We start from the raw sequence: 72,089 nt of genomic DNA, 5'->3' as shown, positions 1-72,089 counted from the left end.
ATGTACATATGAAAACAATGAAAAGTAAATAAAACAAGAACACGATAACAGATGAGTGAATTTATCAATGTTACACTTCTGTAGATAAGCAGCATACTATCATGATAAAGAATTAACTTTAACATATGGCTGAGTTCAAACTGTACTTATGCACTGGGCAATGAGCTCTCCAATTACCTAAAATAGAATGAAAATGAGTATTTTCTATTGAAAATAGTATAACAATTCTAAAGTCATGTTAAAATCTATGATTATGAAAAAACTCAAACTTTATCTATTTTATATTTACTTATCTATGTATTTTAGCTCTGTATGCACCAATATAATGCTCGTTTTTCAAAAGATTGATGGCAATATGGAAGTGTTTGATGAATACCAGAGCTGTGGCACTGCTGGACATATGTCATTGGAGTCTGACGGAGGAATAAGACGGCGAGCCTTGTGTACATAGCGGACTTTTTGAGGAGAATCGTGCTGGCTAGCCTGTCGCCACCCAGATGACATCATGCAACCTGCTTATGATGTAACTCCTCTACTGGACTTTAGAGCTGCATTTCTCCACGTACACGAATCAACAACTGTCTGAACAGTGGTCTCATACATAGAACAATGGTATTGCTCACTTTTCATACTGACTTGTAGGTATAGACAAGCCTATACCAAGAAGTTGACAACTAATGAATCGTTCACTTATGGGACTGTTCTTGTTGGACATGTAAAAATGTTTATAATAATTTATCTTTTCTAGATATATATAGTTACGAACAATGGTATCAAACTCATGAAAACCAGTACCTATAAATACGTGAGGCACTAAATTGTATTTTTAAATCTCTGAGGGGACTTCCACACAACTCTGCAGCCAACTGAACAACATAAATATGACGTAATTGGAGGGTCACTGGTTCGTCCTTCAAACTCACTGGAATCGATAGGTTTCTCATTTTCTGTGGCCAACCTCACATCTCTTTACCTGTTAACTCCTCTTATTTTTGGGACCATCTTCTCTTTGCTGAATATGCCCACTTAGTTTAAGTTGGTACAGCCTCATTTTACTCCCACTATCTACGGATAACACTAAACCCACCTATCTTCACCTCAGTGTATAAGCTGTATATTGTATGCATATACTCCATAATTTTGATTTAGGTGTATCCTGATGAACATATCATTATGCAATTTACACGATATTCGTAAATTATTTTTGAGATGTTGGCGTAAGTTATTTCACCTTCTACCACCTGAAATCTGTATCGTGCATTGCAATAGTGTTTTTACACATCTTGAGATACTAACGACAATGTGCAGAACCCTTCATCAGATAAATCTTTAATCAATACATAAACCTAACCAATCACCATCTTGACTGGGTCAGTGAACTCAGAAATTGCATCCGCAATCACGCTCTCGGTGCCCTTAATGAACATGGTTTCGAAATTGTATTCTTGCAAGAAAAGACACCACCTGTTTAATCGTGGATGTGTTAGCTTAAAAATAAGAAGAATGATCAATGATTTATGGTCGAAATAAATTTTCATATGATGGCTGTAAACGTAAGATCGGACGGAATGGTGGGAGCATGTGGTCGAGCACTACTTACAAAGAAAGCACTATAAATTCACCAAAATTTCCCTAGAAAAGGGGTGTAGCCCTACTCATACTCATTTAATTAAATTTGCAAAATAAGAAAATTAACCCAAAATATATTTTAGAAAGACGTAAGCTAAAATTCGACAAATTGTGGGTACAAGTGGCCAGGTCCGACATAAAAGAACTATCCTTAAATTTAACAAAAGTTAACCAAACTGTTACTACCAGAACAACATCACGAGAATTTACATGTGTTCCAATACTTAGCAACCGCGATGCAAAAGTAAATAGAGACTAAACAGACGGTTCACACTTGGCCTGGACAGTCCCAGCTAAGTCCCCTTTGACTTTTCAACCACCAAAATAATATCAATTGATGCAAGTTTCGAGGTTTTTCTGACTATGTTGATGGTGATTAAATTATTATCGTTTTTTCTAACAAACCAGAACATTCGAATACTTTCCTTTCCATATGATGAAACATCTGCACACCCATACAGCTAGCTGAACAACAGCAGAACGGCACAAACGGAGGGACAAAGCTTCCTCGCTTAAACTCAATGGAGGCGGTATATTTCTCATTGATCTTGAGCAACCTCACGTCTTTTATCCTGTTAACACCGTTTATCTTTGCTGATAAGTTCCATTTGCATAATTCTCTCACCTAGGTCAAGTTGGTACAACCTCATTCTAATCCCACAATCTGTGAATAGCCCTAAGACTACCTACTTTCACCTCATTCTCACTCTCAGGCACTTAAACTCTTAGGAATGGAAACGGAGGGACGAAAAAAGGAATGTGACATATAAAATAAACACAAATTGGTACGTTTTTCCATTCAAAACACGTAGCATGTCAACATGAAGAGAAGGCGGTCATCCATATACCATCCATCGATACCAAATTCAGATCGTGTGAACACAGTAAATAGAGTGGATGTAACAGTTCCACTTCATATTAACGAGTGCCTTTGTTCTAGCCATAACTGACATGTACTTAAATAAAGAAGAAACCAATCAATACCCTGTACATGTAATAGATATATTAGATATACACATCGTTATAGGTTCAATGAATAACATCCTGCGTTCACTTTTACGATCAGATAACTCGTAAGATATAAAACATGGTATAATTCAGTAGATTAGTTAATTAGCAATGGTCCTCCTCTATCATTCAATACCTTTCTTGTCAAGATCACAGGTTACATTCTACAGTTACCAATTTTTAGTAGTTTTCATACGATTGTTCATTTATAGCGATAGTGTAACTTCTGTAGATGTTAGAATACATATAGTGTTAAAGTCCAAGGACACACCTCTCAGTGCCGCACGTGATTTTGTGCATCAGTCAGTCTATAAAGTACTACTTCATTTTAAAATTTCAAAGAAGTCGTCATCTGCCATTTCATGACAACCTGCATTACTGAAGCCATTGTCTCAGCCCATGCAGACTAAGTATTCTCACCAAACATAAGCAACGTTTCCCTGGCTTTAGGGCTATATAAAGTTCACATCCAAGTTTACAGCATGTATGAATCCGACCATCTTGGCCATGGGCAACTGCTGATAAGGCAGTCCACACTGCCTCAGCACCTGCTGCTTCAATATTCATGACCTCAACAATGTACTCCAACTCCTAAGTGACTGCTCTCCAGCATATGTAGAATTTACCTTTCATTTGTGTCAGACGAATATTACGAGCAACTATGTGCGGCGGTGGCGTATCTAGCAGGGTGAACTTCATGAGACATGACAACTACATAAACTTAGCCTATAAAGTCATAATAAATCCCAAGCAAAGAAAAAATATATCGAGAAAACAGACATGAACATAAATCACAGATAAAAACTCAAGCATTCTAATGTTAAGAGAACAATGGTAAGAACAGCATTATAAATTACAGTCTTTTTGTGCAGCTGTGTTCACTATAAATGTATTAAGTTTTGACGACAGATTGTAGTAACATTTATCAACAACTGAAATTGGCCCTCGATTATTATTCTCTTTTGTTTTCAGTTTAAAACGTCAGAACATCACTTCAATGCACCTTCACCTGGTTGCACCACATAACAGCGAGGTTTTCCCATTGGGCACCAGTACTACACATTCTCTACATGTCTCTGCCGACTGTCATGGCTCCAAAGCCATGTACTATGCCCTTATGTGCGTAATGATTTGTAGCTACTGTCAAGATGGAGGTATTTTATCAAAATACGACGATGGTGTAGTTTCCAATAATAAATGGGATGGTAAACCATAATCAACCTCTGAGCGCCATCCCCAGTAGACCAATACAAACACACTATGAAGTAGCAATACAAAACGGACCTTAATGTTAGGAAAAATATATTTAATTTAGTTCAAAAGTTTTTCTAAGTCTCTCTCCGACAGTATGTGCGTTTTCTGCTAGCAGAATTCGTTAAAATCAGTCACAAGCCATGTTCTTCAATTACTATTAAATCTTCATAAACACACATGCTTAAGTTAACTTCTCTGTACAATTTTACTATACATCTCAGTACATTTTCTACAATAAACAAATATTAATTTATCGACGTATTGACAGTAAGTCTTTACCCGCCAATAATTAACCCTGTCGTTTGAATTACACAGTACAGCTAACCCCACAAACAAGTTACATACATAAACACCGAAACCAGCCCAGATAAAAGTAATCCAACGAAACAGACTTACAAAAATTTAACTTATGCGCTGCACTGGACTGAATCTCTCCTTAAGACAGAAATAAATAAATAACTCGTTGTTTATCGACTTGTTCACACCAAATTATGTATCACGTTCTCCCTATGTCCATGCACCGAAATGTGCCACCTTATTCTTCGTGTGAATGAAAATACTACCAATTGCTTCAGTTCTGGCGGAACACAGAAGCCTACATACTACACATGAAGCACACTTATATACCGACTCCAAAAGATATTTACTCTGATACGAATAAAAGGTAAATGTGACACGACTGCACGTAGTAGATAGTATGAATACCTTTTATAACAATTTTCTCACCAGTGTTAATTAATTTTGAAGTTCACTATCTCTGTGTTTTCTCCTGCTCAAATCCAAGGCCTTTTTGTTTGTAGATTAACGGAACCATACATAGAATTTTAAGATTCCACTGGAACATTACATTTTGAACTAAGAAGAACATATTTTATTTCGTCACAAAAATCGATCTCCTTAATAGCAGCTTCTTGCACATTATCAAACTCTCTCCCCTTCGCACATTTTTTCCATACCCGCTGAACTGCAATATCCATTCATTTATGTTCTGCATTGACAGCATGCATATTAAATATATAGAATTCGCATAACACGTCCTATATCTACATCCGCATACATACATACACCTCAAACCATCGTACGGTGCATGGCGGAGGGTAACTTGTACCACTACCAGTCATATCCTTTCCTGTCCAACTATTTCACTCGCAAATGGAGCAAATGGAGCAAATGAAGAACGAGAAGTTCGTTTGCATTTTTGTGGCGACGAGCGCACTCAAATCGTTTGTTCAGTTTGCTGAGGGTAGCGCAATACCCATTAGAGTTGACCACTGCACCATGAGGGGGGGACATCAAACGAATAATGCCTTAAAAGTTCCAGAAGACCACCATGAATTTACGGGCTGAGGGTGCGGCTTTAAATTTTTTTTTTTTTTTTTTTTTTTTTTTTTTTTTTTTTTTTTTTTTTTTTTTTTTTTTTTTTTCCAGAGGAGAGGTGGTGCGGCGTCATTCCATGGATTGCCGTTTTGTTTCCGATCGGAAGTGATGAACCCATGCATTATTACCTGTGATGATTTCTACAAAAGCATTTCACGATCAGCCTCGTAACGCGAAAGCATTTCCACACACATGGTCTTTTGTTGCTCTTTATGGGCTTCCGTTTGGCGGCTACGATCCAGTATTCCGGTGGATGAGAGTGTCAGCACTACCAACGGTGACGTCCAGTTGTGCAGCGAGATGTTTCTGTGTGATCCGACGGTCACCTCGAACGCGAGTGTCCACACGTTCGAGCATTGCAGGAGTCACAGCTGTGTGCGGCCGGCCGGGACGCAGGAGATTGGGCAGGCTTGAGCGACCTTTTCACGATGATGATAGATGCCTTGCCGAGCGACTGACCGTGCTTTTGGTCACAGCCAGGTCTCCGTCGTCTTTCTGTAGAATCCTATGAATATTTGCAAAGCTCTGGTTTTTCGTCAAAAGAAGCTGAAGCTTCCTGCTTGGAACAAACCGACATTTTGAAAGCTGAATGCTTTTAGAATATTGTAAGTGTGTTATTGTAATGCTTTCAGATATTTTACTATATTACAGTTTTTCCGTTATTCTCTTCTAGTTAGATAAGAAACAGCTCTTTCAATAACGAATTTGTAAGGTTAAAGTACTGGTTTGTCTTACTTAAGACTCTCTGAGGTTGTACTGTTTCACAAATGCGTCGCCCTGTAATCGTACTTCGTTACACTGCATATTCGATTGGCGGCGATTAGGAGCACATTTCACTTGAACTTTCAATTCACGTTTGTGTTTCAAAAAATTTTTGGTTTTGAATTATTACTGTTTATAATATTGCCAGCCGCCTCTGTGTGATATTGTATGCGCTATCGCATGTGTATGCAGCTTTACAGTCGTTTGCTTGTTATGTAGTTGCTTCTGTTATTATATGTGGGTAAGATGCTCTGGGCAAAAGGCTTGCTGGGGGGTGGAGGGGGGTGGGTTAGTAGGTTTCATCGCAAATATAAGGGTTTTTGTGTTATTGTGGTACGGGACGAAGTGTTAGCGCTGAGGGGATTGAGAACATTATAATTAATCGTGCCGAATTCTACATCTCGGTTTGATATTGTTTTAACGGCTAACGTTATCAGTGAGTTGTTACTTCCATCGATTTGGCCATTTATTACACACATCAAAAAAGTTCCAGAACCTGTACAGAAAACTGGAATAGAGATGAACATAAACATCATTTCTGCCCTTTTTGTTGCTCTTGAAAACCACACATTGCATGTTGCACCACCAAACAGCGAGACCTTCAGAGGCGGTGGTCCAGATTTCTGTCACACGGGTACCTCTAATACCCAGTAGCACGTCCTCTTGCATTGATACATGCCTTTATTCGTCGTGGCAAACAATCAAATAGTTCATCAAGGCACTGTTGGTCCAGATTGTCCCAATCCTCAACGGCGATTCGGCGTAGATCCTTCAGAGTGGTTGATCGTCCGCAAACAGCCCTTTGCAATCTATCCCAGGCATGTTCGATAGGGTTCGATATGGTTCATATGTGGAGAACATGCTAGCCACTCTAGTCCAGCGATGTCTTTATCAGGAAGGAAGCCATTCATAATGTGTGCACGGTGGGAGCGCGAATTGTACTCCATGAAGAATGCCTCGCCAATATGCTGCCCATATGGCTGCACTATCGGTCGGAGAATGACATTCACGTATCGTACAGTCGTTATGACGCCTTCAGTGACCACCAGCGGCATAGGTCGGCCCTTCTTAATGCCACCCTAAGACGGCAGAGAAACTCCACCTTGCTGCACTCGCTGCACAATGTGTCTAAGGCTTTCACCCTGACGGGTTACCTCCAAACACGTCTGCGACGATTGTCTGGTTTAAGGCGTATTCGACACTCACCGGTGAAGAGAACTTCATGCCAATCATGAGCGGTCTATTCGTCATGTTGTTGGTCCCATCGGTACTGGACTGCATGGTGTCGTGGTTGCAAAGATGGACCTCGCCTTGGACATCGAGAGTGAAGTTGCGCGTCATGAAGCCTATTGCGAGCAGTTTGAGTCGTAACACGACGTCCTGTGGCTGCACGAAAAGCATTATAATTCAACATGTTGGTGTTGCTGTCAGGCTTCATCCGAGCCTAAATCCGTAAGTAGCGGTCATTCATGGCAATTGTAGCTCTTGGGCGGCCTGAGCGAGGCATGTCAGCGACGGTTCAGGTCTCTCTGTATCTCCTCCATCCGAACAACATCGCTTTGGTTCACTCCGAGACTCCTAGACACTTCGCTTTTTGAGAGCCCTTCCTGGCACAAAGTAATAATGCGGGCGTGATCGAACCGCGGTATTGACCGTGTAGGCATAGTGAAACTACATACACCACGAGCCGTGTACCTTCTTCCTGGTGGAATGAGTGGAAGTGATGGGCTGTCGGACCCCCAACGTCTAATAGGCGCTGCGCATACATGGTTGTTTACATCTTTGGGCGGGTTTAGTGACTTCTCTCAACAGTCAAAGGGACTCTGAATGTGCTACAATATCTTCAGTTAACGTCTATCTTCAGGAGTTTTGGGAACCAGGGTGATGCAAAACTTTTTTTTGATGTCTTTAATTTCTCGTTACAAGGTTACATTGTATGTGAAAATTGTCTTTAAATGTGAACTCACTGTTTCGATTGTTCTTTATAATTACTTTCATAGGTTCTTGCAGAATGACTAATAATCTATTCCCCATTTAACAGCGTAGAAGAATGAGCAGAGATGTACACTACTGGCGATGAAAATTGCTACACCAAGAAGAAATGCAGATGATAAACGGGTAGTCATTGGACAAATATATTATAGTAGAACTGACATGTGATTACATTTTCAAGCAATTTGGGAGCATAGATCCTGATAAATCAGTACCCAGAACAACCACCTCTGTCCGCAATAACGGCCTTGATACGCCTGGGCATTGAGAGCCCTTCCTGGCACAAAGTAACAATGCGGGCGTACAGGTACAATGGGGTGTACAGGTGTACAGGTACAGCTGCCCATGCAGCTTCAACACGATACCACAGTTCATCAAGAGCAGTGACTGGCGTATTGTGACGAGCCAGTTGCTCGGCCACCATGGACCAAACGTTTTCAATTGGTGAGAAATCTGGAGAATGTGCTGGCCAGGGCAGCAGTCGAATATTTTCTGTATCCAGAAAGGCCCGTACAGGACCTGCAACATGCGGTCGTGCATTATCCTGCTGAAATGTAGGGTTTCGCAGGGATCGAATGAAGGGTAGAGCCACTGATCGTAACACATCTGAAATGTAACGTCCACTGTGCAAAGTGCCGTCAATGCGATCAAGAGGTGACCGAGACATGTAACCAATGGCATCCCACACCATCACGCCGGGTGATACGCCAGTATGGCGATGACGAATACATGCTTCCAATGTGCGTTCACCGCGATGTCGCCAAACACCGATGCGACCATCATGATGTTGTAAGCAGAACCTGGATTCATCCGAAAAAATGACGTGTGGCCATTCGTGCACCCAGGTTCGCCGTTGAGTACACCATTGCAGGTGCTCCTGTCTGTGATGCAGCATTAAGGGTAACCGCAGTCATGGTCTCCGAGCTGATAGTCCATGCTCCTGCAAACGTCGTCGAACTGTTCGTGCAGATGGTTGTTGTCTTGCAAACGTCCCCATATGTTGACTCGGGGATCGAGACGTGGCTGCACGGTCCGTTACACCCATGCGGATAGGGTGACTGTCATCTCGACTGCTAGTGATCCGAGGCCGTTGGGATCCAGCACGGCGTTCCGTATTACCCTCCTGAACCCACAGACTTCCTATTCTGCTAACAGTCATTGGATCTGGACCAACGCGAGCAGCGATGTCACGATACGATAAACCGCAATCGCGATAGGCTACAATCCGACCTTTATCAAAGTCGGAAACGTGATGGTACGCGATTCTCCTCCTTACACGAGGCATCACAACAGCGTTTCAAGAGGCAACGCCGATCAACTGCTGTATGTGCATGAGAAATCGGTTGGAAACTTTCCTCATGTCAGCACGTTGTAGGTGTCGCCACCGGCACCAACCTTGTGTAAATGCTCTGAAAAGCTAATCATTTGCATATCACAGCTTCTTCTTCCTCTAGGATAAATTTCGCGTCTGTAGCACGTCATCTTCGTGGTAGCAGTTTTAATGGCCATTAGTGTAGTTATATTCTGCCCATGTGCATTCCTTGCGTTAATAGTATTGGTATCTAATATTTGACTTCCATGTAGAGCTAACGCACCTTGTGGAAAATAAACATTTTTCAGTTGTGTCTGCATTGTGCCATATAAGTGATTCGTAAGTCGAGCGATGGAAGGTTCGGTAAGTTTTGCCTAGCGGTCACCAGTTGCTGCTTGCGGCATTGTGGTGTAGATAAAATGGGAATTACCTACTTCGTCTTCAGTTTGCTAACCTGTGAAAGAGTGAAGTACGTGACCAGAATTTGGTGACCTTCTTTTCATCGGGCTTCCACACTCCATCATCTCCCCGTCCATATTATTAGACGCTTGGAACGGAATTTGTTCCTTAATAAGGCACTAATTCAGTTAGACGTAGTACATACATTTAATATTTGTTATTAAACCACTTTATCTAAACGTATTTATTAATTTTACACCTTTAAAATAGTATTATTAGAAACATGCGACTATTCCATTCCCTCCAACGTATAAAATATTAGTCTTAGAGAATAAATTAATAGGATCCTTTTTTGCCTGAAGGCGCCCTTTTAGAGTTATTCAAGGATAAAACATTGAAAAGTGACCATCAAACGCACCCATCTCCCTCGGTAAAGCTCACACTCCACCCGTCAGAATTTTTAGTATGTTGTCCCTGGCACTAACTCTACCAATGTATGAAAATTTGTTATTATATGGTTTCTTTCCCTATTCGACTTTTTACGTCTTCATTGCCTTGACTACAGTGTCCGCTTGTGAGTTGTCGCTTCAGTATGTATAAAGTGATGTGGAGTGACTGGGCTATAGTGTCCGCTAGTGAGTCTGATATGGAGCTTATGATTTATTAAAGTTTCCGATACAGCAGAATGTATTTGTTTTTACGGTGACTAGTTACGAAAGCTTGCATTGATTTTCAAATCAGTACCTGAATCTCTAATGTCTGACTGTACGTAATTACATTGGGCCCTTTATAACTCTTATCGCAGAGTTAATAGTACTTGGTCAGCTTTCTAAGTAATAACCATAAATCGTAGAAACGAAAATCTTTTAACCTTTTTAAATGAATCCTGTAAATACAACGATGTAACCTGTCTTCCAGCCCACAGGCTTCCCTAATAACACGTTTCACCCATAATTACTCTGCTTTATGTGTAACAGTCAAAGTACGTTTTGAATTGTTATGTAAGTTTAATTCTGTACAGCGAACAAAAGCAAAAGAGTTATGCAGCTCTCACTGAAATTGTATGCATGGCTTGAAAACGAATGCAAGCTTTCGAAACTTGTCGTAAATAAATCCAATTATTTGCAACTGTGACGCAAACCTTAATACGTACATATTGTAAAATGTTCTTATGAATGTGTGTACAATTCACATCTCCTTCAAAACTACTTAACTGATTCCAACCAAACTTGGTACGCTTATCCCTTGTCAGGCAACAGAGCTATGGTGGCAAGAACCACCTACTTATCATAGTTCAGGAATTATTACGTCATAAATACTGAGTTGCGTGAAAAACTGCTGCGTTGTACATGACGTTTGTATTTATTACTTCTTTGATACTAATTCTATTCGAAACCTATTTCGCAGATAATACCCACATATGCCGCCCCATATACCTACACATACATATCATTGTGTTCATATAGTTCTGGAGATAGCTTGTCATAAATACCGAGCTGCATAAAAACTACCGCATTATACATGACGTTGAAATTTATTAATTCTATGCTACTAGCTCTATTGAAATATATCATTGTGCGCACATAGGTCAGGAGATAGCACGTCATAAACACTGAACTAGGTGAAAAATTGCAGCAGCGTGCATGACGTTTAAATTAATTACTTCTTTGCTACTATTTCTGTTCGCAACATACTTCGCAGATAATTTCCACATACAAAAGAAAACAAAATGGTGCTCGAACAGGACTTGTGGGCCATCGGTACCAACCGGCTGTCATGTCATCCCCAGCTCTTAGTCGTCAGTGGACGCAGATACGGAGGTGCATGTGGCCAGCACACCGCTCTCCCGGCCGATGAAAGGTTTTGTGGTCGGTGTCGCTACATCTCAGTCAAGTAGCTCCTCAATTTGCCTAACCAGGGCTGAGTGCACCCCGCTTGCTAACAGCACTCGGCAGACGCGGAAAGTTGCCCATCCAAGTGCTAGTCAAGCCCGACAGCGCTTAACTTTGGTCATCTGGCGGGAACTTGTGTTACCACTACGGCAAGGCCGTTGGCAAATATCCAACTATGCTGTTGCATCTACCTACACAAATACATCATTGTGCGACACATGGTCCAAGAGATATGATGCAGTGAACATGATATTCGTGAGAAAATACCGTGTCATGAATGAATACATTTATTCTTTACTCTGAAGACACTTCTACTGTCGACGTGGTAGCGGTTTTGACTGCTTTCAACTGCGAAGCGCAAACTATTGTAGGGGAAACATCAGGATTCTATTGAGTTATGAAGAGGCTTTGTCAAAGAGATCTATACAAAATAGCGTTGTAGACACACGAAGCAGTTGCTGACAGTTTACTGAAACTTTCTGAGATCATCTCATCTCTACTGCAAGAAGACATAAGGTAATAATAAACGAAAGGAAGATGTTAGTCTTGACCACAGGCCAAATTGGCAAAATAAATACCTTGGCAATGTGGAACATGTAAGTGAGTTGCAAAAAAATTCAGCTGCTGATTCTTATACCAACGTAACGTTGGCATTGCACAATAAAAACGTTATTTTCAATTTGAAGGTTGGCTGGAAAACCACAGTACCGTACTAGGCATGCTCCTGTTTGATATGGTGCGCCGGCTGAAGTGGCCGAGCGGTTCTAGGCGCTACAGTCTGGAACCGCGCGACCGCAACGGTCGTAGGTTCGAATCCTGCCTCGGGCATGGATGTGTGTGATGTCCTTAGGTTAGATAGGTTTCAGTAGTTCTAAGTTCTAGGTGACTGATGACCTCTTTTTTTATATGGTACACACTTCACTACCTTCGATTTTAAAGGTGAGCCTTCTTGGGTCACGATTAGTGAAGATATCGCTGTGTGTGATTCTTTTTATCTCTTTACTTTATACTTACCATTGCTGTTTCAGATATCTTGCTCTTTGATGTAAAGTGTAATTATGTTCTACTTTTACTATCTTACAACGCGAATATGTCATTAACGAGTTATTTCTCGTTTTTGAGAGCGCAATAATTTTAATATTATGATAATTTCTGTTCTGATAAACGTAAATATGTAAAAGAGAAGTGCTATACGAATGGGGAGCGTGAGCCATATCGAGAATGAGTGTGGCCACTAGAATACTGGGGTCGATTTGCGCCGTAATAAAACGTTCCTCAGATATTGCCGCACACTTACTTTCCGAGTGCGGTATATACTTAATATTGACGCGGTCATCGTGCAAAGTAAGTTTTAAAGTGTTTTGAGCGGTAGTTGCTGTGGCCTGAGTTACAAATGAGGATTCACACTCACTAAAATACTAACAGCCGCTACAAAACCAGTTAATCCGTTTTTTACATTTGCCATTCGTAACGCAATCACGTGTCTCAGAAACGTTGTCTTACAGAAATACGAACTTCGATATATATATAAGACTGCCAGCTACTTTCGATCATGCTGTGCGTGAAGTGAGACGAGAAAGGAATAGTGTTACCGCCGACGGGATCATGTACCAAATAAGACGATGCAATAGTTGCTGTCTGTCAAGAGCAGATCTCTACTCCGACTTCGCCGCCACCGCCACCGAACAGCAGATGATTTCGTAAACCGTTTTCCAGGTAACAGTTAAGGCATTTGAAGTAAAGTTGACTCCTTCTATCTATCTCTCTTTCTCTCTCTCTCAGAAAATATTTAGGAAACAGATGCATTCACTTTAAGTGTAATTTAAATTATTTTTTTTTTTTTTTTTTAGGGAATCATACACAAGATTTGCCTTGGAGTAAATGTAGTTTTGTAGTGAGTGGATTCAGAATTTCCTATTGTCATTGTTTACCATATTACTATTTTTCTACCACTGTAACTTGCCTGTCTTCATGTCTTTTTCTTCTACTGGCTACTGTAAACTTTATTATGTATCTTTTGTGGTATGTGCTTCGACATACGCATGTGCAGTGACTATACTTTTATTTTGCACTTAATAAATAGTGTGATCTGGGGCGCCCTCCATTAGCGTGCTCCGACCAATTAGAATAAAGCAGGTCACATTTAACAATGGTAAAAGATATATACACACACAATGGGGCGTTTTATACATATGCGACTACAGTACTGGAACTATGTTTACGTTCTGGAAATCGTATTATAACAGCAATCTCAAAGCCATGAGTGAGATTACTTGTTTCTGTAGATACCACTGAGCGATATTACACATTGAGCATTTTTCAAAAGTATTCTCGATATTTCGGTAATTAAAATTCTTCTGTGGTTTGTTTAGTAAATTCTAACGTGATCATTACACCGAATTTGTAGCAAAACGAGTCCTTGCGAGTAGGGAATCAGTATACTTTACTTAACTGTGTTTTCCACTTAAATATTCCGTCACTTTCACGGTCAAAATTCGACATTCAAATGTTTTGAGTTCAAGTTTCGTTACAGAGCCTCCTAATTTCCCTAACGAAGCAAGCCCTAAATCACGACCTGTGATAATCTCTTGGTCTTAGGACAGCACGTTGCCACCATGTCCTGAATTATTTCTGTATATTTTACAGTGATCGTCTCCTACTGAAGTTTAACCTCCTTCAGTTTCCTCGACTGCTACGAAAGTTATTAGATCATTTCTTAACTAAAGTCCCCCGTCTCTTATTCTAGTTAGTGTATTCAATACATTTGCTTCTTCATTTCACATCTAACCATTACACGTAATTAAGAGCATTCTTCTGTAACGCTACTTCTCAGCGGTTCGATTCACTTCCATCCAATTTTGCGCACAGTTCATAATGCGCTTGCCATAATTTAGTGCTCCAGGAGTACATTCTCAGATGTATCTTAAATTAAGATCTATATTTGACTCTAAGGTCCCCTTCGCCTGTATTATTCTGTTTTTTACATCCCTTTTACTTCGTCCGTTTTTTCATTACAAGGTACCAGAATTCTTTCTCTTGATCTACTATACGGTACCTATTGATGTTAATTTTATCGTCAACATCAATTGTGTTTCTCCTCAATACATTCGCGAATCTTTGTTTTACTCTGATTCCAAGTTTTGTGCTCAGTAGACTGTTTTTTATATCCTACAGGTGCTGTAATTTTTCTTTACTTCCAGAGAAATATAGCAATTTCTCCGAACCAAGTCATTATTCAGAACTTTTGCCGGGGGTTAAAAAATCCACGAATGACAGAAAAATTCTTAGGATCGCATGGATACCCTTATATTTGAAGCCTCACTGGAAACCACTGAACTGTGGAATCACTGTGACAAATAAAATAAAATAGTTAGTTTTACACATAGTGTACGTCACGCTGTATAGAAGTGTATACTGCTTTAGACTCCCGTCATAAAAAGTCTAATGCTAATATAGTCACATTCACGTGGCACTGAGAGCTACGGAATGAAGTGTTTTTCTGTATACTGCTGCAGGTAGTATTCCCGTCTTAGAACCCATAGGCAGGGTTGTTTTATATCCGAGTTGGTATCGCCCACTTTTCATATGCGCTGTTGTATCCCAGCACCGAATGTTGGTAGTTTTAATGAAACTGTCATATCTTATCACTTTATGAGGCAACAGCTTTGAAATCACAGAAGGGAGTCATAAAAATAATAAACATAAATTGTAATCGGACTCACTAAAAGGACGTGTTTAAATAGCTGAGGATTGTAACAGCATCACGTGTGTGCCTCTGAATCTGTTATGCAAAATAAAATTGTTACACTAACAGAAGCACACATTCATGGGAAAAGAGCTAGACAGAACTAAGATTCAAAGGATAAATATGAACAGAAAACACAAAAAATTGTATGCGATAATAAAGTTGTACAGAAAAATCCTCAGGGAGAGTAAAGAGGCAAATAAAATTAAGATAGTTAAAAAAAATTGCTAAAATATACCTTATAAATAGTGCATCCGGTATAGCAAGGAATTATTAAGAGAACATATAGGGGCTAATTATAAAAAATATCATAAGATATTTTTAACAACACTAGGAATTATACAAATATCTCGTCAAAACATAGTGCATATTTTGTAAAATCTTATGTCGCAGGTCTGTGATGCAAAACAAGCGAACTGCTTCCTTTTTGATATATCGTATTAATGTGTGTGTCTGCGTGTGTCTGTGTGCGTAACGTAGTGTAAGTTGTGAATGGTGAAAATATATGAACTAACAGAACAGTGTAATTTTCTGGAGATTATTGATGGTTTTTAAATTAGCAGCTCTGGTTTCCGACACTGATGGAATAGTGCCGACCGGCCGCCATGTAATCCTCCGCCAATGTCTTCATTAGGTTTCCGTGTGGAGGGGTATGGAGTCAGCAAAGCGCTCTACCAGTTGTTGCCAGCTTCCCATACTTTAGAGACGCTACTTCCTAGTGAGGTTCTTCCTCAAATGGATTCACGAGTGTGAGTGGACCCATTCCAGCCATCCCACTAAGTCCCTGTCAGTAGCGAGACCTGAATCTTGGTCTACTGTATTGCTGTCAGACACGTTGACCACTCTGATAAGCAGAGGCACTTGTTTTCAAATTAAATCGTTTACCATCCAGATCTGTGCGAAATAACATTTATATTTTAATTTATGTACTGATTTACTTAATCTGACAAGATTATGGTCATGAGGCCACTCCTACATATGACTGATGCGTTTTACATATTTTACATTATATACACTGCACCACCAAGAAATAATTTACGTAGTGTAATGATATTTCGGAAATACACCTATCTATGTAACATATGTAAGTGATTAACACTGCATAGGATAACCACGGGAGTGCCCCTGATGTCATACGAAATCCCATCCCAGCCCGCAACTTCAGGCGTAAGCCCAGTGTGTTTAGCACGCAGACGGGCTGGTTGCAGGCCTCGTTCTAACCAACACACGGCCATCACTGGTACCAAGGTTGAACCAGCTCTCATCAGAAAACAGAACAGACCTCCGTCCTGCCCTCCAATGAGCTCTCGCTTGACACTACTGAAGTCACCAATGGCGGTGGTTCGGAGTCAGTGGACTGCACGCTACAGGGAGTCTGGCTCGGAGCTATCCCTGAAGTAACAGATTTGTAATAGTTCGTTGTGTCACTGTGGTGCCAATGCTGCTCAAATTTCTGCTGCAGATGCAGCACTATGCACCAAAGCCATACGGTGAACACAATGGTCTCCCCTCTCGGTAACCCCACGTGGGGACTGATGACCTCAGATATTAAGTCCCATAGTGCTTAGGGCTATGTGAACCATCCTCTCATCATCATACAACACAAACGTATACTACACCTCGCACAAGCACGCACACGAACACACACACACACACACACACACACACACACACACACACATACACACACACACGATACATACATGCAGTATCACAAATATTGTAATGGAGCATGTTGTAAATAAATAAAAAAGGAGCATTTGCCTTACTATTTGACAGAGGAATGTTTCGTCATAAACATGAATATTTGGGGAAAGAACAACAGCTTCTTCTTTACACGATGTAAAGTCTCCACAGAGTACTTGTGTATAGAAAATTAACTTCTTAGTTGCTTATCTGTTTGTGATAAGATGGCGTGTGAAATATCATGATCTGTAAATGGATAAGGTATTTAAGTTTCGTGACCAGTGACTTTTTTACACTATGAGTGGCGGATTACTATATTTATTTCTCCCTCTTTGAGTATCCAGGCAATCCCACATATCATATGCCGCACTGTCACGTAATGCGATACACACCGTTTTCTGTTGTCTAAAGCGTCTTCAGCATTACATTTATCTTTCTTAGTGAATATGAAACAAAGTACATCTATTATTATAATGTTGTGCAATTCCACGCCACATGAATGAGATGTCAGTACAGCTGTCGAACGGTTTGTCATCCGTTTTGTGATAGTGCTCACATACTCTTGCGAATTGAGCCGAGTCTAAGTGCGACTGTGGAGGGAGTTGTCGTAAGGGGCTCAGTGATGATAACTATACATGACCTAACTACAGCGCGTTTGCTTGGAAAGCGTTCTCAGTGATTTCGTTTCTTTGCAACAGAAGTTAACGAAAGACGTCTTTACCGGCCAGCAGCGTTGACATAAACTAGGGGTTTACCGTATGAAAGTAATTTTAACTTAAATATGGAGGGATGGACGTCTAGATTTTTAGTTCTCATGCATGAATATTCTGATATGATTATCGAAGTTGTTCAGGCGTAATTTTGTCTCTGCAGGCCCTCAATTGAATAGAGTGTGCGCATGCAATGTCAACGTTGCGCATGTGCCTGCGTCCCCTAGGTAAAAGAACTTTCCACAGTGTGCGTCAAATTCCACTTGGGGCGTGCATGCAGCGACAGCATATCCGTATCAGTCACTGCGCCAATTTTCGGTACAAACACTGTGACGTGGCTCAACGGTTATAAGCCGAAAAGTATCATGGCAAAATGTCGACGTCATCCGCTTGAATGGCCAGAACCTCAGTGAATAGGAGTAGAGTAATTTACATATAGTAGTATAAGAATTTTATAAAGATGTACGGTGTTCGTATAAATTACATTACGAGAACTACATCCTCCGTTAGACAGAAGAGAGGACGTCGTTACTGTTAATCATCATCATCGATCAGTTTCGGTTACTCCCAGATGTCCCAACGGTCCACTTTCATCTTTAATTTGCATTGCCGTGTTACGTTTGTTTATGTTATATAATCCAGACTTGAGTAAATGCAGGGGAACATAAATGAATCAGCTACTAAATGTTGCAGCAATGCTCGATTATTTAAAACCCATTTACAAGCCTGTTATTTGTACCGCTTCCCTCCATGTATAAAAGACTGCTCAAATGCTAGTGGCTGCAAGAGGCTGAACAGCCCAGAGTAGCTTTCATTTGTTCGTCTGTCCTGTTTATTAGGAGTGCAAAGTAGCGGGTTTTCCGCGTACTTCTTCGTAGAAAGTGAAAGAGCCGTCATCGGGGACTGATAACGAAGCTAGATGGCGAGAGGAGTACCAGAGGATATGGAACTGCCATTGTCGTGGACGGCAAGTGGACAGTCTATCCTCAAACTGAACATCCGCCATCTGTGGTTATGTGGAGTGTGGCCACTTCCTGGTTCCTGGATGTTTGAACTGTACGGCTTTGTGGGGCTGGTACTGGGCGTCTGGAATGCAGTGGAGAGTTCGCTGGCCCTTTACTACTGCTGGGGAGACATGGAGGAGACGACGCTGGTTCTTACCAGTACCTTCACAATCGGCTGCGGCACCGTCAAGATGGCCTTCTTTATGCACAACCAGCGGCAGTACTACGCGCTGGCTCGACGCGTGGACACGCTGATGTCTCTGCAGAGGGAAGCCTGCTCTGCGGACCCTGGTTTGGCCGACATCCACCACTGCTCCCAGAGGCGTGCGTTCCGTCTCACCATGGGCATGCTGCTGTTCATGTTCTCGCAATGTTTCGTGTGGTTCCCCATGCCGATAGTGGCGCGGAGGGAGGAACGGCGCCTGCCGTTCGCTCAGCACGCCTGGGACAACAATACCCACTACTACGCGCTGTCGTACGCCGTGCAGTGCGTGATAGGGGCATGGACGAGTCAGCTGAGTTTCGGCGTCGACCTGCTCTTCGTCGCCGTCATGATTCTAGTGGCTGCGCAGCTGCAGATACTCGCACTGCGCATTGTCAATCTGAAGGGGGAGAGCTACGAAGTAAAGATGGAAGATGAGGCCAGATCCGTGAACGGCACGACGGCAAATATTTCCGATGAATTGTACGAAAATTTGTGCCTTTGTATCGAAAGCCACCAGAAAATTCTCAGGTACGTGGCATAAACTGAGTAATTTCTCTCGCACGTATCTTAATAAGCACTACTACTCTGATCCGTACTAAGCACGAGTATTTGAAAAGTCCGTAGCAATTCTTTTCTAACATTTGTTGTCTATTAAGAATGACTACATAAGAAAAAGTGTTATTCCACACGCATAGTTTTAATGCGGCATAAAATATTGTCTCGGTGCAGCGACATATAACTAGCACTCAGTGAACAGTAATGGATACTTGTGCACTTCACTAAACTTAAGAGTAAACTAGCTTTGTGTTCGTGACATATTGGTCCGCAACCTCTTTCAACACTTTAAACGTAGCGATACTCCATGAATGGAATATAGGTGCCCACCAGTACGTTGTCTGACACTGTTATGTTGACGGATATGTCTAATAGTCTTTTGCTGTTTGGAAAGTGCGACACGACATCCAGTGGTAACCACAATATAAAATGTAAAAACAGTGTATTTTGACAAGACTGCAGTTTTTGGAAGTGTGAAGATATCATGCATAAAATATACGGAGCGAAAAGTTATCTACAACTTGTAGTGAAATCAGACGGCGGTAGTCGAAGGACATTACACAGAGGCAGTTGCTGATCAACAGCTCGTAGAGACTTCAGACCGCAGTAGTCGAAGGACATTACTCAGAGACCGTGGTGAGGAAGAACTTGTTCAATTTGCACTCGCAACAAGCAAGAAGAAATTTATAAATGAAATCTAAATTACGAAGCATCCAACAAGAACCTTAACATTTCCCAACGACCCCTCGACCCTGGTAGAGACGGCAAGTGATTTCGACGATCCGTTGAACGGAAAGACATAGGTAGTATCTTGAAAATACGTTATAAGATGAACATCACTAAACGTAGACAAGGGTCGTGGAGTGTGATGGATTTAAGTCAGGTGATGCTGGGGCAGCTACATTAGGAAATCGGAAACGAAAACTAGTCAACCAGTTTTGTTGTTTTGGTAGAAATTGCTAATGACGTCAGTAGCTAAGAGGATATAAAATGCTCCATGGCTCGGGTTCGATTCCTGGCTTGGGAGGTGGTTTTCTCCCCTCGGGTGTTTTTTTCCCCATCATCGTTTCGTCGTCACTGATACGTAAGTCACACAATGTACCGTCAACTTGAATAATAGAAGGGACCGTTTAACAGGAGCTAACCTAAGACATCAGAGAACAGTCAAACTGGAAAGAAGTTTGTATGTATGTCGCGCATACTGTAAGCAGGCTCAGATGATTGTAGGTTATAGAAGTTTGCTGAGAAATGGAGAAACTTGGACAGGATTGACTAGGGGGAGCGCTGCATCAAACAAGTCTTTGTACTGCACACAAAAAGCAACTCGCAATGGAATAGTATGTGGTGAGTGCTTGAAAATGGCAACTGGAAAACAAGCCACAAACGGAAACTCATCTGTAAAATGAAGTTCTACCTCGATGGTCATTCTGGAATAAATAGTGTGTCTAGCTGGAATTCGCAACAATGATTTGCGTCCTCCATGTGTGTACAGGAAACGAGTTTAACAAAAAATATGCTAAAATAATAGGTGTTCAGACTAACTAGGATATTATTCGAGTTTGTGGTACCCATGACGTAAGCATTAGAATGTAAAGCTCCTTTCACTACAAGGCCATTAGACGAGGAAAACAAGCTCTGAATAGACGAAAATGGGGAAGGTAACCGGGCGTGAACGTTTCAGAGGGAACTTCCACCACTATATTAGTGAATTAAACCTATGTCAGTTGGAAGTCATAAAAACCATCGACTGCCTGCGGCAAGAACAGGGCAAACCTTCACAAACATGTTTGACTGGTGGAGATAGCAACAACAATGCTCCAGTATCTAAAATAGTACGCTGTTGCCAAAAGACATCTAACATCTCATGAAATATCAAGAACTGGTTTTTAAGCAAAAAAGTAACGAAAATTCTTAAGTCTCATTGTCAACCGTTCCTGTATGGGCTATGAAAAGTATAAGGTAACAGTTCGCGAAGTGACAGAATTCATGTCCTGAAACATTCAGTCTACAAACAGAAAAAAATCGTATTACATATTGCTGTAAGGAGTATGATCTCAAATGCCGTGTAGACCACGGATGAAAAGTAGATATGACAGAAGTGTGACTGACTCGTAAACCGTATGTTAGAGTGATTAGTTAAGATACTGCTCTTGAACTTTACTTAAAGAGGATTCAGATTCCATACACCTTTACGTAGGATCCGAAGTGTACTTCAGCCTTTTGTTGAAGCAAGCTGCAAAACGACTAATGCCGATTCCTGCAGCATTGTATCACGTTTTCCATCTCTAGGAACTTAATTTTGGTTACATTAGCCATACGAAGAGAGAGCTGCAGTAAATGTCCGTTGTTATTACAAAACTATTTCAGTAGCTGTTACAACTGGAGAAAACTTTAACAACTATTAACCATCTCGACAGTTATGTCAAAAGACTATCTATCCATTGACCTCTTGTAGCTCATACTGCGTCTGCTGATGTTGTCTTCTGTGATCTTTCGCAAGCCAATAACGAAACAACAAAAGCTGGATATGAGGACACGCTATCTGAAGATGACGAAATTACACAAATCAGTCACACCTACTGTCGATTTTGGCTGAAATGTCCTGCTTCGTATTAACTCAAATTTCAGATGGCCTTTAGATTCCTTACAATCAAAAACAGTAAGGATCCTACAGCAAACATTAAGCTCGAGTACGTATTATAAAATTCCTCGAGAAAACAATAGGCCGTGCGGAGTGGCCGCAGGGTTTGAGGCGCCTTGTCACGGACTGCGCGGCCCCTCCTGCCGGAGGTTAGGGTCTTCCCTCGGGCATGGGTGTGTGTGTTGTTCTTAGCATAAGTTAGTGTAAGTTAAAGTAGTGTGTAAGTCTAGGGACCGATGAAAATATTCAAATGTGTTTGAAATCTTATGGGACTTAACTGCTAAGGTCATCAGTCCCTGAGCTTACACACTACTTAACCTAAATTATCCTAAGGACAAACACACACACACACACCAGTGCCTGAGGGAGGACTCGAACCTCCGCCGGGACTAGCCGCACAGTCCATGACTGCAGCGCTTTGACTGCTCGGCTAATCCCACGCGGCTAGGGACCGATGACCTCAGCAGTTTGGTACGATCTTGCGTCAGAACAGACGGCAGCTGCCGAATACAATAACCGCGTGAAACGTAGTTCGTTTTTGACATACGACACCTCGCAAGCAGCAAAAAAGGACATATTTTGATTCATGCTGTTAGTTAAAACTGATACTTCACTAAGTACCGGTAGCTAGTTTCGAGCATGTGCTAATCCTCAAGCGATCTGTGGATGTGGGAACATCATCCTTGTATGTATTACAAAACATAAATCTTGTGTCAAGAAGAGGACCCATGGCATGGTCGGCAATGGACACGACCTCGGAATAAGTATCCACAAGGCGTGCAAACTGATTAGATGAAACATTAAAACCACTGCCCTCCACCAGGTTGTGTGCTGCCTGGCGGCGTTGAAGGCACGTGACACGATGACAGAAGTATACGGGCGGAGTAGACACGAATGGGGAATTATTGTAGCGAAGATAAGTGGCGCCAGTGCGGAAATCCGCCGACTTAACCGAGCATCTCGGAAACAGCGAAGCTGGTCGGCTGTTCGCGTCGTACTGACGTGAGCATTTGTGGTAAGTGGTTGAAGAAGGCTGAAATCACGCGTAGGCGACAAGAGGTTGGACGTCCATGCCACATTACAGAAGACAGTTATTGAAGGCTTACCGACTCTCTAAATAAGGATAAGCGACGGTCTGTGGCAGATCTGAAGACAGAGTACATTTCTGGTGCAAGCACAAATCTTTTGGAAGCACACCTTTCAGAGCACAGTGATGAACTTGGTGCCCCGCAGCAGAGGACCCCTACACGTCTTCCCATGCTGGTACAATAACAGCGTCAGTTATGATTACAGTGGGTACTAAATCATCGTGATCGGACCACGTTTCAATGGATTTTTGTCGCCTGGTCGGATGAACCCCATTTATTGGTAAACCACGTTGATGGTCGCGTCCAGATACGCTCTCATCCAGGCGACCAGTTGCTTGAAACATGCAACTGGCCACGGCTACAGACCGGTAGGAGCAGTATTAGCCGGCTGGGGTGGCCGAGCGGTTCTAGGCGCTACAGTCTGGAACCGCGCGATCGCTACGGTCGCAGGTTCGAATCCTGCCTCGGGCATGGATGTGTGTGATGTCCTTAGGTTAATTAGGTTTAAGTTCTATGGGACTGATGACCTCAGAAGTTAAGTCCCATAGTGCTTAGAGCCATTTGAACCATTTGAGCAGTATTATGTTATGGGGGACATTCACTTGGGCTTCCATGGGACCTGCAGTAGTAATCGATGACGCCATGACAGCTCCGGGCTACGTGAACAATATTAGGCACCATCTGTAGCCCATTATGCTTGACGTCTTCGTCAACAGAGATGGATATTCCAGCAGGATAACTGTCCATCTCAGAAGGTCAGAATCATGCTGCAGTCGTTTGAGGAGCATGATTGTGAATCCACCTTGATGTCGTGGCCATCAGATTCAGCTTTTCTAAATCCGATGACACACAAATGGGACGCGTTTGGGTGCCAGCTCCGAGCCGACAAACCAATCGTTCGTTGATTACGGGAAGCGTGTGACTTGTCTGTAGGCGTCTGGTACCTCAGAACTCTGGAAAACAATAAGTAGTTGTTGAACGCAAGACACGCAGAATTATTGCCTTATTGAGTTCCAGAAGTTGTCCAAGACGCATTTTAGTACCTGGTCATAATCACGTCAGTGTACACTCCATTGTTTGTAATTCGGTTACTTGACTGTGCAATTGTATGTGGAGAAGTTTAGAATCCTTAACATTCCAGCTTCGCTCATAGCGGCTTAAAATCATCTGACGCGTAAGTACACTACGTTGTCAAAAGTATCCGAAAAACATAGGTTTTTCATATTAGGTGTATTGTGCTGCCACCTACTGCCAAGTACTCCAAATCAGCGACCTCAGTAGTCATTAGACATCTTGACAGAGCAGAATGGGGCGCTCCGCGAAACTCATGGACTTCTAACTTCGCCAGGTGACTGGGTGTCACTTGCGTCAAACGTCTGTACGCGAGATTTTCACACTCCCAAACATCCCTAGGTCCACTGTTTCTGATGTGATTGTGGGCTGGAAACGTGAAGGGACACGGACAGCACAAAAGCGTACAGGCCGACTTTGACTGTTGGCTGACTGAGGCCGCCGTCAGTTGAAGAGGGTCGTATTGTGTAATACGCAGACACCTATCCACACCATCACACAGGAATTCCAAACTGCATGAGGATCCACTGCAAGTACTATGACAGTTAGGTGGGAGATGAGAAAACTTGGATTTCATGGTCGAGCGGCTGCTCATAAGCCACCCATCACGCCAGTAAATGCCAAACGATCCTCGCTAGGTGTTAAGAGCGTAAACAGTGGACGATTGAACAGTTCAAAAACATTGATTGAAATGACGAATCACAGTACACAGTGTAGCGATACGATGGCAGGGTGTGGGTATGGCGAATGCCCGGTGAACGTCATCTGCTAGCGTATGTAGTGCCAACAGTAGAATTTGGAGGCGGTGGTGTCGTGGTGTGGTCGAGTTTTTCATGGAGGGCGCTTGCACCCCTTTTTTTGCGTAACACTATCACAGCACTGTTGAAAAGCACATTTTCAAAATGCACGGCGGTCCCGGCGGAGGTTCCTGTCCTCCCTCGGGCATGGATGTGCGTATTTGTCCTTAGGATAATTTAGGTTAAGTAGTGTGTAAGCTTAGGAACTGACGACTGTAGCTGTTAAGTTCCATAAGATTTCACACGGCCTGTGATGGAATGGTTAGATGACAATAACATACCTGTAATTGACTGGCCTGCACAGCATCCTGACCTGAATCCTATAGAACAGCTTTGGCATGTTTTGGAACGCCGACTTCGTGCCAGGCCTCACCGACCGTCATGGATACCTCTCCTCAGTGCAGCACTCTGTGAAGAACGGTTTGCCATTCTCCAAGAAATCTTCCTGCACCTGACTTAGCGTATGCCTGCGAGAGTGGAAGCTGTCATCAAGGCTAAGGGTGGGACAACACCATATTGAATTCCAGCATTACCGATGGAAGACGCAACGAACTTCTAAGTCATATTAAGCCAGATTTACGGATACTTTTGATCACATACTGTGGCTTCGCAAGTACTCGAAGAGAATGTTACAGCGCTTTTACTAAATGAGGAGCCAACACAATGTGACCACTATCCGCCGCAAGACAGCACGATGTCCCGTCGCATTGCTAGCACTTCACGCAATAAGGAAAGTAAGATAACTGATCGAAAGTATTCAGACATCTGTTAGTGAATCTTAAAATAAGGTGTGTCCACCCTTCGCCTTTATGACGGCTTGAATTCTGAGGTAGATAATTTCAACGAAGTTGTCTGTGGAGGAATTGCAGCCCGTTCTTCATCAAGAGCCGAAACCAAAGAGGGTTCCGTTTTTGGACACTTGAACCTGGTGCGAAATCGACGTTGTAGCCTACCCACAGTGTTCAGTTGGGTTCAGGTAGGGAGAGTGGCAAGCCTGTCCATGTCATTACTGCTGTCTCCGCCAACTATTTCCTCAGAGAAGCTGCTCTACGACAGAGTCCATCGTTATGCTGATAAAATCAATAATCGTTCCGAATCGTTCCCCTATTATACACAGTACACAGATCATGCAAAATGGGTTCGTATCTTTCCTCATCCACGAGAAGCACCATTATATATAACACCACCTTCTCTGTACTTCACTGTTAGTACTACACACTATGGTAGGTAGTATTATCCAGACATTCACAAAACCAAAACCCTTTCATCGAATAGTCACAGGTTCCATCGTGTTTCACCACTTAAAATCATTGTGAAGTGGCGTCGATTTTACACCATCTCGAGCGTTGCTTAGCATTGATAACACGAAGTGTAGCTTCTGAGGACATGCTCGACCACTGTACCCCATTCTTTTTAACTCGCGATGCACAGTCATTGCGCTACCTGAACAGCTGGTATCAGTTTGGACTCATGAGTGATTCCTTTCGATGATTTTAGGGGATTTCTGACAATCACCTTCCACAGTGGTCTTTAATCCCTATTAGTCATTAACTGAGGTCTGCCTGGTCTTCGTCCAGCAGTGGTCGTTCCCTCGCATTTTCACTGCGCAGCTGTAGAAGGACTGAAAAGTCCCTCATGAATTTGTTACTCGGTTGACATCCAATGACTAGTGCATGTTCGGAGTCAATGACCTGTCCCGGCCAACCCATCCTGCTCTTACTGCTGCTTTGCTCGTAGCGGAATACTAAAATAGTTCAAATGGGTCTGAGCACTATGGAACTTAACATCTGAGGTAATCAGTCCCCTAGAACCTACAACTACTTAAACCTGACTAACCTAAGGACATCACACACACCCATGCCCGAGGCAGGATTCGAACCTGTGACCGTAGTGGTCGCGCGGTTCCCGACTGTAGCGCCTAGAACCGCTCAGCCACCCCGGTTGGCGGTAGGAGCATCCTCCCAGCCTCAATTTATACTGGTGGGTATGCCTCTCTTGACACCTAGTCTTCACTTCTGCAATGCATTGGGTGTGTCTGGATACTTTTCATTATTTAGTATATACACTACTGGCCATTAAAATTGCTACACCACGAAAATGACGAGCTACAGACGCGAAATTTAACCAGCAGGAAGAAGATGCTGTGATATACAAATGATCAGTTTTTCAGAGCATTCACACAAGGTTGGCGCCGGTGGCGACACCTACAACGTGCTGACATGAGGAAAGCATCCAACCGATTTCTCATACACAAACAGCAGTTGACCGGCGTTGCCTGGTGAAACGTTGTTGTGATGCCTCGTGTAAGGAGGAGGAATGCGTACCATCACGTTTCCGACTTTGATAAAGGTCGAATTGTAGCCTATCGCAATTGCGGTTTATCGTATCGCGACATTGCTGCTCCCGTTGGTCCAGATCCAATGACTGTTATCAGAATATGGAATCGGTGGGTTCAGGAGGATAATACGGAAGGCCGTGCTGGATCCCAACGGCCTCGTATCACTAGCGGTCCAGATGACAGGCATCTTATCTGCATGGCTGTAACGGATCGAGCACCCATGTCTCGATCTCTGAGTCAACAGATGGGGAAGTTTGCAAGACAACAACCATCTGCACGAACATTTCGACGACGTTTGCAGCAGCATGGACTATCAGCTCGGAGACCATGGCTGCGGTTACCCGTGACGCTGCATCACAGACAGGAGCACCTGCAATGGTGTACTCAACGACGAACCTGGGAGCACGAATGGCAAAACGTCACTTTTTCGGATGAATCCAGGTTCTGTTTACAGCATCACGATGGTCGCATCCGTGTTTGGCGACATCGCGGTGAACGCACGTTGGAAGGGTGTATTCGTCATCGCCATATGGCTCTGAGCACTATGGGACTCAAATGCTGAGGTCATAAGTCCCCTAGAACTTAGAACTACTTAAACCTAACTAACCTAAGGACAACACAAACATCCATGCCCGAGGCAGGATTCGAACCTACGACCGTAGTGGTCACGTGGTTCCAGACTATAGCGCCTATAACCACACGACCACTCCGGCCGGCTCGTCATCGCCATACTGCAGAGGATAGACACTTGGTGCAGGGAGTGGCAACTGACCCTTAACATAGACAAATATAATGTATTGCGAATACACAGAATGAAGGATCCTTTATTGTACGATTATATGATATCGGAACAAACACTGGTAGCAGTTACTTCTGTAAAATATCTGGGAGTATGCGTACGGAACGATTTGAAGTGGAATGATCATATAAAATTAATTGTTGGTAAGGCGGGTGCGAGGTTGAGATTCATTGGGAGAGTCCTTATAAAATGTAGTTTATCAACAAGAGAGGTGGCTTAAAAACACTCATTCGACCTGTACTTGAGTATTGCTCATCAGTGTGGGATCCGTACCAGGTGGGGTTGACAGAGGAGATAGAGAAGATCCAAAGAAGAGTGGCGCGTTTCGTCATAGGGTTATTTGGTAAGCGTGATAGCTTTACGGAGATGTTTAGCAAACTCAAGTGGCATACTCTGCAAGAGAGGCGCTCTGCATGCGGTGTAGCTTGCAGTCCAGGTTTCGAGCGGGTGCGTTTCTGCATGAGTTATCGAATATATTGCTTCCCCCTACTTTTACCTCCCGAGTAGATCACGAATGTAAAATGGGAGAGATTCGAGCGCACACGGAGGCCTTCTGGCAGTCGTTCTTCCTGCGAACCATACGCAACTGGAACAGGGTGGCTTGCGGAGTGTAAATGGAGATGTAGATGTAGATCACCCGGCGTGATGGTATGGGGTGCCATTGGTTACACGTCTCGGTCACCTCTTGTTCGCATTGACGGCACTTTGAACAGTGGACGTTACATTTCAGATGTTTACGACCCGTGGCTCTACCTTTCGTTCGATCCCTGCGAAATCCTACATTTAAGCAGGATAAAGAACGACCGCATATTGCAGGTCCTGTACGGGCCTTTCTGGATACAGAAAATGTTCGAATGTTGCCCTGGCCAGCACATTCTCCAAATCTCTCACCAATTGAAAACGTCTGGTCAGTGGTGGCCGAGCAACTGGCTCGTCACAATACGCCAGGCACTACTTTTGAAGAACTATGGTATCGTGTTGAAGGTGCATGGGCAGCTGTACCTGTACACGCCATCCGAGCTCTGTTTGACGCAATGCCCAGGCGTATCATGGCCGTTATTACGGCCAGAGGTGGTTGTTCTGGGTACTGATTCTCAGGATACATGCACCCGAATCGCGTGAAATTGTAACCACATGTCAGTTCTAGTATAATATATTTGTCCAATGAATACCCGTTTATCATCTGCATTTGTTCTTGGTGTGGCAATTTTAATGGCCAGTAGTGTATAATTGGAGCAGAAATGACGGGGGAATCATTCCTGCTACCATACGGACCATATATTGGAAAATCCATGGACATTAGTGAGATTGACAAAGAGAAGCTTATTATGACCCAGCACCTGGGAAGGAGGATCACGGAAATGGCAAAACTGGTCTGCAGTTAATTTGCTACTGTCAGGACTTTGCTACAAAGTAACTGAAAGAGGTACAAGCAGTTTTGGAGTACTCCATTCAGCGCTCATTACTCGACCTGTGGCTCCTCGTCAGACTTCCCCTTTGTGTTTCCCTTTCGACCCAATGGCAACTGTCGATTATGACTGAAGAGGTCATTGTGACTGGACCATTAATCTGTGAAATCATGTCACCTGAATGCAAATCACCTTCCATGTCAGTTCAAGTCGTGTATAGATGTGCCGCCATTACACGAACAGCTAATCGAAACATACACCATACCCAAATATGCAGGCCCTTGGTAGAAGTATTATTCTGTGGGGGAATAGTCACCTGAGTTTCCATGAGAAATGCAACGTTAATCGAAGGCATCATGATTGCTGTTGACTACTATCGACTATGTGGACTTCATTGCTGAAACCTTCGCCCCTTCATGCTTGATGCCTTACCTGACGTCGATGGCGTTTTCTAGTGGTTAACTGCCCCTGTCAAAGACTAGGATTTGTTTACAGTGGTTTGAGAAGCAATAAATAAATATACATCAGCTACCTAATTTGGCTGGTTTAAAACCGATGGAACACAAATGGGACTCTACTTAGTCCCAGTACACCGCCGACATATCACCGGCTCAAAATTTGTGCAAGCATGAGCCATGTGTAGACCTCTGTGATCACATAGCTCCGGAAAATTACCAAGGAGTGCCAAATGTTGCTCTACTGCATTCCTAAGTTCATTCACTACGCTATTAAGCAAGGCGTGATTATGATTTGACTCATTAGATTAAATTATTGATGGTTAACATAAGAGGTTCCATACGGCTGTTTGGAGACGGAATACAGAACACCCAACACCGAACCACTGCCCAGAAAGGTAAGTGGACAGGTACTTGCGTCATGGACAGGACTACCAGTCCCTCTCATGTTTCAGTGTGTAATGGCTCCAAGGAAACACTACGATCTGTCAACGTACCCCTGGGAACATTATTCATTTTGATCACCACACGTACTTGCAAGCTGTAAGTTACTCCCTCTGTTAGAAAACTTCCAGCTTTTTATTTCTGAGTTTGCAGTACTAAAAAGGAACGAATGTAGCTTTTATGTTACCTGATACGTGTGCGTCCTTGAAATGGCCTTGGCCATGTTTCCGGGCAGACTCACTATGTGGCAGGGCTGTGCTTAGCAACACATTGTTCGGGTTCTCGGCGCATTAGTTACTGTGACACAATGGGAGCAAAGAATGAACATTATGTTCTGTGTTAAGCTCGGGAAAAACCCCTAGTGAAACTTCGACAATGGTTAAGTAAACGCACCCAGGCCAACAAGAAGTTGTGTTTTCGAATGGCACAAAGGCAGTGAGAGATTCAATCCAAAACGATGGCAGAGCTGGTCGCCCATCTACAGCACACACTGACGCCAAAATGGAGCGAGTGAAGCAGCTATTTACAAGACGGCCGTCATGTTATTGTATGTGCAGAAGAACTTAACGTGAATTGTGATGTGCGTCATGATATACGGTAACAGGTACATAATGCAAAACTTGTCCCTCATATGCTAACAGACAAACAGAAACAGGAAACACAAAGACTTTTTGCTGAACGAATAGATAGAACCAGATGTGACCCTACATTTCTGTGAAAGATTGTTCCTGGGGTGAAAGTTTGTGCCACCAGCGTGAGCCTCACACGAAGTGTCAAACTGCTGAATGGCGGAGTCCTCGATCACCGCCTCGGAAAGAGTCAAACGACCATCTTCTAGAAGAAAGACAATGTTCAACGCTTTCTTTGACAGTAAAGGAATAGTTCACCGCGAGTATGTTCTTACAGTTCAGTCAATAAACCATAGTTTTTATTAGGAAGATTTAAAACGTTTGCGGCAAGCAATTCGATGTCACCGCCCAGATTAGTGATATTTTCGGGACCGGTTCTTATTGCATGAGAGTACAAAACACCATACTGGTTGAACTACACTACTGGCCATTATAATTGCTACACCACGAAAATGACGTTCTACAGACGCGAAATTTAACCGACAGAAAGACGATGCAGTGATATGCGAATGATAAGCTTTTCAGAGCATTCACACAAGGTTGGCGCCGGTGGCGACACCTACAACGCGCTGAGATGAGAAAAGTATCCAACCGATTTCTCATACACAAACAGCAGTTGACCGGCGTTGCCTGGTGAAACGTTGTTGTGATGCCTCGTGTAAGGAGGAGAAATGCGTACACCCACGTTTCCGAGTTTGATGAAGGTCGGATTGTAGCCTATCGCGATTGCGGTTTATCGTATCGGGACATTGCTGCTGGCGTTGGTCCACATCCAATAACTGTTAGCAAAATATGGAATCGGTCGGTTCAGGAGGGTAATACGGAACGCCGTGCAGGATCCAACGGCCTCGTATCACTAGCAGTCGAGATGACAGGCATCTTATCCGCACGGCTGTAACGGATCGTGCAGTCACGTCTCGATGCCTGAGGCAACAGAGGGTGACGTTTACAAGATAACAACCATCTGCACGAACAGTTCGACGACGTTTGCAGCAGCATGGACTATCAGCTCGGAGACCATGGCTGCGGTTACCCTTGACGCTACTTCACAGACAGGGCACCTGCGATGGTGTACTCAACGACGAACGTGGGAGCACAAGTGGCAAAACGTCATTTTTTCGGATGAATCCAGGTTCTGTTTACAGCATCATGATGGTCGCATCCGTGTTTGGCGACATCGCGGTGAACGCACATTGGAAGCTTGTATTTGTCGTCGCCATACTGGTGTATCACCCGGCGCGATGGTATGGGGTGCCATTGGTTACACGTCTCGGTCACCTCTTGTTCGCATTGACCTCACTTTGAACAGTGGACGTTACATTTCAGATGTGTTACGACCCGTGGGTCTGCCCTTCATTCGATCCCTGCGAAACCCTTCATTTCAGCAGGATAACGCACGACCGAATGTTTCAGGTCTTGTACAGGCCTTTCTGGATACAGAAAATCTTCGACTGCTGTCCTGGCCAGCAAATTTTCCAGATCTCTCACCAATTGAGAACGTCTGGTCAACGGTGTCCGAGCAACTGGCTCGTCACAATACGCCATTCACTACTCTTGATGAACTGTGGTATGGTGTTGAAGCTGCATGGGCAGCTGTACCTGTACACGCCATCCAAGTTCTGTTTGACTCAATTCCTAGGTGTATCAAGGCCGTTATTACCGGCCAGGGGTGATTGTTCTGGGGACTTATTTCTCAGGATCTATGCACCCAAATTGCATGAAAATGTAATAACATGTCAGTTCTAGTATAATGTATTTGTCCAATGAATACCCGTTTATCAACTGCGTTTCTTCTTGGTGTAGCAGTTTTAATGGCCAGTAGTGTATTACCGAGTATCTAGCTAGGCATTCTCCTCTTGCCATCTGACATCCGGCATGTTCGCCCGACCTCTTGCCTTCAGAACAAAAACTTTGGCAACTGTGTGTAGATGAGACTACTTCGATAGGAGCTAGGCTTGTTGCTTGGTAAGTGCAATTTTCTATTTAAAAAAACCTGTCCTGGAACTTTTCTGGAACAGCGAGTATGTAGATGGTGCTTGTTTTAACTTGAGACTACTAAATATCTTGAAATCGACGCATCGTACGAAAAAAAAAAAATGCTATAGGTTAAAAGTTAATATGAGCAAAGTGGACATCTACCTGTGCTACAAGTGGCCACTTGATGAGCATCTCTGTTGCACGGGCGGAACTGATTTCTTATTTTCGAATGGGGACGCCCGCCTTTTATTTTAAATTCGGATTCTGAGCCAAAAAATACGTACCGTTTACTCAAATCATTGTTGTCCATTCGTGGTAGTTGGTGCCATATTGCACATATATCAAATGCGCCTGTTTTTGCAGTTAAGATCCGCCGCAGTTCATTCCATATTTCATTTAAGACGTAAATGTGTCTTTTTGGGCCCTGAAGGTTGATATAGCGCTCTAAATTTACTTTAGTTTTACAGATTCGACTGTACAGTACAATAGCGTTAACCGTTTCAATGTCTGGTTAGAGACTACGTTCAGCGTATCCCAGGATCAAGGACGTGGATATAATAGTTCAATGTTCCTATAGGGATGCTTAATATCGATGAGTCACCTTTTCTGTCACCATAGAATGCTTCATTACAGTGATTATCCATGACAAGTGCGCCTGTCCCTATCACTTCACGGATATTTTATTTCATTAGAAAGGATTTTGTTTGTATTCTGCCGGTAGGCAGCGTGAAAGTTGCGGAGGTAGGATGGAAGCACACACCGAAATCGGTAGCCCTGATGGCTGAGTTGTAGTGCGACCACTGATATGAAACATTCCTATTGTTTGGGAACTCGCCGCACTCAACCCCATACGGAAGAGAAAACTGCACTACCATACAAATAGCTTAATGGTTAGAAATACCAATTTCTATCCATGTTATTTGTACTTTACAATCACATTTGCAACACTCGAGTAATGTCTGAACATCAATATCAACCAACATAGAAAAAAATTTATTTTTATATCGTAAATGAAAAGTAGAATGAAATGGGCAATGGTTTGAGTAAAGCGTACATATTTTTTTGGGGTAGAATCCGAAATGCAATAAAAAAGGGGTTAGGGGGTGGGGTTCACATTTGAAACACGAAGCTGGTCCCTCCTCACAGAGGAAGGTTGGATTGCGGTGCCCAGTTGTAACACAGGCACATGTCTCCTTTATCGATATAACTTTTCACCTACAATTTTTTTTTCGTATAATGACTCGATCCGAAATATTTGGCTGTCTCAGATTAAAACAAACAGCCTGTATAATCTATATATATAGACAGCACGGTTGGTTAACGTTGTTACCAAAAATCTCGAAAAGTTATTGAGCGATTTATTTCTAATTTTTCACGATACTCCAATGAATATTTGGACGGACGCCGACTCTATACAGTCAATTTACATTAAATTATTTCACGGGACATTAATGAACTTTTGAACAGACATATGTTACATATTTTTCAATATATATTACATACATATAATAAACAATAATGCATTACAACAACCACTTTAGCAAAAAAATACTGAAAAGTGCTTAACCAGCTTCCGACAAATTTTTACACGATGATCGTGTAAACATTTAGATTATTTAGGCTATGTAAACTGCAATGCACTGATTTCGACTACGAGATATGAACTGCAGTGCAGTGTCATGGTTTCACCCAAATACGTTCTTTCACTTTGTATGTAATTTTAAACGAAACTTAATACATAGAAATACGATATTTCGTGTTCGTTCTCCGTTTTAACAGAATGACCTAAATATGTTTGCTGGCAGTTTGCGAGGGCATTGTGAAGAACAATGCCCCCAATTTTTTTACGTGGTAAATAAAACAGAAATTGTTGCATACATCGCATTACTCATGTGTGATCTGGCATTGTCATGCTGAAGGACACGATTCTCCATCTGTGGACGGTCTTTTCGAATTCATGTTTTCAGATTTCTAATTACAGAGTGCCGTTTCTCACCCGTCGATACAGTTTTGTTACTCCATTTCTCACTTATCGATGCAGTTTTGTTACACACCATCATGTTAAACCCTACAATTCGGAGCGCTCTAGCGGCAGAAGGCTGAAGAAATGTCGATATGAAGAATAAAAATGTAGAATGTTATTAAAGGTATTTAAAAAGTATTAAGAGTTCTCACATTTAAAAAATTCATTTTTGTCACGCCCTCCTATTTGCAATATGCGTTAAACGAAAAAAGGGGGAAAAACAGACAAACGCTGTCCCAACGGTGCCGACCGGCCGTCGTGTCATTCTCATCCCATAGGCGTCACCAGACGTGGATACGGGGGAGCATGTCGTCATTACACTACTCTCCCGGCCATTGTTGGTTTTTTGTGGTCGGTGTCGCTACTTCCTAATCAAGTGGCTCCTCAATTGGCCTCACAAGGGCTGAGTGCTTCCCACTTGCCAACAGCGCTTGGCAGACTCGGACAGTGACCCATCCGAATGCTAGCCAAGCCCGACAGCACTCAACTTCGGTGATATGATGGGAATGGTGTAACCTCTTTGGCAAGGCCGTTGGCAATATACATTTAACTGAGAATAGTAAAGAACTAAAAAAGACATTGTAATCTTACTAACAACTTAAATTTTGACAGGTGGTCTCCTACAAATTACTGAAGATGTTTTCAAATGTAAATTGCTGATAATTCTAACAGAAGTTAATGGTCACGGTATTTGTTTAAAGTGAAATAGGTTCAGGTCTTTATGTGGCTGCATTACAAAAGCCTTCACTGCGCAGTTAGTTACAATTTAAAATTGGACGTACCACTGCCTTAGTTAATGTTTCGTTCAATTAAATCTACCTTTTCCTTGTTCCAGGTTCGTCAAGGACTTGGAGAGCACTATGAGTTCCGTTGTAATGACACAGTTCTGCTTTAGTGTCCTCGTCGCGTGTGTAGCATTATTTCAAGCGACATACGTAAGTTTTTAAATTTTTGGAATGATACAAACGCATTGTTTTTTTATTATTAGTGTGTAAGAAACTCATGTAGCATTTGTATGACAAACACTCTGTGCTCAAAAGCCCACGGCGGTCCGTATGGACTCAGAAATGATAAAAGGCTCCCTTCATCGCATTTTGACATGAATTTAGATTGTTATTACATAATAACACTCCATAAATTGTATGCAGAAGACAGAGTAAATCTTGAAGGCGATGGGAAACAAATGTAAAATATTATGGATCCAAAAACTGAGAAGCGTTGCACAAAGTAGAATGAAGCGTATTTTACGTCTTTGATTGTGATTACTGAAGAAAAGCTCTATTAGTGAGGTTGGAATATAGCCCAGTGAATTCCATTAACGCTCAATTAACAGACATAAAGAGTTATGGAATGATGTAGAGAAGACTGACGGAATCATCTGATCTCACTTTCAGAAAATCGGCTGTGTAGTGCTGTTTACATCTGTTCACAATCAACGAAAGATACGAATAAAGGGTGTGGTTGGAGTTAGTAAAATAATTCAGACCCTGAAGTTTATCAATTTTCATTTTTTGTGTCAATACACTTTCCGGGAATTTAAATTCCCGGCTTCATACGAGAGCTATTATACAGTCAGGAACATTTTAACTTTTAAATGCCTGCACATTTCCGTCTACGAGGGCATATATGTGTAGGCCTACATGCAACACATCTCGATACGAGGATAAAGTTTTAATTATCGTTAGAAAATACACCACCGTATGAGGGAATCGAAAATCGCTAGGTGTATCGGCAAAGCACTCCTATCGTGAATAAAAAGCGTTAACTTCGAGGCCAGTTAACATCAGATGCACTTACTAGAGATGGGCCAAAGCGTTATTTACATAGATCGAATTAGTCCTGATCACTCAATGCAGTGAACTAGCTCTTCTTCATGAATCACCACTCACCGTTCACTCAGAAAAATAAACACGTGTTTAAGGAAGACACCTTGCCTTTAATTCAGGTCATTATAACTGTATTTTGTATTAGAGATAATATTGTTAAGTCACATGAATGGTAGTTTTGAGATTTAAAAGTTCAGTTTGGTCTGCTGTAAAAAACAAAGATATTTCAAAGAAGCCCTGAATATTTTTTATAAAGTGGAAATAATGTAAAAGTGAGATTGATTTATGTTATATTTTCATACTTTTATTCCAGACAAATTACAATATACGAATTACAAGACAATTGTAATTATTTTAAGTATTCGCTGACGCTTCAGCACTTAATGAATCCTAGGAAATACTAAAACCGGCAGTATGCCCATGAGAACGTTATAAATCTTGATTGTAATACATATTTCCAAGCTGCACATTACATAGAGGGTGTTTGGTTTAACTTGAGACAGCTAAATATCTCGAAAACCACGGATCACACAAACAAAATTTCCGGGTGAAAAGTAAATATTAGTAAAGGGAATATGTCTGTGCTACAACTCGGCAGCTCCCAACCATCGCCCCTGTGTGGGCGTGACCAGCTTTGTATTTTTATTGAATATTTAGGTTTTACTCCAAAAAATATGTGCGGTTTACTGAAAACTTTGTTTTATATTTGTGGTAGATGGCGCTGTAAGCTATTGTACAAACATCAAGTATACTGTTTTAATTTTATATTTCATTTACGACGTAAATGTATACCTAACGATTGATATCTATGTTCGAAGTTTACTTTAGTGTTGCAAATTTGATTGTAGTGTACAAAATCTGCTTAGAAACTACGTTTATCTTGATACAGGAACGATAAATTTTATCTAATAGTTTTCTGTTGCCCGTCGGTAGGCTTGATATTGGAGCCTCTCACCGTTGAGTCCGTGATTTCGGTGAGTATCCATGGGAAATGGACCTGTCTCTAGCACTTCATGGATGTTTTGTGTTATAACAATGGTTGTTGTTTGTATTCCACCAGCAGCTGCGTAATGGCCAGCGCGAGAGTACAGCGGTTGGATGGAAACACACACCGAAATCAGTCACCCTGATGTTGTCATTATGAATTATTTTGACAAATGTAATTCTTACTAATCCATGTACATTGCGTACCAAATGTCTTGCTGAAATCACCCAAGGCCATACAAAATTGGAGCAGACAGGCCCTGTCTTCTCCCAAGAGCTCCGACAAAAACACTTCAAGATGTTCTCTTAGTTTTGGATTGTTACTTTCAGGTCCAATTGAATCCACGTAGAAGCCACAAAGTTTCAGTGGTACTTTAACATGTTTACGAAAAACACAGATTAAAAAAGATAATGAGAATGGTTAAAACTGGTAAGCTGACTTTACTAGATTGGAGAAGGTATTAAATGGTATAGCTGTCTACAGATTATGAGCGCTATACGAGAGTTTACAGCGAAGGCTGTAACCTACGTGGCGTTAGCGAAGATTTACGGTAACAACTAACTCTTGCGAAACACCCTCCGACAGAACTTCAGTTAATGTACATCTAAAAAGGGCGTGACGACAACAAGGATGGAACAAATATTGGCAGACGACGACAGAATCCTCATCGATGGAGTTGTACTTCTAGCATTTTCCTGTATTTCTTGCCTCCAGCAAAGACAGATAGTCAGTGAAGAATCTCTTCATTCTGTACCTGCACTGAGAGCAGTTATGGAACTGGTATTCAGACCAGCTGATGATGGATAATTTGTCCTGTCCTAATGGACTCGTTAAGGAGCTGTGTCTTTAAATACAGGAACAGGTTCAGTACTACCATGGTTTGAAGTTGCATTGCAATTTTGCTTCCTTCCCTGAATATGGGGACTGTTCCTTCTGCCATATTTTTTTAAAAATGTTTACATGGATATTCCAAGTTTCGATTCGTAGATGTAGCTGTATACTGTTACCCTGATTCTGAGATATTTCTCGTACTTGTCGACTCTTGCGAACTTAGGAATTGTGTGGATCATACTTTTCCGAAAATGTGTGGATATGCCCTTATCTCGGAACAGTTAGTATAGGGGTCAAGTACATTCATTAGACAGCCTGCTGACAGCTTCTCAACAATTGTGTAGAGAAAGTAGAGCCATTCATAGAGTCTTGGAAATCTTTGCGCTTTGTCTCATACATTCTACTCTCAAACTTGAATAGTCGTTTGGTTGCCGTTTCCCCGGATGATTGTAGAAAGTTCTATGCAAAGTTATCTGTCCCTTCTGCTTCATTTGATCTCAAGACCGCAAAAGCTCTTTTTAATTTTGACTCTAAAACTAGATCGCGTATGTTTCCCTTACTGACTCCAGTTTTCTCTTCTGTCGTGTCATCAGAAATGTCCTCTCCCATATAGCGGCGCACAATGTATTCATTCCATCTAATGGCTCTTTCGTATGCATTAAACAGTGGAGTTTACTTCGCACTCTTGGTGTTTGCTTGCTTTTAATTTCAACGAAAGCTGTTTTTTTTTTTCTATAATATTGAGTCAATATGGGTAGATCACATAACTAATGAGGAAGTATTGAATAGGATTGGGGAGAAGAGAAGTTTGTGGCACAACTTGACTAGAAGAAGGGATCGGTTGGTAGGACATGTTCTGAGGCATCAAGGGATCACCAATTTAATATTGGAGGGCAGCATGGAGGGTAAAAATCGTAGAGGGAGACCAAGAGATGAATACACTAAGCAGATTCAGGAGGATGTAGGTTGCAGTAGGTACTGGGCGATGAAGAGGCTTGTACAGGTTAGAGTAGCATCGAGAGCTGCATCAAACCAGTCGCCGGACTGAAGACCACAACAACAACAACCTTCCAGTAACCATTTCTGTTTCGATTTGTTCACATGTTTCCTACAGGCATTTCGTCTTGGCCGTCCTGAATGTCCTATTTATTTCATTCCTAAGGGATTTATATTGGTGTATTCCTGTCATTACCTGATCACTCGAGGTATTCCGTCCGTTGCCCAACATTTCTTCACAATAATGGTCAAGGTTTCTTCCCAGTTACCTTTCCTGTATCAATACTTGTCTGTCCAATATCTGTGATTTCACTCGTTAGCAATGTCCGTTCCTCTTCAACTAAAATTCATCCATTATGATTCCTTATCGCAGTAATCCTTAACGAAGTTCAAATGCTTCTCATCATCCTTCAGTACTTAATTTCCCACTCTTTTCCCCACTGATTGTTCCAGATGCTTCTCTTACATTTCAGTCCATTAGTCATCGTTACTGAATTGTGATCTCAGACTATACAGGGTGTTACAAAAAGGTACGGAAAACTTTCAGGAAACATTCCTCACCCACAACGAAAGAAAATATGTTATGTGGACATGTGTCCGGAAACGCTTACTTTCCATGTTAGAGCTCATTTTATTACTTCTCTTCAAATCACATTAATCGTGGAATGGAAACACACAGCAACAGAACGTACGGGCGTGACTTCAAACATTTTGTTACAGGAAATGTTCAAAATGTCCTCCGTTAGCGAGAATACATGCATCCACCCTCCGTCGCATGGAATCCCTGATGCCCTGATGCAGCCCTGGAGAATGGCGTATTGTATCACAGACGTCCACAATACGGGCACGAAGAGTCTCTACATTTGGTACCGGGGTTGCGTAGACAAGAGCTTTCAAATGCCCCCATAAATGAAAGTCAAGAGGGTTGAGGTCAGGAGAGCGTGGAGGCCATGGAATTGGTCCGCCTCTACCAATCCATCGGTCACCGAATCTGTTGTTGAGAAGCGTACGAACACTTCGACTGAAATGTGCAGGAGGTCCATCGTGCATGAACCACATGTTGTGACGTACTTGTAAAGGCACATGTTCTAGCAGCACAGGTAGAGTATCCCGTATGAAATCATGATAACTTGCTCCATTGAGCGTAGGTGGAAGAAACTAAAATGAGCTCTAACACGGAAATTAAACGTTTCAGGACACATGTCCACATAACATATTTCCTTTATTTGTGTGTGAGGAATGTTTCCTGAAAGTTTGGGCGTACCTTTTTGTAACACCCTGTATATGTACCTCGGTACACCTTACAATTATAAGGGGTGTTCAAGAAGAAACAGCCAGAGTCTGGAATGCGCAAACCGGTGACAGGAGGGTGATATCGTGGCGTGTGTAACGAGGTGGGGCTCCGACCAGAGCGTGAAAGTTCACAGCTCATCATTAGAGGGCGCACGTGCACGTCACGTGACTATACAGAGCTAGCAGGAGCATGCATCAATCGTCGAAAGTCGCCAGTCGCATTGCAAACAGCGAAATGGAGGCGTCATCAAAATAGATAAAGAGGTTTTGTTCGTTTTCTCACAGCCTAAGGAGCAGGAGGAAGGGACATTCATCGACGAATTGGACAAGTGTACGGCGAATACTGCTCGTCCCTTGCGAGGGTCGAGGCGTGGCACAAGCGCTTCAGCGAAGGACGGGTGTCGTTAGCCGATGATGCACGGTCTGGAGCACCACACTGCATTACCGATGGCATCGTCCTCCTGGTGGATGCACTCATTACCCAGGACCGCCGAGTGACAGTGAAAGCCATAGCCGCCGTGGTCGGATTGAGCGTCGGAAGAGTTCAGACCATCATGAAGGAATGACTGCACATGCGCAAAGTGTGCGCCAAATGGGTGTCCCACAGTCTTCAAACACACTGGAAGCATGTCGAATGGCCACTGTCTTGCTCATCTGCCGCGCGATGCTCGGGAAGGGAATCTGTTCCTGGCACGATTAATCACTGGAGATGAGTCATGGTGTTATGATTTTGAACCAAAAACAAAACGTCAGAGTCTCCAGTGGAAGCATCCAGGGTCAACGTCACCAAAAAAAGCGAACGTCATCCACACGAGTGCAGGAAAGGTTATGCTGACGTTCTCTTTTGACCAAGATGGCCCCCTTCTGATTCACTTCCTGCAGCACGGGAATGCCCAGCATTACTCGCAAACCTTGACCGCCCTTTGCGACGTGTTCAAATCAAAACGACCATGCAATCTCACCTGTGGGGTCATTCTACTCTACGGCACTGCAAAGCATCATACGGCCAACACAGTCGCGGCACTCCTGCAGAAATTCAAATGGGAGGTACTCGGCCACCCTCCATACAGTCCGGACCTCACTCCCTGTGATTACGCCATTTTAGGTCTCCTTAAAAAGGCTGTGAGGGGCAAACGATTCACCTCGGTCGACGACGTTCAGGTGTACATGCGGAACTAGTAAACATCGCAGCCCTGGGAATTTTATGAGACAGCCATTCACCGCCTTATCTCACAGTGGGATGAGTGTCTCAACAGCCAAGGTCAATACTTCTAACACACAGGTACTGATTTCTTTAATTATGCCTCTGGCTCGTTTCTTTTGGAACGCCCCTTATAAACATTTGATTTTGAAATCTCTGTCGGTCCAGGACGTAACCCAGCTGGAATCTTCCGATGTCTCCAGATCTTATCGAAATACAGAGTGAACATCAATAAAGAAGCGGATTCTTGATTGGAAATGTTTCATTGTCACGGCAGATTGCGCTGAAGAATGATAGCAACTCTGTAAACGTGCCGTGTGTTCCTTGTGTGTTTCAGGCTGTGTGATTAAGTACTGTAAGCAGCAGAATGTCCCGGTGTTCATGTCGGGAACAAGCCGAGATCGTCTTTGTTTATGACCAAACACATGGAAACAGTTGAGAGGCTGCACGGTTGTACAAAAACAAGCATCTTCACAGTCACCAACCATATCACAAAAGAGTTAAAGCCCGGTTTGGACGTTTGTGTGATCAGGGACCCTTTCAGACCGACGAACGTGCAGGGAGACGGCGGGCTGTGCGTACACCAGATACGGAGGACCAGATTCTACGGAATATTGAGACAAACCACAGTAAAGTTCCTGGCAAGTGGCCCGCCGACATGGTGTACGCCAAATTAGGATTATGTGTATCTTGCCTGACAACCGCTTTGTCCCTGTCACCTGCAAATTCATGGAGGCCGCTACGAGCATCACTTGAGATGTGGATGAGATGCAGCTCTATACTTCGTTCCCAGACGATTTGTTGTAGTTGCAGGCACAGATGTTCATAGGACCTTTTTTTTCCTCCATTACTAGTTAGGAATACGTCCCTGCAGTTTATCCTGTATACGTCCTCTTCTTTCTTCTTGTGATTCTAGAGTTGTTACTTTTTTTTTGAGTCATCAGTTTACTGACTGGTATGATGTGGTGCACCAGGTATTCCTCTCCTGTGCCAACCTCTTCATCTCAAAGTAGCGTTTGCATCCTACGTCCTCAATTATTTGCTGTATGTATTTCAATCTCTGTCTTCATCTACGGATTTTACCCTCTTCAACTCCCTCTAGTACCATGGAAGTTATTCTCAGATGTCTTAACAGATGTCCTATCATGCTGTCCCTTCTACTTTTCAGTGTTTTGCACATATTCCTTTCCTCTCAGATCTTGTGCAGCATTTCCTCATTCTTTATCAGTCCCTCGAATTTTAGACATTTGTCTGTAGCACCACATCTCAAATGCTTCGATTTTCTTCTGTTCCTGTTTTCCCACAGTCCATGTTTCACTACCATACATTGTTGTGGTGCAGACGTACATTCTGCGAAATTTCTTCCTCAAATTAAGACCGATATTTGATATTAGTACACTTCTCTTGGCTAGGAATGCCTTTCTTGCTATAGCTAGTCTGCTTTTGATGTCCTCCTTGCTCCTTCCGTCATTGGTTATTTTGCTGCCTAGGTAGCAGAATTGTTTAACTTCATCTACTTCGTGATCATCAATCCTGATGTTAATGTTTCTCACTGCTCTCATTACTTTCGTCTTTCTTCGATTTAGTCTCAGTCCATATTCTGCACTTATTAGAATGCTCATTCCATTCTGGAGACCATGTAATTGTTCTTTACTTTCACCGAGGACAGAAATGTCATCAGCGAATCGTAGCACTGACATTCTTTCATCTTGAATTTTAATTCCACTCCCGAACCTTTCTTTTAATTCCATCACTGCTTCCTCGATGAACAGATTGAACAGTAGGGGCGATAGGTTACATTCTTGTCTTACACCCTTTTTAATACGAACAGTTCTTTCTTTGTCATCCAGTCTTATTATTCTCTCTTGGCTCTTGTACATATTGCATATTACACATCTCTCCCTATAGCTCACCCCTAATTTTCTTAAAATTTCTAAAATCTTGCACCATTTGACATTGGCGAATCCTATAAACGTGTATTGATTTATCTTCCTTCCATCATAAACCACAACGTCAGAATTGCCTCTCTGGTGCCTTTACCTTTCCCAAAGTCAAGCAGATCGTCACCTGACTTACCCTAAATTTTATTTTCCATTATTTTGTAAATTATTCCTGTAAGCAACTTGGATGCATGAGCTATTAAGCTGATTGTGCGATAATTCTCGCACTTGCCAGCTCTTGTAGTCTCTGAATTTGTGTGGATGGTATTTTTCCGAAAGTCTGCTGGTATTTCGCCAGACATTATGCACACCAACGTTAATAGTAGTTTTGTTGTCACTTAAACTAAAGATTTTAGAAATTCTGATGGAATGTTATCAATCTCTTTGGCCTTATTTGACCGTAAGTCCTACAAAGCTCTTTTAAATTCTGATTCTAATACTGGCTCCCCCATCTCTTCTAAATCGACTGCTGTTTCTTATTCTATCACATTAAACAAATCTTTCTCCTCATAGAGGCCTTCAATGTACTCTTTCCTCCTATTCGATCTCTCCTCTGCATTTAATAGTGGAATTCCCATTGCACTCATAATGTTCCCACCATTGCTTTTAAGTTGACCAAAGGTTGCTTTGACTTTCCTATATGCTGAATCAGTCCTTCCGACAATAAATTCTTTTTCGATTTCTTCACATTTTTCTTGCAGCCATTTCGTCTTAGCTTCCCTGCACTTCCTATTTATTTCATTCCTCAGCGTCTTGTATTTCTGTATTCCTTAACTTACCTGAATGTTCTTGTGCTTCCTTCTTTCATCGATGAACTGAAGTAGTTCTTCTGTTACACATGGTTTCTTTGCGGATAGCTTCTTTGTACCTATGTTTTTCTTTCCAAATTCAGTGACTGTCTTTTTTAGAGATCTCAATTCCTCTTCAACTGTAATGCCTCCTGAGCTATTCCTTATTGCTGTACGTATACCCTTAGAGAATTTCATGTGTATCTCGTTGTTCCTTGGTACTTCTGTACCAGTACTTCAGGCCGCACTTCATCGCTACTAAATAGTGATCTGGGTCTATATTTGCTCCTGGGTACGCCTTACAATCCAGTATCTGATTTGAGAATCTCTGTCGGACCATGATGAGATCTATCTGAAATCTTTTCAAATCACCTGGCGCTTTGCAAGTGTACATCCTCCCCATGTGAACAGAGTATTCGCTATTACTAACTGAAATTTATTACAGAACTCAATTTGTCATTCACCTCTCTCACTCCTTGTCCGAAGCCCATATTGTCCCGTAAGCTATCCTTCTGCCACTTCCTCTATTGCTGCGTTCCAATCTGCCATGGCTATTAGATTTTCATCTCTCTTTACGTGCTGTATTACCATATCAACGTCATTTGACACTTTCTCTATTTCTCTATCTCTTCACCTTCAGCTTGCGACGTCTGCATGTATACCTGAATTATTATTGTCGGTGTTGGTTTGCTGCCGATTCTGATAAAAACAACTCTATCACTGAACGCTTCATAGGAGCACAAATAATAGTTCAAATGCCTCTGAGCACTATGGGACTTAACTTCTGAGGTCATCAGTCCCCTAGAACTTAGAATTACTTAAACCTATCTAAGGATATCACACTCATCCATGCCTAGAACCGGTCGGCCACTCCGGCCGGCCAGGAGCACACACTCTGCCCTACTTTCTCCTTCACAATGAATCCTATTACCGTTATACCGTTTTGAGCTGTCACTGATAATTCCATATAGTCATCTGATCAGATAATGTTGTCTTCTTTCCTTTTCACTTCACTGGCCCCTACTATATCCAGATTGAGCCTTTAAATTTTATAGCTTCCCTACCACATTCAATCTTCAAACATTCCCCGCCCCGACACGTAGATTGTTATCCTAAGTTGACGACGCAATCTTTTTCTCATGGTCAATTAACCTTTGGCTGTCCCCTCCCGAAGACCCGATTGGAGGCTATTCCGGAATATTTTGCCAATGCACAGATCATCATGACTGTTTCTTAATTACAGGCTACACGTCCTCTTGATACGTCTCATGTGTCTTGAGTGCAGTGGTTTCCATTGCCTTCTGCATCCTCATGCCGTTGATCATTGCTGATTAGGGGCACTTCCCCACCCCAAGGGCAAGAGAGTGCTCTTAACCTCTGTCCGGTCCTCCACCCTCTTTGACATGGCCGTTGGCAAAATGAGGGTGACTCCTTACATCGGAAGTCTTCGGCCGCCAATGCCAATTATTGAACAAATTCGCGGAGGGTTTCGAACCCGCGACCGAGAATGTTTTAATTGATAGTCAAAGATGCTACCCCTAGACCACGGTTTAAGTTACTCGCTTTTAACATTTTTATTACAAATCTCAATCACTCTTTCTCTGCTCTCATTCCTTCTGTCAAGTCCATGTGCTCCCGTTACTCTTTCTTCCTTCCTCTATACGCCCATTCCAGTCCACGTGGTTATTAGATTTTCATCGCCCTATACATAGTGGATTAGCAGTTCAGTGTCTTCGTATACTTTCTATGTATCTATATCTGCTGTTTGCAACGTTGGCATGTATGCCTGAAATGTCATTGGTGGAGTTGGTCAACTGTGGAATCTGATGAGAATATCCCTTTTCATTACGAATCCTAGTCCCGTTACGCCACTTTCTGCTGCTGTTAATATCCATACATATTATAAAAATGGATGTACGTATATATGTATGTGTGTATCTGTATACCTATGTTCCACATTTGAACCACTGGAAGAATTTCAACCAAACTTTTTATGCATATCACTTACTGTGGAGGTACGACATACCTAGCTATCAGACTGGAATATTTGAAAAACCCATTGACTTTATTTATCCAGTATTTGAAAATGAGAGCACTTAAGGGCTTGAAACAAACTTTACACATAATTTAAAACCATTAGAAAACTTTTTCTGGCTGACGATCCCAAAACTGTCGCTTGAATAATGACGTTGTAGCGTATCACTTCCTTATTACTGACTGTATTAGTGACAAATTTGGCGGAAAGTATTCGCACTTGCCACCGAATGTACCAGAAAAATTATATCGTCGAACGACATCTAGTTCAGGAGATGCGGCGTCATAAACACTGAAATGCGTGAAACCTGCGTCATCGTGTATCACATTTTCATTTCATACACCTTTACTACTAACTCTAATCACAAAACATTTGCTAGACTATAGTCACATACAGCTGGATGGACCTGCAAAATTGTATCACTGTACAGCACATCGCTCAAGAGTATAACATCATGCACGTCGAGCTATGTGAAAATGAAACTGCAGGGCGAAATTAGCTAGGGATACAGATGATTTGAGTGTAAAAACACATGTGAAATGTGTTAAATATTTGTGAATTATATTTGTCATGTGTATACACGGGCAAAGCACCGGTAAAAATGTGAACGATTTCAACCGAATACAGTCTGGAAAGAAATACTTTTCGGGTAAGAACCGCCAGCCTCCAACCAGGATGAGCGTGATGACGTGGCCAGAGAAGGGGGAAGGAGGAGATGGACAGAGAGGGGGAGGGGAAAACTGACAGAGAGAGAGGAGATGTGGAGATGCACAGAGAAAGGAAAGAGAAAGAGGAAAGAGGAGTAGATGGACAGAGAGAGGGGCTAAGGGAACAGACAGAGAGGGGACTTGAGGAAATAGACAGAGAGAATGGAAAAGGAGACAGACTAAGAAAGGAAGATGAGGAGATAGAGGAATGGAGGCAGAAAGAGGGGAAGGTGCAAACTGAAAGAGAGAGGAGATAGGATATGGACAGAGAAAGGGGCACAAGGAGGTGGTGGGAGAGTGGGCGATGGAGGTGGTGGACAAAGAGAGGGGGTTCAGGAGACTGACAGAGATTGGGTGACGAAAGAGATGGACGCTTTCTTTGCCATTTCACTTCACTGTATCCAACTGTATCTCAGTTCAGCCTTTCCATTTCCTTTTTCAGACTTCTTTAGCTTTCCTTGCTACACTCATAGAATGTTATACCGCTGTTGGTTATTTCTTCCCAGGCTCATCGTCACTTCCCCCATTGGCAGTCCCCTCCCTGATATCCCAGATATGCGAATGGAGATCCAATCCGGGTTCGTTTGCCAATGGTGAGACCATTATGACACTTTTTCAATTACAGGCCACATGTCCTATGGGTGCACATTATGTATCTTTAATGCGGTGGTTTTCCTCATGCTGTTGATAATCGATGATAGCTCCACCTTTAAGGTGTAGTTTGCCGCCACAAGGACGAGAGATTTCCCAGAGCCTCCGTCCCCTCCTATGCCTTGTTTGACAAAACTTGTGGCAGAAGGGGGGAGACATTTTAGCCCGGAAGTCTTCGGCGCAATTGCTGACGATTATTATTCTGAACTTAAGCAGAGCACGGCACGGGTTCTAACCTCGGACCCAGGGTACTTTGATTACTAGTCAATGGAGCAGGTTCTTAGGCTTTCTGTATCTTGCACTATGTTTAGGTATTTCGAAGCACTTGTGTCTTACGGAATCATATTCTCGGCATTAAGGAAGAAAATGTTTCTTGAATATATCACGGTAGTAACTTTAATATCTTTCAACCCGAGAATTTTATGTAGACAACAAACAATTGTCCATATTGCCAACTGAGTATGTTACCTCCTTCATGAATTTGCAGTCAACGGTGAATTAGAATTCGAAAATAAACAGAAAAATTCGTAAAATGTAGTACTAGAAAGAGAAACGACTTATACTATACCTCAGGCAGTCAGACAGTGGTACAGAACGAAGTGAAGTATCCAGCCATTAATATCTCTCACCCGGAGGTGTATAGAATTTAATAGAACTGGAATCAAACATATTTGGTAGTTACTTCTACACCACAGAACTATTTCGAAATTATTAATACTACAATGCGTGAGTGTGTGTGTGAGTGTCTGTGTGTGTGTGTGTGTGTGTGTGTGTGTGTGTGTGTGTGTGAAAACCGCCGCTTCTAGGGAAAATTTTTTCCAGCAGAAGATTAAAGTAAATTAAACTTCCTGCAGAGGAAGATCCTGTACATTTTTGTTTGGGAATAATAGTTTCCATATTTCAGCGAATGCACTAATGGAAGAAAATGCAATGTTAAAAAAATTGCACTTTGATAGTATAGAATTAATGTTTATTAAAGTGAATTAAGAACAAATATATGACTTCTAAGTGAATCAGTTCCGTAGTAAGGGATAAATTGTGTTCTGGTTGTGTAATAGTCTTGGAAGGGGGTTGGGGAGAGAAGGTTGGAGGTTAGACGTGTGCAGGAAGCAGGTCGCCTGATTGTGGTTATGAACTTCCCTCCTTTTGTAGGTCTGCGAATGAAATAGCGAGAAGGCGAGTCCACACTCTCTCTACCGCACTGTGTGTCAAAAGGCCACTTCGGAGTATTTCACAATGTTATATCGACCATTACACAGCTTGATATAGGAATCGCCGGTGACACACTGCACAGTTACTATCGGTGGGTGTTCGGCTCCCACAAAGCGTGTTAACACTGCGTTGGTTACATATATACACTATATACGTTACTAGTAACACCTATACGAGGAAAGGATATGGACGGCTTCTACATAAATCTATGCACACTGCTCCATGCTGCAAATGGGGAAATTGATTCTCAGTCATCCTGTACGTCAGTCGTAGCGTTCCTCCTGGAAAGACGACTTCCAGCACGACGATGACTGTTCGCTTTACACTTTACATACACAGACAATGCTCTCCTCCCCCCCCCCTCCCCCCCACCCCCCCACCCCCAGCCGCCAGCATTTCCTGCCCAGCTGCCCGGTTCTCTCATGTAAGTATTCAATATTACTTCAGTGAGCTCTTGTTTACATAAGGTAACTAATTTCATGCGATAAGAGAAATTTTACGTAAAATATGTTCCTGTAAATAATGGCAGGGTAGCGATTGATTTGTAAGTGCGATTTTGTCACTGACTCATGCAGTGATAATGGGAAGGGAATCTGGTTGGTAACCATGGCACCATGTTGCTGCCTGTCGTTGACATCATTGTAAAGCCGTGTAACCGTGTTGTAGTCACTTGGTGATGAATTAAATAATGACTAGTAAGTTACTGCACTTCTTTCGCCGTAAACTGCATTGCTGGTAGACTTCATAGATCTTTTCCATTCAGGAACTTTTTAGAGCGAGGGAAAAAGGACTATCTGTATGTCTCCATATGAGCCGTAATTTATCGCATTTTATCCTCACGGTCCTTACGCACAATGTAATGTTGACGACAGTGGGATCGAACAGCAGTCAGCTTCAATTGCTGGTTCTCTAAATTTTCTCAGTGGTGTTCCTCGAAGATAAAAGTTGCCTTCCCTCAAGGGGCTCCCATCTTAGTTCTCCAAGCATCTCCGTAACACTTTCGTGTTGTTCGAACCTATCGGTAACAAATCGAGCACCTCGCCTCTGAATTGCTGCGATGTCTTTCTTCAATCAGACCTGGTACGGATCCCAAGCACTCGAGCAATACTCAAGAATAGACGGCAGCAGCGTCCTATATGCGATCTCCTGTACAGATGAATCACGTATCACTGAAATTCTCCAAGTAAACTGAAGTCAACTATCCGCCTTCTCTACCACAGTTTTCACATGCTCGTTAGATTTCATATCGTTTTGCAACGCTACGTCCAGATACTTAAACGACGCGAATGTGTCAAGCAGGACACTACTATTGTATCCGAAAATTATAGGTTTATTGTTCCTACTCATCCGCATTAACTTATATTTTTCCACATTTAGGGCTAGCTGTCATTCATCACAGGACCTAGAAATTTTGTCGTCTTGTATCTTCCTACTGTCACTCAACTCTGACGCCTTATCGTACAACATGTCATTATCAGCAAACAACTTCAGATTTCCGCCCACCCTGTCCGCCAAATCGTTTATGTATATAGAGCACAACAGTGGTGCTATCACTCTTCTGTGGGGCAATCCTGACGTAGGCTTGTCTCAGATGAATATTTTCCGGGTTCTGTTACTTAAGACGTCTTCCAGCTACCCATATATCTGCGCACGTATTCCATATGCTCTTAACGTCGTTAACATACTGCAATGGGGCACAGTTTCAAATGCTTTGCGGATATCTATAAATATGGAATTTGCCTCTTGACATTCATCCGTAGTTCGCAGTTTATCATGTGAGAAAAGGGATAGCTCAGTTTCACACGAGCGACACATTCCAAAACCATGCTGTTTGGGGAACATAAGCTTTTCAGTCTCAAGAAAGATTATTACATTCGGACTCAGAGCACGTTAAACGATTCTGTAACAAACTGATATTAGGCGTCTGTACTTTTACCCTTGTTATATACAGGTAATGCAATGCTTGATTTATCTTGATATAGCTATCGAGTATCAGAATATTCGACATTAGTGGCCGTATCTTCTGATATCATTTAGTTAGAAGTTTAAGTTTCTTACACCAGCAGACACCGTAGACCCTAGTATCTAAAATAAATTTCTACACTATACGGCCAACCGTTACTGAGAATAGGAGGCCTTAATAGACCGACAGACAGACTGTCGGAAAACAAATTACCAAAAAAAAATTTTTTTCTTGTGATAGAACTTTTCCGACCTTTTTTTTTAGTTTTACTGTTAAACTTTGCTTTCTGCCAAATTTCCCCTTATTCTAGGTCAACGGGAAATACCGTATAGGTTTTAATCAAGGAGTTTGCGAGTATCGAAATACATAGCGTAAGTCTCCGTATGTTTTCACTGCATTGACTTAGGAGCATATATTTAATATACCGCTAAGGGAACATAGACCTTAATATGTGACATAAATTTGAACCTGATACCTCTGCCCATCTGTGAGAAAAAGGGATCTTGACAGACAGTCGAATAACAAATCGCAAAAAAAAAAAATAAATAAATAAATAAATTGTATAGATGTGGTACACTTGTACTTAGAAACCTTGCATCTTGTCAAATTTCGTGAGTCTAGGTCAACAGGAAGTACCCTATAGGTTCTGAAGAGTGAGTTTTGGATTATCAAAATATGTGATATAAATGCTATTTTTTGATTGCATTGACTTACAAACTCCAATTTCTTACTTCAATTTCTTACTTGTACTTCTTGCACCGCCCAGTGACTATGGGCCTTAGTTTGTGACATAAATTTCAACTTAATACTTCTACCCGTTCCTGAGGAAAAGGGTTTCTAACAGTCGGACACACAGGCTGACAGACTGACTGACTGGCAGACAGGCAGAAAACAAAGTGACCCGACAAGTGTTCCATTTTTATCGATTTAGGTATGGCACCCTATACAACAATAATGTAGCAACTATAAACCGAACTATGTCAGTGATAATATTACTTCACGATATATTATTATGTACTATTGAGAGAATCTTCATAGCGCTTCATTTTCAGTAGCTTGAGAATTGGTACTCAATTATGATAATTGATGCATTCCACCACTTAACTTTTCTACTGAGACATATTTTTATTTTTGCAGAGTACAGACTTCACTGCAGTGCTCAAATGCGCGTCTTTCCTTCCAGTGCCAGGTGGGCAGGTGTTCCTGTATTGCTGGGCCGCACACAACGTAACCGAGCAGGTAGGCACATGTCGAAGATTTGGCAACTGCAAAACAACACCGTCGGAATCAATGTTGTTGAGGAACACACTTATCTGACTCGGTGTTTATAGATCAGTCGTGTGAGACTTTTATAAAATTTGTGTACGAATTCTATTTTGTTAAGGCCATGTCTATATAAATTTACGATAGGTGTTCAAACAGTCTACCCTGAACCTAATTAAGTTCTTGTTACCTTCGTTGTAATCGCCCTACCTTTCTCCCCCCCCCCCCCCCCCATTTTGTCAAACATGATATTACTCGCTTTTCTTTCAAGTAACTCAACTCTAGTAGCACTTCGAGTGCCTTCTGTCCCTTCTCCACTCCCACCTCTTCCCTCTATTTCTCTCCTTAAAAGAAAAAGGAATTACTGGTGGCGAGCCCTGGGACCTCATCTTGTAGCTAATGTTTTCTTTCCTCCCCCATAACAGAATCTTTACTTCAACACGTGTGTTTTCATACATACTGACGAAACGAAACATTATGACCACTTGCTTAATTATGGGCCATCTTCGTAGCGCAGTGTATCACCAATTCTGCTTATTATCGATTCTAAAGTTCGTTGTAAGAATTCTGGAGCTATGTGGCACCAGGTAACTACGCACAAGTCATGTAATTTCCGTAATAACTGTCCTCTGATTTGTGTACATTCATATCAGGTGAATTTAGTTACCAAAACATTAACATGACTTCACTATCACTCTCCTCCAAGTACGGTAGCCTGATTCGGGCTTCGAGAAACTGACAATTATACTGCTGAAAGGCAAAATCGTCGTCAGGGAAGACATCAAGCGTGACATGGGGGTTCGCAGTTGACCTGGTGTCTTCGATTACTATCGCATGTTCCATGCAAGCGCAGAAGAACGTCTATCATACGAGGGTAATTCGGAAAGTAAAGTGCGATCGGTCGCGAAATGGAAAATACAGTGAAAATCTGATGAAGCGTTGCACAGATGCGCTGGGCACTGTGTCTGGTACGCCTGTCGATCGCATCATGTCACTTTTTTCAGTCCTGACCTCGCAGTGAGAACGTAAAGATGGCTGCTAATTAGTGTCTCTCGACAAGTATGAGGGGTTTGCGAAAGATTTCGCCTGAAGCTATGCGATCCACATGACTTAACTGTCATGCGGTTCGTTCTACATGACAATTCCCGGCCGCAGTCTGCAGGAGCAATGAAGATACTCTGGCAGCGTTTTCGATTTGAAGTTTTTGATCACCCACAATACAGCCCGTAATTGGCTACCCTGAGGTTCATCTCTGCTCAGATGAACCGCTGGCTATGAAGACAATATTTTGACTTAGACAACGAGCTGCAGTCTAGACTAGAAAATTATCGAAAGCACTGGCGGCTGTCTCTATAACGAGGGAACTGAAAAGTAGGTACAACGCTACGACAGATGCCTGAGTCTGAACGGCAACTGTGTACAGAAGTAGCTGGAAGGTGTAGCTAACCGTTGCAAATAAAACAGTTTTCATTTACACTGTGCTTTCCCATTTTACGACCTATCGTTCCTTACTTTCCGAACAGCCCTCGTAGAATAGTACTGCGCCCACCAGCTTACGTACGTGCCACGCTGGACGCTTGAGCAGCCGTTCGGTTAGATGGCGGTGTTTGTGGAGACGATCGTCGGCCTGGGGCAGCAGCCACGTGATTCTTCTGCCGAGCCGACACGTTTCCAATGACTCACAGTCCAATCTCGATGGTCCAGAGCCCGCTAAACCCGTAATTGACGATGTCGCAGGTCCAACATGTGAACACGTAGGAGTGCAGAGCCCCTTGTTCAAAGTGTGCGCTAAATGGTGTGCTCCGCCACACATGTGCGTCCACCGGTATTGTGCTCTTTCACCAGAGTAGCCCCATATCGCCATTTATCTGCCTCTAGAGTGCAGATAAGCCTCCCAACCCCACGTTCTGTGAAGATTCGTGGACGTCCAACCATTTAGCACCTAGTCGTAGTTTCACTGCCCTTCTACCACTTTCCTGAGATGCTCACGACAGTAGCACATGAATATTCCATAACCTTCGCGCAGTTTTCGAGATACTTGTTCACAGGCTCTGCTTAATAACAATCTGCCCATTGGCAAAGTCGCTTATCTCAGTGTATTTCTCCATTCTCAGCCCATATACTCACTACGGGAACCCCCATCCGTCTCTGCTCTGCTTACATACTTCTCTTAATGCGCTACGTGGCCGAAACGCCACCAGAATGCATCCAACTTGCTAGTGGCTAGTGGTCATAAAATTCTGATTTATCAGTGTATGTGTAGTTAGTGTAATTATTTATTCATTTAATCCTATCTCATTAGAGCCATCTGGCCCTCCGTTGCATTATTCCCGTGTTTCGCAAATAAACCACTCTTTTTTACATCAGTGTTACCAAAGAAAATGTTTTAATATGACGAATAGTAGTGAAATGATCTGAGTGAAGTGGCAATGTGAGTAAATAACACTGACTGAAATAATAAAGGAAATAATGGCAGTACTTGTATTGCAGTAACTGGTGGCACTAATAGTGCTAATAATGCTATTATTAATAATAATGACAATAATAACAATATAATCGACTTTTAAAAAGCGTTCGATAATGTAAAATGGTTCAAGATGTTCCAAATTCCGAAAAAAAGCGATAAGCTACAGGGGAAGACGGGTAATATACAATGTGTATAAGAACCAAGAGGGACCAATAAGAGTGCAAGAAGAAGAACGAAGTACTCGAATTGAAAAGGGATGTGATCTTTCACCCCTACTGTTCAACCTTTACAGCGAAGAAATAATGACGGAAATAAAATAAAAGTTCAAGAACAGGATTCAAATTCATGGTGAAAGGATATGAATGATAAGATTCGCTGATGACATTGCTGTCCTCACTGAGAGTGAACAAGAATTACGAGATGCCTAATGATCACAAAATATGGATTTAGAGTAAACTGGAAAAAAGACAAAGATAATCAGAAATTCGGGAAATGAGAACAGCAAGAAACTTAACATCAGAATACAGGATTAAGAATTAGATGAAGGAATTCTGCTACTTAGGCAACAAAATATCCCATGATGTAGGTGGGAAGGGGGAGGTAAAAAGAAGACTAGCACTGGCAAAAAAAGGCTTTCCTGGCCAAAAGCAGTCTACTAGTATCACACATATGCCTAAATTTGAGGACGAATTTTATGAGATTGTACCTTTTCAACACAGCATTGTATGGTAGCGAAACAATGACTATGGGAAAATCAGGACAGAAGGGAATCGAAGCATTTTAGAGGCGGCACTACAGAAAAATGTTGAACATTCGGTGGGCTGGTAAGGTTAGAAATGTGGACATTCTCCGCAGAATCAGCGAGGAAACGAATATATTGGAATCATTGCCAAGAGGAAGGAACAGCATGACAGGATATTTGCTAAAACAACAAGGAATAAGTTGACTGATGATAGAGGGAGCTGAAGTGGGTAAAATCATCAGGAAAAGACATGGTTTGGAAAACATCCAGCATAAAATTGAGGACGTAGGTTTCAAGTGCTGCTCTAAAGTGAGAAACTTGGTATTCGAGAAAGATTCGTGGCGGGCCGTATCAAACCAGTTAGAAGACTAACGAGCGAGAAAAAGGAGGAGGCGCAATACAGATATTTTCTGATACATTGAGTTCTGGAGAAAGGAAATTTAAGAAGACTGCACTAGAAAGACCACTAGGAAATGAGAACTATCTGGTATCTTGTATGAAAGAAGGATGCACAAAGGTGACAAGTGCGTGAGTGGACAACGGTAATGTTGCTTTAGTAGATATGTCATTAACTGTCTTCTGAAGATGGAGATGTTACTGAGTTCGCTAATGTAACGAGTGAGGTTGTTTTAAATACGGCTTGCTATTACTGAAGAGGACTTCGAGAAAGTTGGTGAACGATGGAGTGGTACAGAAAGGAATTTTCTCTTATGGGAACGGGAGTTTCTGCCACGTTGTTCAGATAAGAGCGCTCATGTCGAGGAGAGATTAGAGGGACAGTATTCGTTGACAAGACAGTAGAGAAGACGGATGGTATGGAATTCTCTAAGCCTGTCTACATGCAGCCAGGATAGCTAAGCATGATGGTAAGGTACAAGTTTTTTTTTCAGGTCAAGAAGGAGTAGCTTTTCATATTTTTACAGGGCGTAGAGTGATGCTGATGCTTACTTGTTCATTGCACTTATGAGCTCTGTCCGATGTAGATTTTCATCTGTTATTACTCGTAGACTCTTGGCTGAAGGAAAGAAGTCGACATTTGACCCATGCAGGATCAAAGTTGTCAACGACCTTGCCGCTGTGGTAACAGCGTTTCCCGTCAGATCACCGAAATTAAGTCTTGTCGGGCTTGGCTAGAACTTGGGTAGGTGACCGTCCGAGTCTGCCGAGCGCTGTTGGCTAGCGGGATGCACTCAGTCTTTGTGAGATCAATTAACGAGCTACTTCATTGAGAAATATCGGCTCCGGTCACGATAACTGACAAAGGCCGTCAGAGCGGTTTATGAAAAGATACCCCTCCAAATCCGCATCCAGTGACGCCTGTCGGTTGAGCATGACACGGCAGTCGGTCGGTACAGTTTGGTTTTCCCAGGTCTGTTCATATGATGTTTAGTTAGGGCCAAGGATGGTAGGGATTAATGATATTTCAGGATAATAAACCTTGAACAACCCACCAGTAGCGCTCGGGTATTGTATGGGTTCAGATTATATCCTGCACCTATTTTGGTAGTGTGCACAGATCAGTAATGAGATTCTTGATAGGTGTATTCAGGTTTATTCGTTTTGCTCCTAGATACAGCTAGAGGTCGTCAGCGTACATGTGGTATTTGCGGTGGAACAAAACTGGTGACAAATATAGAGCATATGTAAACACGTATATACACAGAGCACAGGACCTAATACTGAACCCTTGGTTACGTCTATTACTATCTGCCTCGACTGAGTTTTTAAGGTGTCTGACATGAATCGTTGCTGGCGACACGCCAGATATGAACAAAAACACTGCACTGCACTTGGCGCGGAATTTACACAGCTCAGTTCGGCAAGTAAAAGGTCAAATAAGACAGTCTCAGAGGCTTTGCTGAAGTTTTAAGAAGTGGATGATTGTTGCCTCTCGTGCATCCATGGCAGAATATGTGTTACCGTTAATAAGGCAGATGTGCTGAAACGTTTACGGAGACCTGATAGGTATTCGCCTAGTAGGTTGAGTGCAGTTGGATATGAGGTTTCGTGATTGCAGCCGTATCATGTTGACTTCTTACCGCAATAGTTCGGCTGGAAACCATCCAGCCATCTTCAGGTGAGTGTCCGTCACTGGAGACTGCAAGTTCCTGGCGTCGGCTTTGTGGCAAAAATTTGGCTCGTAAACGCTTAGGCATTGGTGGCCGTCACAAGAGCGTCCTCTTATCGAAATCCGCGCCCTCTGCAACTAATGTTCTATATGTGGCGCGCAGGCGCATGCGTAAAGGTGAAACTACATGTCCATCCCCTGTGGAAAAGCACGCTCGGGTCGTTAAAATAAGTCAGATGTCACTTTGAATAAACTGACTTCTCTCAGAAGAAATGAGAGAGATCGTCTGTCCCAAGGCTTGTCCAGTTGAAAGCCGCTGTCATGATTTATAAGATTTAGTGTTAGATGTATTTCCACGGATTCTTTAATTACTGCATCCCAAAAAGTTTTTGCTGATGCCAAGATTTCTGTGGCAGAATAATCCATAGCGTCCTGTGGTAATACAATGCTCAGTTACGGCCGACCTAATGGGTTGCGAAAGGCGAGTGCAGCTCTGATGTTCAACGCACCTTTCATGTAGTGCGCCTATCGTCTGACTTATGTTAGCTTAGTATGACCCAGGTGCACCAACGTTCTAAGAACACCAATAGGTTGTGAAGAGTGATGGAAACTCGACGCTTGCAGATAAAGGTCCGTATGTGTGGGGTTACAGTACACAGAATGCCCTAATGACCCATACACTCCCCTAGTAACCAAGACGTCATAAAATTGTAAGCAACCGTCCTACTCTGTTTCCATAGTAAACTGGATGTTAGTGTGGATTGAATTCAGATGTTACAAGAGACGTGACAGTTCTTCCTCACCATGGGACCACACTACAGAAGTGTCATCTACATTTCGCCAGAAGATTCTCGGTTTAAGTTCTGCCGAATCAAGTGCCCTTTCTTCAAAGTCTTCCATAAAGAAGTATACCTCCAAAGGGCAGAGAGGACTGCCCATGGCAACACCGTCAGTCTGTTCAAAATATTCGTTGTTAAATAAAAAGTTATTTGAGGAAAGGACATGATAAAAAAGTGCTATTATATCGGCTGTGAACTTATTGCTGATGTGTGACAAAGAGTCCATAAGAGAAACCTTAGTGAAAAGTGAGATGACATCGAATCTCACTAATAAGTGAGTTTCACTGAGTTGAAGTGACTTCCGTCAATTGATAAGGTCAGCCTTGTTGCGAACATGATGCGCGCACTTCTCCACAGAAGGTATCAGTAGAGAGGCGAGATGTATCGCCAAATCATACGTGCGGGCGTCGATATTACTGACGATTTGCCGTAACGGAACCTGTTTCTTATGAATCCTCGGAACACCGTATAACCTGGGTGACACAGAACTATGAGGTCTTAGTCTGTTGGCCACTTCTTGCGGAACAGAACAACAATTCAGCAGTGCTGATGTTTTCCTTTCCACTTTCGCTGCAGGATCTTCGTAAGTCTTCCGATAGCAAGCTATAAATTTTCTGTTCATAAACCTCACGAGGAAACAGCACGGTGGCGGTTTCCTTATCCACCGGTAAGATCACCTCGTAGCTTTCGTAGTGTGGCCCTTTCCAAGGCAGAAATGTAGCTCTTCTCAGGTGAAGCTTTCGTGAGTGCACGATATGTTTCACGTCTTATTTCTTCTGCAGCATCACTAGGAAGAGGTGTGACAGCATCCTCAACAGCACTAATAAAATCTGTCAGAGGCAGGGTTTCGGCGTAAGGCCGAAGTTCAAGCCTTTTGCAAGCACAGGCAGTGTTACGTTGTCCAAAACCTTATCCGTTAAGTTGACCACGGGGCGTCGAAAAGTATGTTCTTGTGGTAACGTAGCTGACTGCCGGGCGTACTTCGAAAACTGTCTTGATGTAGACTGCTTATGGACCCAGTCCAATTTTGCTCAGGTCACGTCGATGACCCATGCCAAGGAAAGTGATTGCAGGATTGACGCCATTTCCATTCTCTCCTTCACTAGTGTTGGGCTCGCCTTTCGTATAATGAATTTTCCAGCAGCGGTCTGGATAAAATGTCTCAATCTGGCAAACATCGGAATAAGTTTATTGTTCCGACAGCCCAGTAAGAAACACTGAGAACTTAATAATATCACTCGCTTATTGCGCGGCTACCCCGCACGGCCGGGCATCCTGTGATAGATGGTTTGTTACCTGGTCGTGGAATATATCGTGGACCATATGTTCTAAGACCGTGGGTAGTGTACATAAAATGCAAATAGGTCTGTAAACAGAGGGTACAGTGGCAAAGTACTCTTTAGGTAGTGACATTACTAGTTCCGTTTTCCAGATCTCAGGGAAAATACTTGTGGTTAAAAAGTAGTTGAAGATATTTGCTATAGTTGCCAGTTGTATGTCAATAATAAGATTCATTTGGACTGTGATGCTTAATTTTTGTATCTTTCATTCCCATCTCGTAAAAGCAGGATGGGCTGTAGTAGAACTTCGTAGTTTTCAGTGGAACATCCGAGCAGACCAGAAGTGGGGCAAAGGGTAGCCAAATAGTAAATTTTTCGGTGCAAATATCCAGACTGGGATTTATGTCTAAAACCAAGAGAAAACTTCCGAAAACTTCTGTCAGAGGGGAGGATTGGAGCTAATTTTAATTTATTTCTGGGACGGTCTAGTCCAGTATCCCAGCCTAAAATTATAATTTTGTAAGCGTGTGTGTCTCCGACGTTCGACGTACGATTGGCCATCATCATGTTACGTTCTCTCATTTTGTGACACATTGCGAAGAGATTTATTGTCCAGCACAAGATACTGATATACGTTGCTGTTAAGGCACTGAACGCCACCATCTTTCTATCCATTTCGGCCCAGTATTCGTGATGAAAATGTCTTCGAAGACCTGAATTCGGACCGACTATCTCCGCATCGAATTCCACTGCAAAATCTTGCATTAGTGATAAAGGGCGAAATATCTACGTCGTAAAAGAGTAAAATATCAGGGTCTTTAAGAAACAGTGTAAGAACTAAAAACCAGTTTTTTCAGAAAGTTACTGTAGCAAACGGGAGTAGATTTGAAGTGACTTTTCAACGGCTTTTCGTAGCTCACGGAAAGAATTTGTCATTAATACGCCATTTGTTAATATTCATGGAGAAAGCTTTCATAATAAGGGGGCAGAAGATGGCTAATTGGATCATCATACCGTATTTTCATATCCACTTCATTACAAATGTATTTTCCCTATTTCGATCTAAACTAATGGATCGGCTTGAACCTAACTTGGCACTTAAACTTCCTTGCCACCAGTTCTATTACCAACACATTCGGCAGACGTATCTACATGTGCCGCTGAATGTACCTGCAAAATTACGTTGAAGAGCCAAAGACACTGGTACAACTGTCAAATATCGTATAGGGCCCCCTCGAACACGCAAAAGTACCGCAGTACGACCTGGAATAGACTAGACTAATGTCTGGAGTAGTGCTAGAAGGAACTGACACCACGAATCTTGCAGGGCTGCCCATAAATTCGTGAGAGTACAAACGGGTTGAGACCTCTTCTGAACAGAACGTTGCAAGGCATCCCAGATACGTGCAATAATAATCATGTCTGGGGTATTTGGTGGCCATCGGAGGTGTTTAAACTCAGAAAAGTGATCCTGGAGCCACTCTGTAGCAATTATAGACATGTGTGGTGTCGCACTGTCCTGCTGGAATTGCCAAAGTCCGTCGGAATGTGCAATGGGCATGAAAAGATGCAGATGGTTAGACAGGATGCTTACGTACGGGTCACCTGTCACAGTCGTGTCTAGACGTATCAGGGGCCCCATATCACTCCAACTGCACACGCCCCACACCATTGCAGAGCCTCCACCAGCTTGAATCACCGAGCGAGGTGGCGCAGTGGTTAGCACACTGGACTCGCATTCGGGAGGACGACGGTTCAATCCCGTCTCCAGCCATCCTGATTTAGGTTTTCCGTGATTTCCCTAAATCGTTTCAGGCAAATGCCGGGATGGTTCCTTTGAAAGGGCACGGCCGGTTTCCTTCCCAATCCTTCCCTAACCCGAGCTTGCGCTCCGTCTCTAATGACCTCGTTGTCGACAGGACGTTAAACACTAACCACCACCACCACCACCAGTTTGAACAGTCCCCTGCTTACATGCAGGCACCACGTATTCAAGAGATTGTCCCCACACCCGTACACATCCATCCGCTCGATACAATTTGAAACGAGAGTCGTCCGACCAGGCAACATGTTTCCAGTCACTAACAGTCCAACGTCGGTGTCGACGGGCCCAGGCGAAGAGTACAGCCTTGTGTCGTGCAGTCATCAAGGTTACACGTGTGAGCCTTCGGCTCCAAAAGCCCATATCGATGATGTTTCGTTGAATGGTTCGCACGATGACACTTGTTGATGACCAAGCACTGAAATCTGCAGGAATTTGTGGAAGGGCTGAACTTCTGTCACGTTGAACTGTTCTCTTCAGTCGTCGTAGGTCGCGTTCTTCTGGATCTTTCTATGTACGCAGTGATGTCGGAGATCTGATATTTTACCGGATTTCTAATATTCATGGTACACTAGTGAAATGGTCGTACGGGAAAATGACAACTTCTTCGTTGCCTCGGAGAGATGCTGTTCGTATCGCTCGTGCTCCAACACCACGTTTAAACTCATTTAAATCTTGGTAACCTGCCATTGTAGCAACAGCAACCGATCTAACAACTGCGGCAGACACTTGGCATCTTATATAGGCGTTGCCGACCGCTGCGCACTATTCTGCCTGCTTACATTGTATTTTAAAACGCATGCATATACCAGTGTCTTTGGCACTTCAGTGTGTACGATATGTAGTTCAGAAGAGAAGAAGTCTAAACACAGAGCTGCTTGAAAACGAAATTGCATGGCAAAATATGCTACAAATATACCTGAAACATGTATACAAAATGTGTGAATTATGTTAAATATATGGTACCTGTTCGCACATTGCTGAAACTGTTGGGAAAATGAACGACTTAAATGCTTGTGTAGACTTCAGCCAAACACATTTTACGGCCTGGAAAGAAATACTGTGATGTGAGAACCAACAACCTCCTATTGGTGCGGTTTTGATGTACAGAGTAGGATAGGAGTGGGAGAGATGGGGAGACAAAGACTGGGAGGAAATAGATACAGATAGGATGGGGAAGAGATAAACGGAGAGAGGGGGTAGGAGTTGGACACAAAGATGGGAAAGATGATGATGGAGAGAGATACAGGGAGGAGGAAATGGGCATACGGAGGGGAAAGAGCTGACGTACAGAGAAAGAGGGGGAGGAGAGTAACGACAGATAGGAACTAATGGACAGAGATGGGGTAGGGGGAAACGCATAGAAAGACGGATAAGAGGAGATGAATAGAGAGTAAAGAGGAGATGAATAGAGAGTACAACGGAGGAGGTGGAGAGTGATATGTGTCGGAGGAGATGGATAGTGTGGGGGGGGGGGGGGGAGTATGGAGTATGAGTTCGACAGAGGTAGGAAGAGGAGGAAGTGGACTGAGGAAAGAATTAGAAGATATTGAGAGAGACGAAGATGAGGAAGACATGGGCAGAAGAGAATGAAGAAGGAGAAGAGAGGGCGAGAAGAAGGAGGACAGAGGGCGGGGGCAAGAAGAAAAGGACTAACTGTTTGAATAAAACCATACCTGAGCAACGACAGGTGCTCACCTAGTTACGATATAAAATGGCACGCCTACTGAAAGAAAGATAGTGTTCGTAATAATTTTAATACGTTACATGATGATTTTGGTGTAGAATATTGTAACAGCAGCACATTTAATCAGCACTGATTAATGATTGTTTGAGTGCATGCTTTACTATTTCTGCAGTCATAATTTCTGTTACACAGATTTAGTTTCTTGGCAGCAGTAAATAAATAAATATACTTCCCTGTTCTTCTAAAAACCGAGAGTGTGCTCTGTCTACAATGATCTCATCGTCGATGGGGTGTTAAATCCTAATCTTCTTTTCTCTCCCCACAATATAAATTTCAATCAGTGAATATTTCAACCCTCCTGTAGATAAACTGCTTAGATGATGAACCACACTGAGAAACATTTAAGGCGAGTAAAATATGCCCTGGCGAAAAACAGCAATACCATAAAACGAAAGGCAGATGTGTGTTTTTTTATTTCAGCGCTAGTGATGTTCCCTCGACATGGCAGAACGAAGAAAATTTCTTGAGGTGTTTTGCTGTCCATAGGCGGAGGCGGTGGTGCTGTCAGCATACAGCTGTTGCTGGGTGGAAGCGAGTGGACGTTTCAAACGTAGCCTGAGAATCCTCATCAGCAGGGCCCAGAAACCTCTGGTTCTCACCGCTGGACGCCTCTACCCAATCAACAGGGAAGCCTTCGTCTCGGTCTGTGTAAAGTCTTATCATGGTAGCTAAAAGTAATTCAGGCAACCAAATTAGAGTGCGATGCTGCTAAGGGGTTTTGTTAAAATTGAACAGCCACAAGGGTATCAGGCTCAACTAAAAGATGCAGGCTAATTGCTTTTCGTGAATTTGACGGTGACAGTGCTACCGAGCAACTTGTTCGTCTACATCTATGCTGCACAATCCACCCTACAGTGTATAGCGCAGAATACGTTATGTACCAGTGTCAATTCCCTGTTTTCCTCTTAAACTAACCGTGTGGTTCTAGGCGCTGCAGTCTGGAACCGCGAGACCGCTACGGTCGCAGGCTCGAATCCTGCCTCGGGCATGGATGTGTGTGGTGTCCTTAGGTTAGTTAGGTTTAACTAGTTCTAAGTTCTAGGCGACTACTGACCTCAGAAGTTGAGTCCCATAGTGCTCAGAGCCATTTTGAACCTCTTAAACTAGGGTATTGTTCGCAGCAAAAATAACTGCTACTAAGCCCACACGTAGGCTCAAGTCTGTCTAAATTTTACCTTGAATGTTCTTTCCGGGAGATATACGTAGAAGTGAGCAATATATAGGTCGGCTTTTCTAAGAACGTACACTCTACTTCGGCAACAAATCATACCGTGATGCAGAACGCCTCTCTTGCAGCTCCTGCAACAGGAGTTGTTTGATCACATCTGTCACGCTTTCGCGCTTACTAAATGAACCAGTACTTGAAACATGCTGCTCTTCTTTTAATCTCCTGTGTTTCCTCTATCAATCCTATCTGGTACGGATCCCATACTGAAGAGTAGCATTCCAGTATTAGTCGAACAAATGTTCTGTGAGCTATTCCCCGCCGTGTGGCCGCACGGTTAGAGGGGCCATGTCACTAATTGTGAGGCCCCTCCCGCCGGAGGTTCGAATCCTACCGCGGGCATGGGTGTGTGTGCTGTTTTTAGCGTAAGTTAGTTGAAGTAGTGTGTAAGTCTAGGGACCGATGACCTTAGCAGTTTGGTCCCTTAGAAATTCACACAAATTTCAACATTTATAAGCTATTTACTTTGTTGATGGTCTACACTTCTACATCTACATCTACATGGATACTCTGCAAATCAAATTTAAGTGCCTGGCAGAGGGTTCATCGAACCACCTTCACAATTCTCTATTATTCCAAACTCATATAGCGTACGGAAAGAATGAACACCTATATCTTTCCGTACGAGCTCACATTTCCCTTATTTTATCTCGGTGATCGTTCCTCCCTATGTAAGTCGGTGTCAACAAAATATTTTCGCATTCGGAGGAGACAGTTGGTGATTGTAATTTTGTGATAAGATTCCGTCGCAACGAAAAACGCCTTTCTTTTAATGATTCCCATCTCAAATCCTGTATCATTTCTGTGACATTCTCTCCCACATTTCGCAATAATACAAAACGTGCTGCCTTTCTTTGAACTTTTTCGATGTACTCCGTCAGTCCTATCTGGTAAGGATCCCACACCGCGCTGCAGTATTCTAAAAGAGGACGTACAAGCGTAGTGTAGGCAGTCTCCTTAGTAGGTCTGTTACATTTTCTAAGTGTCCTGCCAATAAAACGCAGTCTTTGCTTAGCCTTCTCCACAACACTTTCAATGTGTTCCTTCCAATTTAAGTTGTTCGTAATTGTAATACCTAGGCATTTAGTTGAATTTACGGCTTTTAGATTAGACTGATTTATCGTGTAACCGAAGTTTAACGAGTTCCTTTTAGCACTCATGTGGATGACCTCACACTTTTCGTTATTTAAGGTCAACTGCTACTTTTCGCATCCTTCCGATATTTCTTCTAAACCGTTTTACAGTTTGTTTTGATCTCCTGATGACTTTATTAGTCGATAAACGGCAGCGTCATCAGCAAACAACCGAAGACGGCTGCTCAGATTGTCTCCCAAGTCGCTTACGTCGATAAGGAACAGTAAAGAGCCTATAACACTACCTTGGAGAACGTCAGAAATCACTTCTGCTTTACTCGATGACTTCCCGTCAATTACTATGAACTGTGACCTGTCTGACAGGAAATCAAAGATCCAGTCAGATACCTGAGACCATATTCCGTAAGCAAGCAATTTCACTACGAGCAGCTTGTGTGGTTCAGTGTCAAAAGCGTTCCGGAAATCCAGAAATGCGGAATCGATCTGAAATCCCTTGTGAATGGCACTCAGAACTTCATGTGAATAAAGAACTGGTTGTGTTTCACAAGAACGATGTTTTCTAAACCAATGTTGACTGTATGTCAATAGATCGTTTTCTTCGAGGTAATTCATTATGTTCGAAGGAACTGTCATTCGTCAGCACCATCTACCGTGGCATGATGCATTTCCGGACACATGTTCATAGGACTCCTTCGCTTATAACTTTACTCGGGACGTACATGTCTAGTGCGTACTCTACAATGCTTTTGAACTTTGTCCGTTGATGGTCAACATTGTCAGTGCTGGAGAAACTTGCAAGGTAATCTGAAATCTCTCTTGTCGCTCCTGTTAAACGGAAAGATCTTCATGCCTTTCTTTGTTATTCCATTTACCACCGTATGCAGCGTTGCTGTAACTGGATTATGATCACTGATTCCCTATTCTAGGCTACTGAGTCGAAAAGTTAGAGTCTGTTTGTCACCAGCAGGTTTATAGCTGGTATGTTAAGATCTCCACTTAAAACTATACTGTGACCAGAATATTTCCACGAAGTATTCTGTAAGTTTCCTGACAAGTGTTCCGCCACTAAGGCTGCTGATGCAAAAGGTCTATAAAAGCATCAGATGATATGTGTTATTCACATTTAACACCTGTCATCAGCCATATTGTTTCGTATTCTGAATCTGTACCCATCACATTTAATATTACCACATTTTTATTATAAACATGCATCCAGTACCAGCATTCAACCTATGTACTACGACAAGTCATAGCATTTCCTTCAGTTACGCGTGCCTCTGGAGTATCGCCTCAGTTGTGCTGCGATATTCGTGATTTACTTACAAAGAGATCAAATCTCGTAATAAGTGACGCAAAGTCATGGAGTAAATCGGAAGTGATGCAAAGTGTGACCCTAGGAAGTACTACAGCCCCGCTGTTGTTCTTAATCCATGCAGGATGAATATCAGTAAAACCAACAAAGTGCAGGGACGAGTTCCTAACTGGAACTGGAAAAGAAAGGGTGCTATGAACATGTGTCCGGAAATGCATCATGCCACGGTAGGGGGCGCTGACGAATGGCAGTTCCTCTGATCAAGTACTGTGTGTTGAGGATGTGTGATAGACGCAGCGAACTGTAAGCAGCAAAATAGTTCAGTATTAATGTAGGAAACAAGTCGAGATTGTGTTTATATACGTCCAAGCAGATGGAAATGGTCGAGAGACAGCACAACTACATCAAAACAAGTGCCCTTACAGGCATCAACCACATCCCACAACATTTCAAGCACTTTTTGGACGTTTGTGTGACCATGAGTCCTTTCAGACAAATGAACGTCTAGCTACTGCCACTATGACCTGCAATTCGAAGGAGGCCACATTTAAAATCTGTTGTGACGTGGATGAGATGCAGTTCTGTTCTGTGTTCTGGGACAACTCGTCGTTTCACGCACACCATCCATTTCCGGACACATATCTATAGGACATTCCTTCCTCCATTCACAGTCAGGAATTAATGTTTCATTCATCACAAACGATTGAGAAGACAATTTGAGCAGTCCTCTCAGATTGTCTGTAGATGATGCTGTCCTTCACTTACAGTCCAATAAAATCATCAGACGATGAAAACCTACAGCAAAATGAATTGGACAAGATATCTTAAGGTGCTAAAAGCAGCAATGGATTGTAAATAACGAAATGTTTGATGTCACCCACAGGAATACTAACAGAAATCCGTTAAATTTTGATTATACGATAAGAAAGGACATAAAGCCAAAGGCTGTCAATTCAACTATATACCTAAGCATTACAGTTACGAACAACTTAAACTGGATCGCTGACATGGAAAATGTAGTGGGAATAGCAAAAGAAAGGCTTCATTTTTGTATTTTATTGGCAGAACACTTCAAAGATGCAACAGATCTATTAGTGATTGCCACCGATGCACTTCTCCGTCCGCTTCTGAGTCCAATATGCAGCGATATTGGGTCCTCACCTGCCCAAATTGACGTACGACAAAATTTCACATGCTGATTATCGTGAAGTAGGGGATAGTTTAACGGACATGGCCCGGGAACTGTTTGAGGGGAGGGGGCAGTTGTTAAAATGTCATTTTTAACTATGGCGAGGTCTTTTCACACAATTTCAGTTACCAGTTTCTCCCCCAAACGCGAAAATATTTTGCTGATGCCCAATTGCTTATGGAGATCACAATTATATAAGTGATGTCAGTGGTTATACGAAAAGATTTAAGTGTTCTTTTTTTCCGCATTTTTTTCGACAGTGAAATGGTAGAGAAATAGCTGTATGAAGGTGGTTCGATGAACGCTCTTTCCGACACTTAAGTGTGAATTGCAGAATAGTCATTTAGATTCACATGTACAGTATCGGAAGTAGTTGTTTACTCCATGTTTGTCTCCTTTGTTACAGTCTAAGGAATCGAATCTACGGCGTAATAGAGTTACATACACAATGAAGGTCGAGAAAACTGTCGTTTATCTCTGGTTATCCAACGTTGTTTACGTAAATAATAACAATCATTGGGAAGGTCGTCAGTTAAAGTTATGTGTATACTAACTAATAACCATTACTTTGTTACGTAACATTATGTAAATACTACGGACTTTCAACTCGTATTGAATGATTCTTTCTACCACAAATTCAGTTAGTAAGAACACAGTCATAAATCACTGTGTTTCTAACCACAGATTTTGAGCTCCTTCTGAAAAAAGATACATTTCACCACAGCATCATAGCAGTGTACACTTTTCAAGTACATTAATTACTTAGATGTATGCAATCAGTTTACATAGATTTATAGTCAACGCAACTTCTTCTGATCGTATTATGTATATTTATCTTCCAGCTGGTGAATGCATCCTATTCATACTACGCGTTGTTGGGTCAAATGAACAGACGTTAAACCCATATTCTTTGGAGCTGAACTGTGGAAGAATACTGATTTGCGCATCTTTAATAAAGGCACACTGGTATTCCTACAGCTTACACAAAAATGATGATTCTAGATTAAATTATCTGATCTAATGGAGAGAATAAAATGTCTGAACTGTTAATGAAATATCAGTTAAACAGATGTTAATTGATTGAAAAAGACACTACTGATATTCTTGAATAATATGCATAAGCTACCGAGTGCAAGGCAGTAGTTTGTAAGAAAGGTGACAAAATTAATGGATTTATTCTACTCCCAATAAAGATATAGAAAAACAACAATTATTTACATAGAAAATAAAGTAATCAAGTTTCTCTATTTATAGTTTTTTCAATCAACAATTGTTGCCTTGCAAATTTTAAGTTTTTTCCTGAATAAAGGTTCTATTAATTTAGCAACCTAGGAGAATTTATGGCGATTGTATACACACAAAAACAGTAATACTGAACATCTTCCTGAAATATGAAGAAACCCTTGTCACCAGATAAGTAATGATGTAAAGTAACACACTCTGATAATCTCTCATCTCAGGGATTTCGTCATTTTACTTCCATTTATAAATAAATGTTTATTGTATTTGCAGAAATGTGAACTGTACCCTAAATGATAACATATTACAGTACAGAAATTTCTAATTCTGTGGTGTTGCTTTAAGCATTGTATACAACCTGAAGAACTATAGAGTTTAAAAATGAATTGCATATCTAATGACAGTTATTAAGACATTTTTGTACATATTTGAAAACTGTAATAAATTTAAACTTTTATCATTAATGCCTTATTAACCTGGTTTACTAAAGCAAATGAAAATAATTACTGGGATAACTTTTTCTAATTGCCTGTAAAGGATTTATAGTAGAATGTAGGGGACCAGTATTTCAAAAGTGTGATTTCAGCCACTCTCTGTATTTGACATATAAAATTAAAACAGAGAATCCAAATTAGATAGACACATAATTGTGTACTAATTAACAACACTAGAAGTAAGGGTAACAATACGTTTCAGATGTGTATCAACTAAAAGTATTACATTGTAGTGTGCACTAGTCCCTATACCCCATCATATGCAGTAGTCTCTCCCGAACAAATAAAAATAACTTTACTTGAAGATTTGTTAAAAACTGTGTAAATTTCCAAATGCAAAAAAACGAGCTTATCTTAATTTACTATAAGAATAAAATGGTTGAACTTAATGAGAAAGTGATCTTTTTCACTGTCGTGGAATATATTTTATTGTTAACACCAGTACGTCCACGAAATTAACCAATAACTCATAGGTAATTTCTCCTATTCAGTAGAAATAGGTGATTTCGGTTCTATAGAAAGTTCTTCATATTTCATCTTTGCAAAGTTGGAAGCATTAATTGGATTCAACATTACTGTGAAACTTTGCAGGCTGCACAAAGACAGATGCTATTGGCCAGAATAAATGGAGAGAAAAAAGTAATTCAGCTTTGTCTACACTGACAAACTGCCTATTTGCTTCTGTCACTGTTTCTTCGGACGACATTTGTCTGATAATTTTACTGACGTTTCGCCAGCACGAGTGGTTGGCATTGTCAAAGCTTCACCCTCCATTGCCGGTGGTGAACTGGAGCCGTGCTCGCAGACGCAGACTATATGTACCTGGCTCGCCAACGTCCGAGGGCTTCTCCGAGGTCTTCTCCGAGGTCATTTCCGGTGCGGTTTTCCTCTTGCTACCTGCGACGGTCGTTCGCTGCAGTACGGGAAGCCAGGATCCGTTTAGCTTAAGGCTTTCCTCTTTCTTGTTGAAGCTGTTCCCGTGTTTGTGTATCTCTATAGCTTCTCTAAACAAGCGGGTGTGATAGTGCTTCTCTACAGCCAGAATTCCGCGTCGGAGAATTTTATTACGTAGTCGGTCTCACTCAGCGCGTGCTCTGCCACGGCCGATTTCTCCACCTGCCCCAACCTGCAGTGTCGCTTATGTTCTTTGATCCTGGTGTTGATTGATCGTCCAGTCATTCCGACATAAACTTTTCCGCGTGTGCATGGTATGTTGTATATTCCCGAAATTTCAAGTGGGTTCCTTTTATCCTTTGCCGAGCTAAGACATTATTTTCCTTCTTTGTCGGTTTGAAAATTGTCTTTACCCCGCGTTTGTGCAATATATGATCAATTCTGTCCGTCACTGTGGGAACGCACAACAGAAAGGCCGTACCCGACATTTCTTCTCCTGATTTCTTACTTCGTCGAGTGTTTGGCTCTGTTACACTCCTAGCACAATTTGTGGTGTACCCATTGCTCGTCAGAACACTTTCCAGATGTCGCATTTCGCTTTTGAGGTGCTGCGGCTCACATATTCGTCCAGCTCGCGTTACGAGCGTATGAATCATACTTCTTTTCTGGCTCGGGTAGTGGTTTGATAGTTTGTGCAGGTATCGGTCCACGTGTGCCGGTTTTCGGTACACGCTATGTCCCAGGTCATCGCCGTCCCTTGTGACCAGCACATCTAGAAATGGTAG

At 42.4% G+C, this 72,089-nt stretch overlaps 1 protein-coding gene across 1 annotated transcript; it reads left to right on the top strand.

Annotated features, from left to right (window-relative positions):
* The first annotated feature begins 18,685 nt into the window (after window positions 1–18,685).
* LOC124545830 (odorant receptor Or2-like) lies at window positions 18,686–69,576 on the top strand. Its single transcript, XM_047124787.1, has 5 exons — window positions 18,686–19,503; window positions 36,037–36,136; window positions 52,767–52,868; window positions 64,344–64,499; window positions 69,520–69,576. The coding sequence occupies exons 1-5, from the start codon at window positions 18,686–18,688 to the stop codon at window positions 69,574–69,576; spliced, it is 1,233 nt and encodes a 410-aa protein (XP_046980743.1).
* Window positions 69,577–72,089: the final 2,513 nt, after the last annotated feature.

Source organism: Schistocerca americana, chromosome 8 (assembly GCF_021461395.2).
Source record: "Schistocerca americana isolate TAMUIC-IGC-003095 chromosome 8, iqSchAmer2.1, whole genome shotgun sequence".
NCBI lineage: Eukaryota > Metazoa > Arthropoda > Insecta > Orthoptera > Acrididae > Schistocerca > Schistocerca americana.
Note: the sequence above shows the minus strand (reverse complement) of the source record. Positions and strands in the feature narration are given on the sequence as shown.

Coding starts and splice junctions, on each gene's coding strand:
- LOC124545830 (XM_047124787.1), top strand. CDS start 18,686: ATGGCGAGAGGAGTACCAGAGGATATGGAACTGCCATTGTCGTGGACG. Junction 52,869..64,343: donor CACACAACGTAACCGAGCAG/GTAGGCACATGT, acceptor TGCTGTCCATAG/GCGGAGGCGGTGGTGCTGTC. Junction 64,500..69,519: donor ACAGGGAAGCCTTCGTCTCG/GTCTGTGTAAAG, acceptor TTTATCTTCCAG/CTGGTGAATGCATCCTATTC.